Below are 72,089 nucleotides of genomic sequence, written 5' to 3' on the forward strand. Positions count from 1 at the left end.
ATTGAAACGTTAAAAATAAACTTATTTTAAACTTATATTGTGGCTTAAACCCAACGAAAATAGTAATTGCATTAAGATGCCACAAGAAAATAGCTTCAGAATAAACATTTACATCAATATAAAACTAGATGTATTCCTTATAATATATTATAGAAAGTAAGCTCGAACAACTTTGTATATTAAATTTTTTTATTGTACAAAAAACATAGTTTTCCTAATTAACTACAAAGTCCACATGTCAGAATCTCTATAAAATTAAAAACCATCTATATTACGGTCACTTAATGTAAGTGGAAAAAGTCTTCAAAATAACCTAAAATCACTTTAATGTATTTCCCTTTTTAACAGGTCTAGTAGGTATCATAGTCTTGTAGCAGAGATACTGAATACTCATCATACAGCCCATAAGAAATAGGAATCCATGTGGTAAAAACAGTAAATAAATTAAATAAATAGTAAATAGTAACTGCATGCATATGATAAAGCAACCAAAGTAGACACCGGCCATAAGTAGAAAAGTTGGTTCGAAACATTTTGAAAACGTCTCAAAAAAATTCGATATCACAACTGCGATGGCTTTCTTCGCGACAATTTTAATCTTTTCCACGCTGAATTGTTGCTTCCTGAAGAACAGCAGGTAGAACTTAAAGAAAGTGTTAAGAATCAACGCCCTTAGGAAATATATCGTGCTCTCGGTTGATGCTTGTAAGTTGGTTTGTGAAGATTTTAGCCAATTAAGTAGAGCTGGCAACATGTAGTACTGTTGGGAACAGATGAATGTGTTGAACTTTTTTATTTTATCTAACGACGATGATCTGGTCAGTCTTGGCTGTGTTTCTTCCATTTTTAGTTTTGTAATGACTCTCGTAGAAATCGTCTTCAACTCTGTTGACATCTTTGGTATTTTATCTGAAACAAAAAAGGTACATTAACTACCTATTATTTCGTGCAAATGCGTTCGGGGAATATATATGTCGGAGAACTTAAGTGCAATCGTCTCGAAGAGGAGTAATGATTTGTAATTATAAATATACAGTGTGGTCAATAATTTCGTTTTTAAAGAAAATTATTTATGTTTGTTATCATTTATCATCACATTCTTAAAGAATAATATAGTGTATATATAATTTATTTTATTAATCACCTTAATAGGAATATTGTACAACGTTTAGACAATTTCGAGAAATTTTTGACAGTGTTCAAAACGTATTTATTTGTTAAATCTCTTCTTTGGGAACATGAATAAAAACTACTACTTTGAATTTTATATTTCGACGCGATTTCTTCCTGAAACTTTTAGCGGGAGGACAATACGTTAATTAGACACAAATTGTCTACAATACTAATAATATCCATTAGATAATTAAATTAATTCTAAAACTTCTTTTATATTGTCCGGTAATGAGTGTATGTATTATTCTTGAATATATTTAGCACAATCTACGAAAATATGTATATGGTACGCATTTATTTAGTCATTGAAACTATTCTATGTGATAGATCAGCTTTTATTAAATATCAACGAAGGCTCAAAGGTTCATATGGTATTCGTTGGTCATATTAAAGCATATTACAGAGTACCTCGAGAGGTTTTGTGGTGGGTATTGACTGATGAGAGTAAAGAAGAAATTAATCACTGTACTTGCAAATAGTAAAGAATTCCATGATTAAGATCACCAACGATGGGAGAAAAGGTTGTACACTGAATCCCATTTTAATCAACGTATATTGTAAATGAAAAATACAAAAGGCTATCGAAAGATGTAACGGAAAAATCACTATCATCAGAATGAAGATACGTAACTTGAGATATGCAGATAATATGCAGTATTGCCCAAAATAAACAGTACTGAAACTGAAACATAGATGTCTCTTTGTGCGCGCTGTCATATTCAAATTAACTAGTATAGACCTGTCAAGTAATCCTTTAACAATTAATTATTAAGGCGTAATTGTTAAAAATTGTGGTAAGTACAGAGGAGAACGTGTTTCTTGTAATTGTAAAGGTTGTTGAAAAGTTTAGAAATACGGGTAATGTATTGTGCCAACGAAAAGGAAACTCAAGGAATCCTAGGACAGTTAACAACAACGATAACCATGAACGTGTTTTTGAGTGAATCTTGGAAAATCCGAAAGCCAGCCAGACAAGAACAGCGTTTCATCTTGACTTAAAACGAACTTCCTTGCAAAGAATCCTGAAGGAGCTGGGTGCATTTTCATATGTGATTCAGGTACATCAACAATTACATCTCAGGGATTATCACAGTAGAGTGGAATATTGTGCCAGAATTCTTGCATTACAGTATGAAAATCCTGAATTTTTGAAAATGTATGGTTTTCAGACAAAGCTCATTTTTATTTGTCAGGCCATGTAAATCGTCGCACAAATCGATATCTGGGCTTTGCCAGACCAGATGAAGTTCAAGAAGTTCCTTTACATAGCGCAAAAGTGAGTCTGGTGTGTAGTTTCGGGACACGGAATCATTTGTCCATACTTTATCGAAGAAAATGGTGGGCAAGTTACACTTAATCAACAGAGGTACATAGATCCCTGATCTACGTCAATTTTATCCTGCACGTAATTTGGCATTTCGAGACCAATTTTTCCAGCAGGATGGATTTTTCCACCTTACCATACTGCTGTCGCAGTTCGTCAATTTCTTCGGGGACATTTTCCAAACAAATTTATTTCACAATTTACTGACTTCCCCTATCCTGCACATTCTCCAGACTTAACATCTCCAAACGCATACATTTGGGGCATGGCTAAAACTGCCGTTTTTAAAGGGGCACCACAAACCATCAGTGAGTTAAAGAATGCCGTTAGAACCTTATTCGCGGACTTAAGACAACCTTTATTCCATAACATTGCGAGAAATCTAGAATATCGGTATGCAGTCTGTCTTGAGAGAGGAGGAGCTCATTTAGAACATGTTATAAAGTGGCAATATGTATTTTTTAAAACAATAAAATAATTACAAGTTCAGTACTGTTTATTTTGGGCTATACTGTACAACTGCACTTGCTCCAAAACTCCGAACTCAAAAAAATTAATCAATGTTAAAAAAGACCGAAAAAATCAATACAACGGTGGGTTTTAAAATAAATATAGAAAAAAAAGGAACACGATAATAGAAAGATCTAACAACAATAAAAGTCCTCTATCAGAAATCAATTACATCATAGTTGGCGACCCATTTTTGTACCTAGTTTCCTTGATAACTCATTTCAGAGAGTACACTGGAGAAATAAAATGGAGATCAGAAATTGTAAACGTTATGGGTAAATTAACGAATATCTGGAAAAGTCGTGAAATAACTGTCGACATTAAAATCAGACCCGTAAGAAAAAAAACTAAAAAGTTCGTGTGTTATTCTGGCTAAGGTTTTCTTTTAGAATTTTTAGACGCGAAAGCGCCCCTCATATGAAAACGACCACTTGCGTATACGGGAGAGCTTTACGTGCCTCCGAAGCACAGTGACGGTTCGTATAATTTTTAGAAATTAAAAATACCTTTGTGGATGTCGAGGATCGAACTCGTGCCTTCCTGCTTGATATGTCAATATCTTAGCTGCTAAGACCGCCACACACTCGTAAAAACCTTGATTTTTCCAATTTTCTGTATGCTGATAAGAAGCTGATAGATGCATTCCAGATTTTCTGTTGACCAAAGGGAAGTGGTAGGCGATCTTTAACTTTCTTTCAGCAACTTCTATGGCTCAATACTTTTTTTACCGCTGTATTTACAAATGATCCTACAGTTGCTTTCTCCATTTCAATTTCCTTCACCATCGTTAATACAAAGTAAAGAGAATGATGATTATTGAAAATTATCGAAAATTACTGAAATGATATTATAATAATAGTTGTTTATTTGTTCGTAATTAGAGTGCTTACAAATTTCAAGACCTTGTTGAGTGTACACGTTAAATCAAAAAAATTAATTATCAATCCAGCCCATAAAATTTTATACAATTTGATACAATTTATAATCGATCTATGATGTAACAGTTCTAGTATCATTTTTATTACAATTTTGATGAAAATATACAATATTATTCAATATTATTTAGAATAAAATATAAATGTGCATACGGGTGCATTTATTTTAATCTTTAACTGTAGAGAACAACTTTTATGAGTTCAGATTTGGGCATAGTTTATCATATAATTGATAATAACATTCTTTATAACTTCATTTGCTATGACATCCTTTAAAGTTAGATAAAAATTCCAGAACATGTCTTGCATTAAGAAATAATTAAAAACTTTATACATTTTGTGTAATAATAATCTCACAGTGAAATTTTGATCTAAATAAACGTTAGAGAGCAAACTTAAATGGAAATTTTCTGGTCACATCACTCGAAAAAAACTGATAGCAACAAATAAATAATATAATATAGATGTGTAAATTGGAAAACATGACTATAGAAGATGGATCATGATGAAAGAGTGGATAGAGCAGAGAGGAGTTAAAGAGGAAGGAATATTTCAACCTTTAACTAACAGAACTGACCAAGACTGCACTTATTCAGTAATACATAATATATTGATTGGAGAGAGAACTAGATTGGTTTTATGAGCACATGTGTTCTTAGAATTGGAGTAAATGAACAACATTGACTAAAATTCCAACATCGACAATATCTGCGAACTAGTATATATGCAAAATTAAGTTTTATAGATTATTGTGGTCAAATCGCATAATCAAGGTACTAGAAATATACGATAGAAGTCAGAATACGACATATAAAAAATATTCCATGACAATACCCTATTTGTTTTAAAAAATTTAGACACGACAAAAATGTTTTAAATGAGGTAAATGGAGTTTCACTTACCTCTGTGATACGAAAACTGTTACATCAACTACTCAGAGCCATTTTTAATGCAAAAATGATAAAATATGACCCTAATATTTTGATTGCAAAATGAAAAACTGGTTAATAATAATTTAATCAAACAATATTTGATATCTCCAAAACTAACAATGAAAGAGTGGTACCAATTTACGTCATAGTAATATTTAAGTTCAAATATTCTTGAGAAATGCGATAAAGGCAAACAGAATTTTTAATAAAGATAAATTTCAAACCGGTCAGGTACAATAGTGTTTTAAGAGACGTTTTTTACCCCATGTACCCCAGAAATATCTGATGGTAGCTCAAGAAGGAATGCCAATTTAAAAATAGAATACGCACAAGAGTTAAAAGAAGCGAACAAATTCAAATAACTAGGATTTATCATATCTAAAAAATGGTACAATAAAAGAAAGTATCAAAAGTACAGTGGGACAATCAACATAACAAATAATAGAAAAAAAATTACAATACGCAGAAAACATACAGTACAAAACTGAATCCTAATAAAAAATAACAAATAAAATAAATGATAACTGAGCTTTTGGATAAGAACTAACATAATTTCTATAAAGAACAAAATAACAAATCAACAGTAGAATGAAAATAAAGATAGACACCAACAACTATGTCCAGAAGTATCAAATTACTCAATTAAAAGGAATAGTCAATAAAAAAGATATATTCCTAAAAATAATAGTAAAAAAATGATTTTACCAATATATATATATATATATATATATATATATATATATATATATATACATATATATATATATATATATACATATATATATATATATATATATATATATATATATATATATATATATATATATAAAGAGCTTTGAGGTATATTGGGATACGCAGTGGTGACATAAGTGTACTCTTTTAACTAAGTTTCAAGCTTTCGAAAATGTTTATTTTCATCATCAGGAAAAACTGAAATAAAGTGCGACTGTTAGTAAAGCATTCTCGAAAAATATATAAAAGGTGTAAAGGTTTTTTTTAACTTACGGTATTGAGATTTGTCTTTCGTTGATGTGGTGACAATTTTACGCACCACTCATTGATTGAGTCAAATATTAAAAAATACATGGCGTAAAAGACGAAATTGACCAATTATTATATACACTGGCACATAAGAAAAACACAATTAAAAACAGTTTAAAAGCCACGTAGGTTAAGAGTAAATGTCATTCATCGAGTTAGAATCTATAGAGAGGGCATCACGTGACTAAAAACGACCTCGCTTCGGTCATATTGTTATGATCGTTTTGACAGATCGTGTATGATTGTTTACGTTTGTTGTTTTTCGAATATTTTTAGTTTTATAATACTTTTATAAAAACTGTAATATTATATTGTGATAGTGCATAATAATAGTTTCTTGTTCTCAACGTAGTTGAAGTAGCAAAAGCAATGTTAATAAAAAATCTTCGGGAATAACGTTCCACAGGTTAGTATATAAATATACAAACAAAGTAATGGCTTGTACTTCAGAAAATAAATTAATAGTATTCATAAAAAATCTTATAAGTAAGATAGATCGTGCTATTCTTGAGAATACTCAAATATTTTAATCCTAAATACCTTAAAATGTCTTATTAACTACTGCAACATAATTATTTTTATTTCTACACAGTATTTCCATTGTGATATTCGGCAGATATTCAATTTTGTTTTTTTAATAATATCCTTTCCAACTTTATTAATTGAACTAAATTTTTAAGTCTCAGTTAATTTGTAGTTATCGAAAAATATATAAGTTGTAAAACGAACGTATTTCTTTTATTTCATACCGTATATTTATTTTACCCTTTGAAATATTATTTATATTATTATATAAATTCTATTATCTTGTTCTCTTTCAGATACAACTTGTTATTTGACTGTATTAATTTATCTTTATGTATAATATGTCGTGTTTTTAGTGTTTACCGCGGGATAAATAAATCATAGTTTATTAAAAATGTATTGCACTTTTTTAGATTATGATTAAATCTTCTGAATAACTAGTCATATTTGTATAGTAGTTTTAATATTATTGAGTCAGGCCCTGACCCCACCGCCATATTGGTATGATCGTTAGGCACACCTACTGACGCCGTTTTTAATACACACGGTAATATGCTCATAGCTTCTCCATAGATTCTAACTCGATGATGTCATTTCTGGACATTGCAAATGACACCACTTCTTCATTTATGTTTTCTTTTTCTTATGAAGTACTACTACTGATAGAATACACATCAAAATTTACCAGAAAGTTGTTTGAAGTTAAAAAACCAAAATTGTATACTAAATACTTTAAGATAGGCTGAAAGTTGGAACATTACAATGAATCATTTGCTGAGACATCATTGGAATAGAGAAAGGTTATCCCAATATAATTGGTAGGAGTAAATAGTGCTTAATTGATTTATATCACTCCTTTTGTTCATTGCATTGACATTCTGAGAAATGAATGCCATTTCTAAGAACAGTCTTTTAGTATAGTTGGTCTCTGTAGCTAAAACTCTGACCGATTCATAATTCATTTTATGATGTTCTTTGTTAACATGTTCCGCAAGAGAAGATCTTTCAGGATATAATCTGCTATCACTCCGGTGACTAATTAAACGACTACCTAAACTGCGTGAGGTTTGTCCCACATATACCAAATTATAGTTGTTACATGGAATTTGGTAGACAACGTTAGAACAATCCTTAATGTCATTCTTATCTTTAATCTTAGAAAATATAGATCTTGAAGTTAATGAGGTTTTAAAGGCTATTTTTAAGTTGGTGTTATCTTTGAACAATCTTGCCAGTCTGGCTGTTATGTCTTTAACATATATAAGAAGTATATAAGCAATTGGCATTCGGTTCTCCGAATGTATATATAAAATGTATGTATATATATATATATATATATATATATATATATATATATAAACATTTAAGACAGCACGTAAACATTTACTACTCCACGTAGTGTGTGAGCGTGAAAAGGAGAGTGAGTGAGAAATGAGGAGACTGATTCTACATTATGATTGTATAACTATAGGTAAACAATCTGTGGTTCGCGCGATCGGTCGTTACAATTGTTTCAGTCGTTTGTCTTTTTTTGTCACATGTCTTCGAGATCCACCGCTCCGTCCGTAGCCCGCGATAAGAAAGCTACCCTTCCAACGAATAAGCTCAGGTTGGTAAATGTGGGTAAATGTGGGTCTACAGAAGAACTATTCCTGGACAGAAAACAGAAACAAACTGTTAATTCTGTGAGAGCTTCATATAAAAGAGAGGGTATAACAAAGATATTGCTTTATGTGCTTATAGAAGACTACAGGTTTGTTGCGTTTAATAATGAATAAATTTAAAGGGAACTAAAGGGCATAATAAACAGAAGTACCTTTCTGGAATACAACATGAAATTGATCTATGTGACTACAACGTATTCTTTTTATCTAATAGAATACTTCTTAATGATAAACATAAATATTCTCAACAACAAGTACTTATAGTCGATAGAAAAGAAAAGGATATACCCAAATAAGTATTAGTGGCTCAACGTTAGGTTTGATTAAATATATTCTAAACATATTTACCAAAGAAATAAATGTTTATAATTGGTTGCTGACTGTTGGAATAAAGGCTTAGAAGATAGGAGGCAAGTTAAGATTACAAAAGTACACACATATGCCCTATTTCAAATATTTTCTAAAAATGTGCTCATAGAAAAGAATTCGCCAATATTTATTATATGTCAAAAGTTAATTTATATTGACCTAATGTTTTAATAATTATGTTATCTTTGGTTTAAATTTAAGTAAAATGCATCAAACGATCATGACCTTTCTGTTAGACGACCTTCGATAAAACGATGTGTTGTACAGACCAAAAATTTAAATAATCTTTAAAGCAGAAGCAAGTTTATGCAAAAATAATATAATATGTATGTCCAACACATGATAATTCTTTATCATGTAAAACAACTGTTATTCAAACGTGGTATTTTACTTACATGTACTCAACTGAATGCAAATCAAAAAATCTTAGCCATACAGATAGTGGTTAGATTAGAGTGCCTCCTTAAAACATGGTAGAAATATCGGGAACATAAGTAATATCCTTCCCCCTTAAATATAGAACTTCTATGACTAGAATCGAAAAATATCTTTAAAGGCTTAGAACGACCACTTATAAACACGTACATAAGAAATGATTTGTAAAATAGTAGGTTAATTTTTAAATCTAATTGACCTAAAAATTACTATGAAAAGATGAATTCCTACATGTTCGAAGACTATTTTTAACAATTTCTTCTGTCTATTCCAGAAGGTTCTGACAAAGCCAGTTCTATTTTACTATTAAACTTAACCTTAAAACAAAAGTCATGGTTGATTGGATCGATAAAAATTAATTATTCTTTAGTCAGTCCTCTCACATCAAACTAATGGAATTATAACAATCAGTCAGTACGCAAATAGTGTCATAATATGGGAGGTATATTTTGTTTTACTTTTTAATGGGCTGTTTAAATGTGATAGAAAAAATAATTTAAATAAAACGATCATCATGACAGGAGCCGACCAATATTGAAGGTAATATGCTAATTAAAACTAGCCGACTACGTCACTATAAACAATGCTTTTTCTATTTCAAAGACATCTGAAAAAAACAAAAACCAACCAAGGATTAAGTATGTACATAAATTATTAATATAATACGTTTTTCGCCATTTGCCGAATTTTTTCTCTTTATTACTTCACTTTATAATTCATTCGTCTACCTAATCTTTCATTCTTTCTAAATCTCTAAAGTCTAAAGCATTAATTGGCATTTAGTGTCGCCATACGGTAAATCCAGACTGATGTTCTTACTGTTTTTTGTGTAAACTCTTCTTTATTTTCTCCATTTTCTGTTATTAATTTGTATGCTATATTCAGTAAATTGCTGTCTCAGTATTTTTATATAATTTGTGATCTCCTTGATTTGGTATTGTCAGTACTGTTCTCACTTTCGATTGTTCTGGAACAGATTCCTACTCCAATATATTTTGTAAAAAGTTGATCAACTTTTTTTATATCTGAGTCCAATACTTTATGAAGTTTCCGCATGTGTCAGCATATCTTGATGTTTGACTTTGCTTGGATTTTTTTTTAAGTTTCTGTATTCTGTCTGCTATGCTTAATAATATTTTGTATGATGTGATATGGAAAATTTCTTTATAACATTTCGTGTTGGTTTCTTCTTTTATATTTTTTTCTAAGTTTTTCTAGAGTGTTTTGATTTCTTGGTTCTCTAGAACTAGGGTGTTAAAAAGTTCTCGTTCCTTCCTATTCTCTGCAGCACTTCTTCGATTGAGATATGCGATGTCCATGAAATCTTGATGATTCTCCGGTAGATCCACATTTCAAAAACCTCCAATTTATTTGCCGTAGTTTTAAGGGTCCACGTTTTTATCACATAGAGAAGAGTCGACCATTTTGATAAACGTAGTCGAAATTCGAGTTTTATTCGAGAATTACATATCAGTCTCTTGATTTGTTCGAAAGATTTTCTGGCCTGTTCTATTCTCGATCTTATTTTTAGATCAGGATTTAGGCTGCTATCGATCCAACATTCCAGGTACTTGAACTTGTTAAATTGTTCTAAAATGTTCCCGTTTATTGTGCAAGGATGAGATACATCTTGTTTTTTTTTTTCTTTTTCGGATTGACATCACTTTGGTTTTCTTACTGTTTATTTTCATACCAACTTGTTCGCAGATCAAGTTGGTCCTGTCGACGAGTCGTTGTAGACCCAAGTCGGAATCCGCAATCAACACCGTATCATCGGCGTATCCGATGTTGATATTTACCCTGAGTCCATCCTTGGACTCCCCCTATAAATAGAAACTCGGAATAAAAGCTTTCAGCATTTGCATATAGAAAATACTGTAATAAAAACTAAGTATGCCAAAGCTTATATTTGATTATTTTGCAACAGATTGAATTTGAATTCTAGAAAATTTAAAAGATTTGTCTGTTAGATATAGTGATAATTATGATAATTTTGGATACACTTTGGATACATCTTTACTACTCACTGGAGTCAGTAGTGTAATGAGTAGTGAACAGTATAGTGAAGAATCTGGTAATCAGAAATCTTAGAAAAATCCTTATACACGCAAAGTCCGCAAATGTGTTCTGCTATTTCCACTTCTCCAGTGGTTAGCTACAAAAATCGCCACCCATTTTGGTAGCCTTAAACGAAAACGACTGTCGTTTTTCTATCTTTTTGAGCTGTACGAAATGTATAAAAGATTTACAGTTTTCAGCAAGAGCTTTGCTATGAATTTGTTTCCATTTATTGTACATGCTCATAGCCTGTTCTATTCGTGTTTTTATTTCTATATATGGATCCCTTATCTTTTAGTACTACTCCTAAGTATCTCAATTTGTGAACTTGTTCTAATTGAGTGTTATGTAGGTCAATACGACAATTTTTATCAGTTTTGCTAATCACCGACGGCCTAATCATCTGCAATTATTGTAGTGTATATAGGCAGGTATTATTCAATTCTATTCCCATACCATGGTAGTTTCTTTTCCAAATATGTAATGCGTTTGCTATATATATATATATATATATATATATATATATATATATATATATATATATATATATATATATATATATATATATATATATATATATATATTTTAAATAGTGTTGGAAAAATGCAGGAACCTTGAAATAGCCTTTCATCAGAGCAAATCCGTATGATAGGGTGCTGCCTATTTTAATTTGAGATGTTGATCCATTATATAAGTTTTTTAGGCCCAAAGTTTTGTTATTGGCACTGTATCGTAGGTCATTTGAAAATCTATATCATATCTTTTCTATGTACTGCTTTAAGCAAAACACATTATCTATACAAGATCTACTTGGACCTGAATCCACTTTGTTGCTTCTCCTGATAATTGCAGTATTCTTCTTCTATAAGTTCTCTTAATATCCTTCCATATTAATATCCTTCCGTATTAGTTACTGAGATGCCACGATAATTATTGGGGTATTTTTTGTGTATTGAGGAGATGTATTCCACTTTCCATTGGTTGGAACCGGGCTATCCATTTATATACTTATTAACAATTTTTGTGATCAAAATAAATAGTTTTTCAGTATCATATTTGAGAAGCTCGATATCTACTGTTTCAGGACCACTTGCTCTATTATTTTTTAATGACATTACTCTTTTTCTTTATTCTGACTGTATCTGACTAATCTTTCTTCCGAGGCTTGGCGTTAGAATTTTTAGTCAAAAGAGTTTTTTCCAGATGATGAGAGACTGGCCAATCGCTTCAACCCCCAAATAGGGAGGACCAGGATTTTCTGTTGAGGTTTCTTATCTTAATCAACATGTTCCAGTTTTAAGGAGCCAGAAACTCGCATTTCACCCTCTCTCCGCTGCTATATAACGATCATCCATTGTACGCCATATACTCGGTGGTTAGGCGACATATATGTCTTCGAGGATGTGAGCCTAGGATTCTCTGGCAGAGCCAAGTTCTGTTTCCAGAACCACCAACCCTTTCGTTGGGAAACGGGTGGACAGTTCTCAGAGCTTTATTGCAATATAAGAGTCGACACCTCATATTACCTAGGGAGCATGCCTTGGACCGGGAGGATTGGCGGAGGAGAACGGGAATACGGCGATAGCCGTCTCCAAAATGTATTGTATTTTCAAGTTGGATCCTGTAATATATATATATATATATATATATATATATATATATATATATATATATATATATATATATATATATATATATACATACTGAAAGTCGTGAGACTATAAAAACTTCTATTATTAATAATTCTGCTTTTGTCTTATTATTATCTCGTTACAAAAAGGTATTTTTTCGCTAAATTGCAATAATCAATTTATAATAATAAAAAATTTGTTAGAGGTACGCACATTTTTGTTTCTCAACAGATGAAGCACTTTTGTAAAAAAGAGAAGTCGAAAACGGTTATAATAAAGGCCCGCTTCGGGGGTATGCTAGACTAAAATTGGAATGACACAGAGAAGATGATCTCCGCACAACAACGACACGCAAAATAATTAAACGTTCCACATTTTTTAAATAAATAATGAGAATAAATCGACTACGTCTTAACTTAATCATAACAACCTACTCTTTTATATAAAAGAAAAGTAATCGAAGACGAGTATTACGAATATTCCAGAAAACTTGGTTATCTTTTTTAATGTCTTCAAAAGTTTCGGAATTCTTAACTTCCTTTACAAATGTGTAATCAAATGTAATATGTATGCACCATGTAGATAAAATAAAACATTGCCCAAAAAAATGGAAGACATCCAAATGGAACCAAATCGGCACATGTAAACATTATCAATAAAATACACGGTATTATTATACCATAATAGAATAAGAGATATAATTATGTAACAGATTCTGCTAAATACCTGGGATCACTTTTAGTCAAGAAACTGTGTTAGATTAAATAGCAAATTTACAAAATTCCATTGCCAGCTAAGAAAAAATTCTAAACTATCCATCTATAATAAACTACTGACCTATAAACAAACATTTAGACGAGTATGGACATCTGGAGCACAGCTCTGTCGATGAGTGAATGTCGAGGTAATCCAACTCCTGGACAATGCAGATCGAGAAAAAAGACAACTTTTGAAAACGAGTTGGTGAAGTGAAAAACAATGAGTGTAAAGTGTTAATATTATTACTGTAAGTAAGCTAGACTCTATTCAAACATTATGCAATTATTTAAATGTAACAGTTTAAACGACTACTTTTTAATAATTTAAGTTAAAAAAAAAGAACTGCACGTTGATTGGTTTGACCAGATTGAAGTAATAAGCATATCAATTAGGGGTTTTTTTACATTGTATTGTGTAATGGTATGAAGAAAATGGATTTTAAAGAATTTTGGGTTAATATTTTTATTACTTGTATACATAGACATATAATACAAAATAGAATTATCGTTGCAATACCAGCCCGTCCCCTCAGTGCGACAGAAAAAACTGAGGCAAAGCAGTCCCTGTATCTCTTTCTAACTTCACAGATTTATCAACCACGTGACCTAAATGATCAACGAGGTCACGTGATCGATAAACCCGACCCATTAGACAGAGATGCAGGGACTAATTTGCGTCAGTTTTCTCTGTTGCACTGGAGGAACGCGACTGTATTGCTGCAGTCAGTCTGTATTACAGTGTTGTATTATATGTATATGCTCGAATATATTATATATATATATATATATATATATATATATATATATATATATATTGTTATGCTATTTAAATTGTATTATATTGCTTATTTAGAAAATTCCTGTCTATATTTATTAAATGATCTAATCTCCAATTAATCACAATAAATCAGCATTAATTAATTACAATCTCAGGCTATTTAACTTGTACTATTTACCTTTGATCGTGGATTCAAAATATTTTCCAATTGGCATCCTAATTGGGATAGGTAATATGACCTGAATAAAATACATAGAATTTCAACTGAACTATATGTGAGATGTCCTTTATTTTAATGAAATTTTATATAACAATCAATCCTGTAATATTTGCAATATACTAACTTTAAATATATGAGAAGTTGTTTTCTATCATGGACCCAAATGTTATTTTACATTGATTTTTAATATGTGTTATAACTAAGCTCTTTTTATAATTCTTTTTTTTTTAATGACTGTTTCTCAATTCAATGTCTTTTGTTAATAAACTTTTACCGATATAATCTTTCGGGGAGAAAAACCACCGCAAATCCCGTCTATTGTTTAAACACTTTCTATATACACTTTTATTCCGGGTAAATCCATTCCACAATAACCGACTTATTTAAATTTCTTATCGATAATATTTGAAAGTCTTGTCTCTGAGGCCTAATGAACAATTCTTCGAACAACTTAAAATACATATTTTGTCTTATACAGGATGTTTGAAAATTTATATGCCCGTGTCTTTATGAAATATCAATAATTTAATTTTTATTTAAGTAATAAAATTTGTATATCGGTTTTTTATTGCTTATGGACATTCAAAAGTACAACAAATCCCCGCCTTTGTAATCGATCAAATTTATCAATCTATGCAACTAAATTTTCTCGAGGCAAACTAAAACGCACTTCCTGTATGCTAGCTGTACTTATGCTACGTATTATCCTATCCTACTATCTACTTTATACAAATTTAAATCTTCATTCGTGATATTTATATACATCATGGATATTATAAATACCTCTGATCTTTTCAGAATCCATATGTTTCAACTCATAGCTGTTTACTCCATCTTCGTTGTTTACTATGTATGGCCCTTCGAAAACAGGCATCAATTTTGCGCAAATACCGCTCTGAAGATTTGACACTCTTAATGCTCTTACCATTACTTTGTCACCCTTTTGGAAAGTTACTGGTCTTCGTTTCCTATTATGACCCTGTCTCTGGATGTATTTCTCATTGCTTCTTCTTAATCTCCTCTGAACCGTTTCTATACCCTGTCGATACTCTCTTTGTTCTGGATCTTCCCACGGTCTTATCGGCATGACGCCTTTCATGATGTATTCCGGTGTTTCTTTCGTTACTGTACTTGGCATGGAATTTAGGTACATCTCTATTTCTCCCAATTTTCTGTCCCATCGCCGATGTTGACCATCCGTTGCAATGCGAAGAAATTTCGTTACCTCTTGTATAAATCGCTCAGAAGGATTACTTTGGGGATGCCTGATGCTTACAAAGTTCGTCTCGATTCCCCGTTCTCTAAGCTGTCCCTTGAAACGATCATTTCGGAAGTACGTTGCATTGTCTAGTAAAATTTTTCTTGGGGTTCCTACCGTAGCGATGAAATTGTCTATTTTTCTCAATATTTCTTCCCCTTTTGTGGTGCGGCAACTATATAATTTCACGTATTTTGAGAACACATCCACCATCACCAGAATATGCTTGTTCCTTTGCGTGGTCACAATTAGATCGCTTAACATGTCGATGGCTATAATGTCCAGGTTGTTCCGGGATACAATGCTCTTTGCAATATTTTCGTTTTTAAAATTCCTGCTCTTGTATTTCTGGCATACTTCGCATTTCTGTGTGATCTCTTTTGCAATGCGGTAATCTTGTCGACTGATGTAGTTTTCCCTAAACACAAGCCATACCTTTCTACTGCCAATATGTCCATTTTCCTCGTGTAGTTTCTTTATGATTCTTTCTGCCAATGTCGGTGTTACTAAATATAATTCCTTTCCGTCTATTCTCTTAAAAAATATCTCGTTTTCTAGCTCTGCTCTTCTCTTTTCTCTTTCTTCTAGGCCTTCCTGGTCGGTCCTTATCTCATTTAACGAAAATATCCCTTCGTCTTGTGTCAATATATTCAATCCCACATGTAATGTAATTGTCTCCTTTTTTCCTGTATCTTCGTCCCGTGTTAAAGCGTCAGCTATTATGTTGTCTTTCCCTTTGATGTATCGAAATTGGAAATCATACTCTTGTAAGAGCAGAATGCCTCTGTGTATTCTGTTATTTACCAATCGATTCTTCATGATGTGTATCAATGCTGCATGATCCGTTTCGATGGTGAATTTAGCTCCCAATAAGTAAAACCTTAATTTGTTTACGCAAAATAGTACACTGGCGAATTCCAACTCGGTGACACTGTATTTTCTCTCATGTGTTTTAGTCACTCGAGATATAAAACATATCGGAACCTCTTGGCCGTTTTGTATTTGCGACAACACTCCTGCAAATTTCTGTATCGACGCATCCGTACGGAGTATAAACGGCAAATTGTAAATAGGGTGATATATTTTCGTTCCTTTAGCAAATTCTTGTTTCAATATTTTGAAAGCTTCCTCCTGTTCTTCTTTCCAATTCCATTTTGTCCCTTTCTTTAACAATTTTATTAAAGTAATTTCTTTTTGTCTATAATTTTCTTGCGGTCTTCTTTCTCTTCTTTCATGCCTACGTGATTCTCTCATTTGCAAAAATTGACATAAGCTGTCAATGTCCTTGTAATTTTGGAGATTTATGTGGTCTTCCAAGGTATCTTCAAAGTGTCGCGATATCAACTCTACCAATTGTTCTGATGAATAATTATATTGCAAATGTTTTGCATTATTATAGAGTTGTAATGCGTACATCTTTTCTGATACGCCCATCCTCTCATGGTATTTTCCATTTTGTAACTCTTTATTTACTTGTAGTTGCTGGATTTTTCCCCAGAAATAATTTAAGAATCTTCTCTCAAAATCTTGCCAATTGTCAAATTCTTCTTCCTTGCTGACAAACCAAAGATTTGCCTCTTCTTTGAGATGGTTTCTGATGGTTTCCTTTGCTGTTGCAAAAGGTCCTATGTATTTGACTTTTTCCTTTAGGTTATTTATAAAAGGCACTGGGTGTAGTTTCCTTATATCCCCGCCAAATCGTACTTTTACGTCTTCTGTGCTATGTACGAGGACTTCCTTTCTTTCTACTCCTCTTATCTCCATCTCTGCAATTTGTTTAAATCTCCTTTCCGTTTCTTACCGGTCTTCTTGTAGCGCATTTTCAAATTTTATTTCTATCTGTTCTAATTCCCTTTCTTGCATACTCTGAATATCCTTCATTTTAGTTTCGCTTTCTTCTCTCTGCAATTCTAGTTTCCTCTCTGTTTCTTCCCTACTTCTTTCTAAACAGACTTTTATTTCGTTTTCATATTTGTCCATACGCGTTTCCATTTTTTGTTCCATTTTTCTTTGGTTTTCTTCCAAATTGTCCAATTTTTGTTCCGTTCTTTGTTGTGATTCATCCATCTTCTGTGATTGGAGTTGCATCATCTGTATTAATTTTTCTATTCCCGATTCTTGTTTTTCTGTCTCCATTACTGTTGTGTCTAATACGTCTTCCTGGTCTGAATATTCTTCCTGTTCTGATTTATCTTCTTGTTTTTTGTTCTCTTTGCTCTTGTTTCTTGTGTTTGGCATTTATTATGTTTTTATCCCCGCCAAATATAAAATTCTACTGGTCTGTTGCAACAAACGGGACTTTTCTTGTTCAAATATAATAACTCTTGAGTACGAGTATCAAATTTCAATATCCCACAAATAAATCAAATGGTAAAATATCAAATGTCAAAATCAATCAAATAAATCAAGTATGGTAAAATTATCAAATGTAAATATCACACAAATAAATCAATTATGGTAACCTATAAATTGTCAATTATTGTAACCTATAGACTGGCCAATCGCTTCAACCCCCAAATAGGGAGGACCAGGATTTTCTGTTGAGGTTTCTTATCTTAATCGACATGTTCCAGTTTTAAAAAGCCAGAAACTCGCATTTCACCCTCTCTCCGCTGCTATATAACGATCATCCATTGTACGCCATATACTCGGTGGTTAGGCGACATATATGTCTTCGAGGATGTGAGCCTAGGATTCTCTGGCAGAGCCAAGTTCTGTTTCCAGAACCACCAACCCTTTCGTTGGGAAACGGGTGGACAGTTCTCAGAGCTTTATTGCAATATAAGAGTCGACACCTCATATTACCTAGGGAGCATGCCTTGGACCGGGAGGATTGGCGGAGGAGAACGGGAATACGGCGATAGCCGTCTCCAAAATGTATTGTATTTTCAAGTTGGATCCTGTAATATATATATATATATATATATATATATATATATATATATATATATATATATATATATATATATATATATATATATATATATATATACATACTGAAAGTCGTGAGACTATAAAAACTTCTATTATTAATAATTCTGCTTTTGTCTTATTATTATCTCGTTACAAAAAGGTATTTTTTCGCTAAATTGCAATAATCAATTTATAATAATAAAAAATTTGTTAGAGGTACGCACATTTTTGTTTCTCAACAGATGAAGCACTTTTGTAAAAAAGAGAAGTCGAAAACGGTTATAATAAAGGCCCGCTTCGGGGGTATGCTAGACTAAAATTGGAATGACACAGAGAAGATGATCTCCGCACAACAACGACACGCAAAATAATTAAACGTTCCACATTTTTTAAATAAATAATGAGAATAAATCGACTACGTCTTAACTTAATCATAACAACCTACTCTTTTATATAAAAGAAAAGTAATCGAAGACGAGTATTACGAATATTCCAGAAAACTTGGTTATCTTTTTTAATGTCTTCAAAAGTTTCGGAATTTTTAACTTCCTTTACAAATGTGTAATCAAATGTAATATGTATGCACCATGTAGATAAAATAAAACATTGCCCAAAAAAATGGAAGACATCCAAATGGAACCAAATCGGCACATGTAAACATTATCAATAAAATACACGGTATTATTATACCATAATAGAATAAGAGATATAATTATGTAACAGATTCTGCTAAATACCTGGGATCACTTTTAGTCAAGAAACTGTGTTAGATTAAATAGCAAATTTACAAAATTCCATTGCCAGCTAAGAAAAAATTCTAAACTATCCATCTATAATAAACTACTGACCTATAAACAAACATTTAGACGAGTATGGACATCTGGAGCACAGCTCTGTCGATGAGTGAATGTCGAGGTAATCCAACTCCTGGACAATGCAGATCGAGAAAAAAGACAACTTTTGAAAACGAGTTGGTGAAGTGAAAAACAATGAGTGTAAAGTGTTAATATTATTACTGTAAGTAAGCTAGACTCTATTCAAACATTATGCAATTATTTAAATGTAACAGTTTAAACGACTACTTTTTAATAATTTAAGTTAAAAAAAAAGAACTGCACGTTGATTGGTTTGACCAGATTGAAGTAATAAGCATATCAATTAGGGGTTTTTTTACATTGTATTGTGTAATGGTATGAAGAAAATGGATTTTAAAGAATTTTGGGTTAATATTTTTATTACTTGTATACATAGACATATAATACAAAATAGAATTATCGTTGCAATACCAGCCCGTCCCCTCAGTGCGACAGAAAAAACTGAGGCAAAGCAGTCCCTGTATCTCTTTCTAACTTGACAGATTTATCAACCACGTGACCTAAATGATCAACGAGGTCACGTGATCGATAAACCCGACCCATTAGACAGAGATGCAGGGACTAATTTGCGTCAGTTTTCTCTGTTGCACTGGAGGAACGCGACTGTATTGCTGCAGTCAGTCTGTATTACAGTGTTGTATTATATGTATATGCTCGAATATATTATATATATATATATATATATATATATATATATATATATATATATATATATATATATATATATTGTTATGCTATTTAAATTGTATTATATTGCTTATTTAGAAAATTCCTGTCTATATTTATTAAATGATCTAATCTCCAATTAATCACAATAAATCAGCATTAATTAATTACAATCTCAGGCTATTTAACTTGTACTATTTACCTTTGATCGTGGATTCAAAATATTTTCCAATTGGCATCCTAATTGGGATAGGTAATATGACCTGAATAAAATACATAGAATTTCAACTGAACTATATGTGAGATGTCCTTTATTTTAATGAAATTTTATATAACAATCAATCCTGTAATATTTGCAATATACTAACTTTAAATATATGAGAAGTTGTTTTCTATCATGGACCCAAATGTTATTTTACATTGATTTTTAATATGTGTTATAACTAAGCTCTTTTTATAATTCTTTTTTTTTTTTTAATGACTGTTTCTCAATTCAATGTCTTTTGTTAATAAACTTTTACCGATATAATCTTTCGGGGAGAAAAACCACCGCAAATCCCGTCTATTGTTTAAACACTTTCTATATACACTTTTATTCCGGGTAAATCCATTCCACAATAACGGACTTATTTAAATTTCTTATCGATAATATTTGAAAGTCTTGTCTCTGAGGCCTAATGAACAATTCTTCGAACAACTTAAAATACATATTTTGTCTTATACAGGATGTTTGAAAATTTATATGCCCGTGTCTTTATGAAATATCAATAATTTTAATTTTTATTTAAGTAATAAAATTTGTATATCGGTTTTTTATTGCTTATGGACATTCAACAGTACAACAATATATATATATATATATATATATATATATATATATATATATATATATATATATATATATATATATATATATATATATATATATATATATATATATAATCGAACACCTCTCTATCCTAAGGTGTGAGGTAAATACAAATACAGGTTACCGATATACATTACATCTCAAATCCAATGAAAATACAGAATTTTTTTTTTATTCTATTCTGTGCACGAATTTTCTCCATTCTTTTTATTTTGAGCTTCTGGCCATTTAATTCCCCTACTTTTCAAAATCTGCCCTACTTCGTCATCCCAGGTTTTCCGTGGTCTGCTTCTGGTTTTAAACTTTTTCACTTTAGCCTTCCAGACTTGCTTAACGGGTCGGTTGTCGCTCATTCGGCACAGATGACCAAACCATTTTATTTGTTGTGTTTCAATAGCGTGTAGTACAGATTCTATGCCCAGTTCTTCTCTAACATCTTCATTTCTTATTTTGTCTCGTCGTGTATATGTATATGCTCGAATATACTGTAAAATTAAAGTTGCAATGCGAAGGGCGAATGATACAAGAAGAAGATAAATATATTTTATAGGTACTGTGAATAAGAGGAAGTTCAGTATTAAAGTCTATAAAGTTTCTGTTAGATCACAAATAGACTGTTATACTGTTATACTATTACTATTATATATATATATATATATATATATATATATATATATATATATATATATATATATATATATATATATATATATATATATATATATATATAATAAAGTAATAGTATAACAGTATTAAAGTCTAAAAAGTTTCTGTTAGATCACAAATAGACTGTTATACTGTTATACAATTACTTTATTATATATATATATATATATATATATATATATATATATATATATATATATAAGCGGGGATCCTACAGCTTCTGTCGCTTCCCGCATTTCGATCGCCATATTTTTTTATCTCTCCAGGTGTCTTCATCAATGGCTCTGTCTTTCATGGTTTCCATAACACCTTGTATCCAAGACTTGGCTGGTCTTCCTCGTTTCCTTCTATTACTTGGATTGTATTCCATAGCTCTTTTTGGCCATCTGTTGTCGTCCATCCTCTGTACGTGTCCATACCATATTAACTGTCTAGTTTCTATTCTTTCAGACGTTGTATGTACTCTATCTGTTTTTCTTCTAATTTCAGAATTAGGTATACGTTTTACTCTAGATATACGGCAAGCTCTTCTCAGGTAGTCCATTTCAACCGTGTCAACTTTTTTCTTTCCTTTTACTGTCATTTGCCAACATTCTGCTCCATATGTAAGAATGGGCTCTACAATTACTTTGTAGATAGTCATTTTATTTCTCATAGTAGCTTTGTTGGACCAAAGTATCGAATTCAGAATTTAAACACTCTTCCTGCCTTGTTGCACTCTATAGCCTATATCTCGTTCCGTTGTTCCTTTACTGCAGATAATACCCAAATCCCAAATATTTGTATTCGTGGCACCTTTTCATTTGTCTAATTTCCAAATCCGGGTCTTCGTCGTCACTGCCTATTCGCATATATTCTGTTTTAGACATATTCATACTCATCCCCCATTTTTCGTATTTATCTTTGAGCTTTCTAAGCATATAATCTGCATCTTCTTCACAGCTTGCAATTAGTACTTGATCATCTGCAAAGAACCGCGTTGTCAGATAATGGTTGTTAAGCTTCAACCCCATTCCCGCACATTTTTGTCTCCACTGGTGCAGTGCTTCTTGGATATATATTTTGAATAGGGTGGGGGAAAGACAACATCCTTGTCTCAAGCCTTTCGTTACTGTAAATACCCTTAAGAAAGTATTTCCTGTTTTTACAGTGCTTTGAGGACATTTATAGATGTTCAGTATTGCTTTTAGATATGTTTTACTCAGGTCCGTTTTCGTCAAGACACTAAATAAGAGTTTTAAAGGAACTGTATCATAAGCGTTCTCTAGATCTATAAATACCAGATGCGTAGGGAGGTTTCGAGCTGTTCGTTTTTCAATTACTTGTTGAAGGGTAAATGTGTTGTCCACGCACGATCTTCCTGCTCTGAAGCCGCTTTGTTCTTCAATTTCTTTATACTCCTCTTCTATTCTTCTTTTCAATATACGACCATATAACCTTCCCAGCGAGCTAGTTACGCTAATGCCTCTATAATTTCCGCATTCTTTTCTGTCTCTTTTTTTATAAATGGGGCTAATGTGGGCCAAATTCCAATCGTCTGGAATCGTTTGGCCTTCAATTAAGCATTTATTAAAAATATTCACTAAGCTTTCCAAAAGAGCATCCAGTCCATGTTTCACCAACTCGATGGGAATGTCTCCAGGCCCGGGTGTTTTTCCATTTTTCATTTGTTTCAATTCTTTTTTCAGTTCTTCTTTGTTTATCTTATGCACCTCTGAGTTTTCTGTCATTGAGATATGGTCAGGTCTTTCCATAAATTCGTGCCTACTTTCTGTTAACAGCGTTTCGTAATATTTTTCCCACTTTTTATTTTGAATCAGGTTTATATTTCCCTCATCTTTTCTTGCTTTTCTAATACTTTTTATGAATTTCCAAGCTTGGAATTACTTTATTATAATAATATCAAATTATTGACTGTCAATATATTCGGAACAAATCAATTATTTACTTGTATATGGCAAATAAAAACAAGATTATTTAAATGGGGATATAAAAGTATCTTAAAACCGGAAAATGTACATCTTACAATAAGGAAGTCGTCCTGTTAAGCATTGTAAATGTCAATATTGTTCCTTAACAAACTTCCTCGTTTTAGTTTTTGTTTTATTAACGTCTTGTCACCTTGATATGGTTCTTTATTTAAGGTAAAAATAATATTTTAATAACATAATGGGTTATGAGCATTCAAATTATTATTTGTGATTTATTAATTTGATATAATTATTTATCAAGAAGATTTTTGTTAATAAAAACATAAAAAAAAAATTTTCTACGTTATCACACACGAGTTTAAACACTTTTTCTTTCTTTTTCAGCTTCATCTAACCATTTTTTAATTAGTCAACCCACTCTTCTTTTCTCATCTATGACTGTTTTTATAAATTAACGCTGTTACAGCCTTATATCATATCGAGAAAACATATTTCTTTAATAAATACGCCTCTGTATATTTCCTTTTTCCGCAAAAAAGGTCAAGATTTTCGTTAACTGTCATTTACCTCATAAATCTCTCAATTTTATTACCTCAGAGAACATTTCATATCTATTGCAGCCGATCCGTCTACATAAAAGAAATAATTTGTATCCACACTTGCATTAATTCGACTTTTTTTATTTACTTCTTCCTCAGCTTTTCCCTTTTCAGGGGTCGCTGTTCCTTACTCTTCGTCGCCAACCATTTCTGTCCAACTGGACTTGCCAATCTAAACCTTTCTCTCTTAAGTCCTCTGCCACACAGTCCTTCCATCGGTTTTCCTCTACCTCTACTTCCATCAACTTCTAACAGATCTATACTTCATCCCACATAGTTTCCATTTCTACGTCTGATATGACCAAACCATTGCAGTCTTTGTTCTTGAATCTTTTTTGAGACTATAGTTACCTCGGCTCTTTCGCTAATCAAGTTGTTCCTCTACTGTCTGTTGCCTTACCCATCTTCATCCTATTTAACAACTTGACAACCTCATCTCTCATTTGGGATCCCAGCTTTGCTTTATTTCAACATCGCTTCTTAACAGCATTTGATGACTTGTCCCTTTCTTTAGCAATAACTATTTCATCCCCTCGTGTATTTCCAAATCTTCATACAACTATGCAGACCATCTTTCATTAGCAGTAGCTACAGCGCACTTTGCTTCCCTTTTTGCTACCTTGTATATATCCTTATCTTCCTGTCTTTTAGACCTGTTATACCTCTTTCTAGCTTTCTTCTCTCTTTCTTTCACACTTTCGCACTTTCTCTCACACTTGCACCACAAGTTTACTGCTGGCTTCCCACAAATCATTTACCGTATCTTTTTCCTCAAGCTTTTCCCATTTACATAATACCCAAAATGCGAACTCTAGAGTTAGTTAATTTGAGTCAAGCTAAATAAAAAACAAGTAATTTGAACCGACGCTTGACACCTGCATTAACCTGATCTAATACCTGCATTAACCTGATCTAACACCTGCATATATATTTCTCGTTAAAAGATTTTATTAGTCGGTTGTAAAATATCTTTATTACCTTTTAATATGTAACTGTAGCTATAAGTCACTCACTTGTATTTTTTATCGTTCCAAAAGATTTCTTAAGACGATCATAACAACGATTTATTGCTTTGAATGTATAAACTAGAAAAGTTAGTTAGAATCGTTGAAAGCATTCGTTGGAGGCTGTTACTACAATTACCTATAAATTGTTGCTTATGAGCGGTAGCACGGCATTCTCGCGTCCAAGTTTGAGTCATCCACAGTTTGCGTTCTATGTATATGATACGCTATTATTTCGCTTTCTCAGAAAATCACAGAAGAAATCTTGACTGTGACTGTGGATCCAATCTTTAAGGTTGATTCAGAACAACATTCGCATCACAGAGACGGTACAGTCAAAATTTCTTCTATGATTTTCCAATGAGGTAATTCCTACGTAAGGCCATAGTACAGTCACAGTCACGGTACAGTCAAGATTTCTGCTTGTCCAGTCGCTCAGCCAGCGATCAAGACTGTGACTTAATCTTGAATAGACCGGACTGCCGGTTTGGTGTGAAAAGGACAGTCAGTCGGCCACTTGTTTCGTAGCTTTTGTTAATAATGGAGAATAAAAAATTAATTGAGTGAGTTTGTGAAGAAAAATTATGATTTATCACAACCATTATACTCTTGATTCTCGGCGAAAATTAAAAACATGACAGGAAATATTAATATGTATACACAGTGTAACCTTAATATAACGATAATCAATACAACGAATGTTGTCAATTTATAACCTATATTTATATAATGTATTGTGTCAATTATTGTTATGCACACTACTGAAAGGTTCAGACATGTTCACTTTTTCGTAAAACAAACATAAAAAAATGGTTGAGAGACGAAAATATTTTCTAATTTCCTTCCAGTTTCGTTATATTGAGAACTGTATTTAGTCTAAATAAAATTGATTAGCAATGAATTAATGAATGATTTAAAAAAATTTTAAATTATTATTTAAAACTTTTTACATTACAAGTGAATTTTTTTTTACATTTTTTATATCTTTTCTTATTATGGTGCCTATCCGTTACGGATGTTGAACACTAAGATGGCTATTCTGACTTTGTTGACTGCTGCCCTGAAAAAAACGGTAGTGGTTAAGTTAAACCATTTTCGCAGGTTATGCAGCCAGGATATTCTTCTTCGTCCTGGACCTCTTTTCCCATGCACTTTACCTTGAAGTATGGTCCGAAGTAGGTTGTATCGTTGTTCATTGCGCATTATATGGCCCAGGTATTCTAGTTTGCGACGTTTTATGGTTATGACTAGTTCGCGCTCTTTACCCATTCTATGTAGTACTTCTTCGTTGGTAACTCATTTATTAATAGGAGTATTGTATACTGATAAGGGGAAGCCACCATTGAGGAAAGGGAAGGAAGTGGTTGCTCACATTTGGAGTACTATCTCCACTGCTGAAGGCTATACTGGTGAAAGACCTATTAAGGAAGCTGTCTAGGGACTGTTTTTGCTACCTTGGATATAAAGACAACCTAACAATCAAGAGACATTTTGCCAAAACAATCTTGCAGCAAGCGAGCCTTAAGCAGGTACACTATTGGTCTGAACGTGAGCATCTGTTACATTTACCAGCAGAAGAACACTAAAGTATACAGAACACTATTTCCACCACTGTTAAGGGGAGTGGAGATTTCCAGTCAACCCAAATACTCGACTACAAGCTGAAGTGGAATTCACACATTTAAAAAGTTAAAAAGAATAGAATATTGTATGGTTCAATAGCTAAAATTTGTACGAGACGACAGACAGAAATTCGGATGAGTTTTGGAACATACGCGGCAGTATTTCAGGAGGAAATTGGCCTCTTTACACAGCTGTACCGAATGAATTTAATAACACGGCTAGGGGATAATACAGTTGTGATCTGCGCTGACAAGCAGCCTTAGGCCAAGGCACTAAACTCCATACAAGTTCACTCAGAGATTGTATGGCATTGTTTGAATATTCTTACTCCGGTTGGAAGTCATAACAGGTTGACATTAGACTGGGTATCAGAGCATCGAGACTACTACCGGAGAAGAATTATGAACCGGAATTGCAAATATACAATGATTGACACATGCGTGCAAAGTAAGTTTCGCGAAGGGTGTAGAAAGGCACCAGGACAGAGGCAGCACAAGAGTTTATGAAGGAAAATTCAGCGAAATTTACAGTAAACATGCCAAGCTATAGATAAAGATTATTAGGATAATAATGTGACTGCTCAATTGACAATACAGGTTCAAAAATCATTTAAGTCGTAAGAGAGCAATTTAACGTCTAAATTATAAATTAAAACGAAATTAAACACTCAAATAATCTAAAACTAAATATAACTGTGCCCCAGTTTCAACACAGTTTTATATAAGCAACTTTGTCCATTATTATTATTATGTTTTACGATATGTCCAATTCTTATATTTGAACTTTGAGATCTTAATCCTAGAAACTACCCATGGTAGACAAAATAATTAAAGAATCTACAATCTATAAGCAACAAATAACAACAATTTCGTCACATTACTCACAAATAATTAGACTTCGTACCAAAATAAAAATTTGAAAATCCAAATGTAACATTCTGGTTATCTCTGGGTGGGTACCCCCTTATTTACAAAATATAGAGATAAAGTTTCGTCATAGCACGCAGTGAACACTTAGGGGTCATTAGTTTTTACGTAATTTAATGTTAAAAATGGTATTAAAATGATATTAATCTTTAATCGTTAATTAATGGGTGTCGTTTTTCTAGGTATTTACTAATGTAAATGTTAATTGTTTCTGTATATATTACGATAATTGTTAATAACTCAAACATTCTTCTTATGATGTCTTCTTTATTGACGAAGATCCACAAAACATTCTCTGTACTTATATTTTATTTAAATTTTTCATTAAATCATTCTGGATTACCATACCAATCAATTTGGTTTCCTTTAATCATCACTTTCAGTTTCTTTAACGTTTTGTTCTCTAGTATTGTGAACTATTATGTTTTATACCCCTTATGTCTTATAACATTTTTATTTCATCACTATTTTTATTAGGTCTTCAGCATAGACTCTCGGATTTTCTACATGAAGTAATACGTGTACCTCCTATATATAAAACATCAGCGGGAGCAAGGTCCACCTGGCCCTTCGGCATATAACCTTTAGCTAGCCACTGACCCCTACGAGTCCGACACCATTTGAGGGTGGCGCGTTGCACGAAGCATCGCGGGGCTCCACCCTCTCCGTAGTATGTGTTGCCTTACGAAGAAGACCTAGGAGAAACAGACGCACAGCTGAATTAGAGAACGATATTGAAACTGTAGAAAGTTTCACATATATGCGAGTTGCATTAAACACGGATGGAACAGAAGAACCAGAAACTCAAAGAAGAATACTAAAGGGAAATAAAGCTTACTTTTGACTCGCGCATGTGTTCCGCTCCAAAAACACACACTGGGGATCGAAAATCAGGGTCTATAAAACTATTATCAGACCAATAGTATGTTATGATGTGAGACATGGGTGATGTCAGAAGACACAAAACGAAAGCTGGAAATCTTCGAAAGAAAAGTCCTAAAGAAGATATTTGAACATATTAAAGAAAACTGAGTATGAAGATCCAGATACAAACATGAACTCTACTAACTGTTCAAAGAGGCACCGATATCAGAATTCAAAGATTTCGATGGATTGGTCATGTAGTTAAAATGGATACCGAAAAATTGCCAAAAAGAGTCCTTGATACTAAAATTCAGGGCGCAATACCAAAAGGAAGGCCACGGAAAAGATGGAGAAGATCGGCGCAGGACCGGCAAGGTTTGAGGCATAGTTTGGAGGAGGTCAAGGCTAGATTTGGGTTGTAGCGCTCTTGGAGAGAGAGAGTTGGGTGCGAGGAATTAGATCTACAATATTATTTTTATATTAAGATGCTATTTTGCTTGATAAAAAATATTTTCTGTCTATACACAATTATATTGAGGACACATACTAGTAAGTTCTAGAAAACTGCAGAAACAGATACAAAAACCTAAGTTCAACATAACCAAGAAGTTATTAAAAGTTATATCAATAACGATCTCAAAACTTATTATCTCCCCCACCTTACTATAAGGAGGTCAAAACCGATAGTACAGAAAGCATAGACTAATGTTCCTAACGATTTAAAGGAAAAAAACTCCCTAAATATTTTCAAAAACTTCTGCATTTCTAAAAATTTGGAAACAAATACGAGGGTTGTCTTTTCCGTTTTGCATATTGTCATAAACACAAAAAATATAGACTTAAAGTACTTTATTGCTTTTCAAAATATATTCCACCAAGATCGATACAGTTTTGGATACGTTCAAACCAATTGGTAAAACAGTTATTTCAGTCTTCAGTTGACACCTGTAAAATCGCTGTTTTAAAGTTTTGTTGCTTTGTCGGAGTTTCGCGATAAATTCTGATAAACAAACGGTTTTATACCAATCACAAGTAACCGTTCTTCTATCTTCTAAAGCAATTGTTGCAACTTGACCAGATTTTGACACAAAAGTTTCGACTATTTTCTTTGACACACTTCGAGAACGGATCACTTTTGTTGGTTTTTTATCATTGTGAAACACCCACACAGCGGATAGTTTCCACTAACAATAAGTGCTATAAACCTTTTTTTTGAGCTTCCTTTGTTGAACCGTTCCAACTTTTTTCGACACCAATTGACGCGAACCGTTTTTTGCTCTTCTGTGGGCAACTGAGGGATCCAACGGGAATCCAACTTCGTAACACCCAATTCTTCATGTAGGATCTTTTGGATCGAGGTCTTTGAAATACCCAGATGCCTGTATCTCCCGTTATGTTACACAGCGGTCATCCTTATTAAACTGACAAACCGCATCAATATTTTGCTATGTGACTGCTGTTTTGGGTGGACTTGGCCCGGATTCGTCGCTGAGAGTAGAGTGACCACGTTGAAATTTGCAATACCATCGGGAAATAGTTGCTAATTTAAAAAATTCACTGCACTGTATCTACACGGCTTATATTGCAATGAAACTCTCGATGTATGTCAACAAAAGATTGAGGTTACATTTGCATCGGAAGGTTTTATTGGTGGCGCCCCCTAAGCAACTATATGCAAAACTAAAAAAAAACAAACCGCGTACTAAACACGTATATACTTAAGGCTGTTAATTATTTATTAAATTAAATGAAACTCGTGAAATCGAAGATAGTACTATTTATTAATTGAGATCAGAAATTAACATGTGACTTACGGTCAAGACCTAGATAACAAGGATGCAGTTGTATTACATAACTTTAACGCCGAAACGGAAGTGTTAAATCACACTTAATTTTTTTCTCTTACACTTACCGCAGTATCTCTTTGATATATTAATTATAGTTTACGAAAGGTTTGAACTGAAACTGTCACAGATGGGTACATTGTTAAAAAATAGACCTTATTAAAATAGACGGATGTGTTTAAATTTAGGCATTTCATTAATTTTCATTCGAACAGCAACCGTGTAGGTATTTCTGGGAGTAAACATCACTTTAACAAATTTAAACTCAAATCGTGGACAGGATGTTGACCTTTGTTGTTGTGAGATTTTTACATTAAAAAAATTGTTTCGCTGTTTACTGAAACTATAAGATTATTTTCTAAGATTTTTCTCAAATATACCTTCCTTATATGAATTTTTATTTATAAATATTTACAAGATGCATGCTCTTGCGAAAGATATAGCTGTTTACACTTGGAAGTCCTTTTATAATTCCTAGTTTGTTTTTCACGATCTTCATCCATTCTTTTTTTTTTTTTTTTTCATGTTTTCTATATGTCTTCTTTTTTATGTCTTCTTTCATATCTTTTAACTGGTAGTATCCAGCCTGTTATTACTTTGAAGGGACGTAATTTCTTCTGAAAAAGGATTTGTTTATAGAGATAATAATCCTATAGATGCGCCAATCGAAAACATAAGCAAATGCAACATTGCTTCGATAAAAGGTGAATATGATTTGCCAATAAACAACATAATACCAGGAAAATAAAATAAAATAATAAATAAAATATAAATAAAATATAAATAATATTATTTTCATCCCATTGGTAAACGTTTGTTATTTAGACAGTAGAAACTTCAAAATTAGTTTATTTACTTTTTAGTATTATCTTTTGTTAACCTTTCAAAACTGTTACAAAGGTATGAAAATATTTACTATGGGATGTCAAAATTATTGCTCTTCTGATTAAATAGTCTAAATATAAAAACGAGAATTATGAAGATTAAATTAGTAATGTAAAAACATACTATTTTCCTTGAATATTATATAGTTGTCAAGTAGAATTATTTTTGAGAATCTTTATTATATATTTGTTTTAATTATATTTAAACTTGTGTCAGACTTCTTCTAGTTGAATTATCTTAATACTTTCTTAATTATTAATTGGTTCTTCTAGCTCAAATTAACAAATATTGAACTACCGTTACACAACACCATTTTTTTACTTTCGTCATGTAGAATTTAAAATAACTAATGACTAAACCCCACATTCTTCTTCTCGTACCGTCTGCTAACGAAGGTTGGAGATCACTTCTTCAAACGCTTCCCTGTCTTTTGCAAGTTGAAATATCTGTTCTAAACAGAGGTTAGAACAATCTCTGATATTACTCATCCAAGATTTTCTTTTTCTTCCCACGTCTTTTCTTCCATATTTTTCCTTGCATGATTGCGTGTCAGATTAAGTATTTATCATTTCGAAGTACGTGCACAGGTATATTTTTCTTATGTTAACTGCGTTCGGAAATTTTCTATTGTGTCAAATGCGTCTTAATACTTCTTCATTACTTCCGGATAACTGCAATTATCCGGAATTTCTTTCAGTTTTGCATGCAGTCAGGTTATTTAGTCGTGATTTCTGTTATAATCTTCTATTTCTTTATAATTTTTTCCCATCCAGCATTCTTTAGCTTCTTTGATCATAACATAAAAGTTGTCAATTTTCCAAGAAAATCAATGTCTTTTTTGAAACATCGTTTGTTAAATGTTCCATAATGTAAAATTTTTCAATTTTTCAAGCCAAATCATCTTCTTTATTGAAACTTCTTTAGCCTTTTAGTTTGCACCTTAGCTGTTAGCCTTTAAAAATTGTATAACATAAAACTTGTTAATTTTCCAAGACCAGCTAACTGCTTTCTTGAAACCTCTTGAGCACTTTAGTTTGCAACTTAGCTTTGTTCATTTAACCATTATTCTACAGTCAAACATTTAATAATGACCGCTAACGGTACTTGCATAAATATGTATAAACAAATTGATGACCATAGATGGAGACTATAGATAAACTGATTCTAGCAAAGAGAGATGAGCTGATCATATAAAAAACATTGCGGGAACATAATGAAAAAATGCAGAAGACAGTTACAAATATAATAAATACGGGCTAAAAAGAAGAAAAGTTGTCAACTGTCTCAATTACGCAAGAAACGCATTAAACCAATCCCTTAATTGGAAAAAGTTTGGTACTTTAAAATGCATAGGTATATTTTTTTGCAATATATACTATAACGTATATTTAAAATGCATGAGTAGGTGCATAATAATTTAATATGAATATTGCATCCCTGATTTCGAGTCCGAAAACATTTTCCAGCACAAATTAATTAAGATTTGAGAATATATACAAATGGCAAGAAGATCTTCTTACAATTTGTACTTAAAAAGCTTTTCCATTGTCAAAATGTCTTTCTTTTCGGGTGAATTTTTCGAGTTAAAGAGAATAATCAGCAGATATTATTGGCCATTTATTTGAACTCCTTTCTAGACTGAAAACTTTTTCTTCTTTCTCTTTATAAACAATTCTGCTTGTTCATTGGCGGATTAATACCTCTATGGAAAATTTTCAAGTCATCTTTTGCGCGGTCGTCCGATACTTTTTCTGCCGATTGGGACTTATCTCTTGCTATTTTGACGACACGGGTCTCCTTCATTTTGCTTATGTGGTTATTCCATTCTCTTTTTCTATTTTGTGTCCATTCATTTATACACTGTACGTTACATTGTCTTCTAATGTCTTCACTTCTCTTTCGATCTCTCAGCGTATTTCCTGTAATTCTTCTCAGTAATATCACCTCTGCCGTTTCCAGTAGCCTTTGTGTTGTCGCTGTTTCTGAGTCTTGTTTCTGAGGCATATTAAATTATTAGTCTTACGCTGACTTTATAAATTCTTGACTTCATCTCAGTGTTAATATGTCTATTTCGTCATATATTGTTATTAAGGCATCCTGCGAGTCTATTTGCTTTTTGTACTTGATCTCTTCACTTCTTTATCCAGGCCGCCATAGCTGGACAATGTAACTCCAAGGTATTTTATTTGCATTACTTTTTTAATGCTGTTGCCATCAATTTCTATTTTACATCTGGTTGGTTCTTTGCTGATTACTATTGTTTTAGTTTTCTGAGATGAGAACCCTTTTAAGACAATCAATCACTTTGAATCGAAAATCTTGTTACCAATTTTATTATTATTAAAAATTAATATTTCGACTTTTTTTTTCAAAAAGTGTGTAATTGTTGTGTGATTGAATTTTTAGTTTCAGATGTACCAATTCTGAGAATTAATGTCCGCTATCGGACATCTTTTTTGAGACGTTAAATAGAAAACCCTCTCTCATTATATACATATATATTTAAAAATATCTTTAAAAAAACCGGACTATTCCGAATAGCTGCAAAAAGTTAGCATAGCTATGCCGATCGCCAACATCCGAAAGGGATAGGCACCATAAGAAGAAGATATTTAAAAATCATGTTCGATTCTAATATTTCTTGTTCTTTGCTAATAAAGGAGCTGAGAAAATTTATTTTGAAAATATGAATTTTTTAGCTTTCTGATCTGCACTAGTAACTTAATAACAGCATTTCTTGTTCTAGAAACTGATTTCGTAACAAGTCTCAATACTTTTCCCATCAAAATTGCCTACTTCTTAAACAGATAACTTGATTCATCCGAAAAAGTTTTTATTTTATAATCAAATTCGCATCAGATATTTACTTTTGAATCGAGTACGCTCTCTGTTCTTTTGGTTCGCCCGAGAGCTTTTTACTTTGTCCTTGTATTGTTATAAATAGTATATAATTCTATAGATTAATGTCTAGTGGACATTTTTTCTGAATTTTGCGTGTACGTTACAAGACCTTCCCGTCCCGGATACAACTGCCATATATTCAATGGGTGGATCGTGAATATCCGTTGCATATTCAATTTTTTTCATTTCTCTCTATACTTACGAGTAATTATTTTTGGCGTCACGCAACGTGCCAACTCCCTGTAAATTCACTGAAATAGTGAATGCACATAATACTTACTAATGTAAAAAAATGCCAAATTAATATCGCATTAAGTAAAACATCTTTTCTAGAATCGTCTCGAGATTTAAATGTCGGAGCTTCAACACAAGAGGTATCAAAACATCGAAAGGTAGAAAGGATATAGTTATTTAGAAGCTGACGCAATGCCACGATTTAAACAACTATCAAAGACCAAAACATATACTACAATATAATGGGTAGTTGTGATAGGAAATACTAAACCATAACGATTTGAAAAATTCAGTTGATCAAGGACTGTATGAAACAACACAATCTGCTATTGTGATTCGATATCAATAACTAACTAATACGGGAGAACATACAATTGAACACTTTTCTGAAGCTGATAAAGTTGTTCGATGCAAAAGAAACTCATGGAAATCTCTTCTTCAAAAAAGCAACATTTTAGTAAAAGTACAAAAGCTAAATTGAAAATATTTAAGCAGCTGGAGACTAAAAGATTACTCAGATGAAAATGATAATTAACGAAATGTTTGATCATTCCTTGCATAAGGATTTTTCTCATTTTCTGGTCAACTTTTTTTGAATTATTTTTGAATTTTTAATAAATCAAACTTGGTTTGTAGTTTATTACTAGTAGAGTAAAAGTACGATGAAAATAAGAAATATCTTTTAAGTACTAGTACATTGTATTTAAATGTTCGAAAAATTCCCAAGATATTATATCAGAAGCAACTAAGAATTGTTCTTTAATTCTTATGAAATTGTAAAGGCATTAAGCCATCACTCTTTATATTAATATTTAGAATAATAATAATGATATAATGGTATTAAAACACTTTCGAAGACATAATCCTTACATAAGCCAAACTTGGGCATTCAATGATATCAGCATATACCTACATATAGTCTGGCCGTGTACGAACTCATCACTTAGCTCCCCATAAACTGATTAGATCCTCCGAAATGTAGCAAACTGGTCAACGATATCCTTTGGAGATCCGTAAACTGATCACCAATAATTTTGCCCCAAGGTACTGGTTTCTAATGCGAAAGATTGCCTGTTACCTGTTACAGTTTACGTGGTAATCAATTAAATTCAAAAACTATTTTAAGCTAATTGCTTTAAAATTAAACTGAATTTAACTCACGATTAGTAGCCTACTGACGTATGTATTTGCCAATAAGCGGATTTGAGATCTTAAAGTACAGCTGCATAGGTTTTCGATAGTGAACTTTTTAATGAAAATATTTTTGAGCATGTGCTCTTTCAGGTTACATCCAACTTCGTTATTTCATTTTGTTTTGTTATATCAATGTTTTGTTATATCATTGTTTTAGATTAGTAAACCTCAGCTGTTTGCAAGCATTGTCTGGTCTTTACCTTCCATAGGATACTTGTATGCCAGTGATCAGTTTTCAAATCTCTCAAGGTCTATTTTATAATCCTAGGTCTATTGCGGTGATAAGCTGTAGTTTGTACTATGTATAAGGGTATTTATGCTAATTAGTGATGAGTTTACGTGTACCCTGGTTGTTATGCTTTCATGTTTATTAGCCGAGATGTCCGAGATTCCGAGAGGATATATCTTGATTATTACAGAGACAGATAAATTAATTTATTCGTATCCATCTATATTATATCATATATTAATCGATAGTATAGATGTAAATGAAGTTCATATGGATGTGAAACCTTAAAGGTAATGCTATGCCTTATCATATCTCTATAAAATGGCAAAAATGGACACAGAGCAACAAGAAGATTGTGCGAAGACTCAAAGAAAACGACAAGGTAATTGTTAGTCAAGAGCGTCAATGCAATAAATACATAATACAGGTCTTTTTAGAATCACATCATGTACCAAACGAAACTCCGAAACAGATAATGAATGGGCTTTTTTAAAAGTCTAGTTTGTTTTCAATTTTCAGATCGCTATGTAGAAAAGTCTACCAAACGATCCAACTCTTTTGCAAACTACAATATGTAGGGGGCAGTGGATATATTAAATAAAAGAAATAAAAGTAAATTGAATATAATAAAAACTCAAACCGTGATACGTTTTCTGGGACAGCGATAAGGATTTAAGAAAGAATATTTTCTTCATAAGGTGTTTAACTGATGAATACAGGAACATATATGGTCTGTATAAAGTTATAAGTAAAAAATTAAAACTTTAATACAGTGATGCATGCAAACTGTCATTTAGAAAAGGAGAATGAAGAAGAAGGTATGAGAAAGTATAGAAGAGATAAAATCCCTGACACGGCAAGAGGAATAAGTAAAATAACAAGCTTGTCTTCATGAAAATTTTAAAATTATCACAAAATTAATTCCCCGACTAGTACTGGTGTATTATATTTCGCTCCTTTAGTATTCTTAAAAGCCCCATAACGTACCATCTACCTGGTGTTCACGTGAACCTCGCGTGAGTTTATTTATGTTTTGAAGTTAAATCAACTGTAGTTGCAATAAACGTTTTGAACCGGTCTACCTGTTTGTAAAATGTAACTTCTTAAACAATGTATACAAGAAAGACAAATATATTTCTTAATTCTTGTTTTGATATTTTAGTACAGTACTTATTTTTCCAAATATTTATCTTTTGTCTACGGCGAAGTATGAAAATTTTAAGATTAGGAACTAAATTGCTTAAAAAACATGTAGTGAGCTGTAACGTCTGCAATGTTTATTTTCCATGGAATCCAATAAAATACTAGAAAAAACCCAACCTTTGTAGTAGCCAAAAATTTTTAAATCTGATTCACACTTTTGTGATTTATCTGATACGTTTCTATGAAACTGACGACGATACTTTCTACTAAATTTATGTATTGACATAGATTTATATACTAAGTGACATAGAAATCCGAACACCCAGTTTAAATGATTTTATTTCAATAAAATTTGGTATAATTTATTTATCTTACTGAAAAAAACAAGTGATAAAGTTTTTAGCCTTATCAGTTGGAGATTCCGGTTTTTATACTTTTTGTTTTTAAATTCACCAACAATCTAAAAATGGATATTTCAGCAGCCAGTAAAGATCCAAATTTGGCTGATTGTGGTTCTTGACATTCTTTACGATTGGTTACGATCCCTAGAGTACGGAGACCTGTACGATTTCGTCAACTTAGTGAGTTTAATAGGGGCCGTATAATGGGACTTCGGGAAGCTGGACTTTCTTTTCGGGAAGTTCGGGTTAGAGTGCAAAGAAGTGTAGATACTGTGGTTAGGTGTTGTCAGGCATGGCTTTAAGAAGTCCGTACGCAAAGAGCACGGGGCACTGGACGCCGCCGTAGAACAACAGACCGTGAAGATCGCCGCCTAAGATCATTGGCCTTAACGAGACCGTTTCTCCACTACCAGCTCCATTGCAAATGAATGGTTTGCAGAACACGGAAGATCTATTGGCATGCAGAGTGTTTACCGACGAATGAGAAGTTTTGGCCTGTTTTCATACCTACCACACTGGGTCCTCCCTTTAACTCCAGAACACCGCCGTAATCGCCTTCAGTGGTGCAGAGAACGGTCACTCTGGAATCAGGAATGGAACAGTATTGTCTTTAGTGACGAGTCTCGATTTTGTTTAGGTATGCATGATGGTCAAGCGAGGGTTAAAAGGAGATGTGGTGAAAGGAGAAATCCACAGTTTTTTGTTGAAAGACATGTTCATCACACTGTTAAAGTTATCACACTACTGCTGCTGAAATATCCATTTTTAGATTGTTGGTGAATTTAAAAACAAAAAGTATAAAAACCGGAATCTCCAACTGATAAGGCTAAAAACTTTATCACTTGTTTTTTTCAGTAAGATAAATAAATTACACCAAATTTTATTAAAATAAAATCATTTAAACTGGGTGTTTGGATTTCTATGTCACTTAGTATATATTATAGAAGAATCCCGGTAGTTTTATTAATGCTAGAGGGTCAAGGTACATATTTAAAAAATACCCAATAATGAAAAAAATGTATTAAAAATAGATCAGAATATGGAAAATGAATAAATTATTAAAAATAGGAATACATGCTATAACAGCATATTTGTTAAATATCTTTGATATAGAAAAGCCATATCACAGGCAAACAGGCGACACGATCAAGAAACAAAGAATACGATGTAAAACATACAAAATATAAAAATTATTAAAAAGCGAAATCACGAAATAAGGAAAAATAAAAAAAAAGGGAGGCAACCGATCGCAGTTCCTTTCATATTAGATCTTGTACCTACATTGGAAGCTCTGTCTGTAAGGACTCTTAATACTTCATACATATTCTTAAGGTTAGAATGAACCAAATTAATAATAGTAAAAAAAGAGGCTCTAAGATGAACCAAAAAACTACTTCCAACAAGGTTATCTAGCAGGCTAAGGAAGAGTTCAGTCCCCTAAGGAACTCAAGAATATGAGGGAGAAGGATACTAACAATAGCAATGCTACCATGCCACGGAAACTTCATATTTGAAGTCCAGTCTACCAGAAGTATTCCGACGAAAAGATTACAAACAGAACAAAACTGTAACTTACCCCCAAAAATTGCGGTGTAAGAATTTATGAATTAAAAGAATGTATGTACTATATGGTCTAAATGATGTGTATAAGAATGAAATAGGACCTGGAGTGTAAGTCACCCGGTCAACATGGAGTATTTTATTATATCGTTTACGTATGTACTTTCTTACTGTATTCTCATCTCATAGTTATATATTGTGAACTTATTTAATACATACCATAACCATTTACACTTTTCTTTTCTTTCTTTTGTTTTTAAATATTATATGTATCAAAAAATTTGTGTATTTAGAACATGTGCTTTTAATACAATTATTGAAAATTTACATTTTAGTCATTTATGTTACATTGGTTTGCCCAATTATTGTTCATGAGTTAATTGTGTGCTGCGTTTATTGTCCTTTTTAGTTTTTTATTCCAACTTGTTTCATTTTATGAAGAGTATTTCATACAGAAGAGTTAAGACATCGAAAAGATAAAGCTAAGGAACACATACAAATTTCCGCACTTATTCTTCAGGAATTTTTGGAGGTATTGAAGTAGACATAAGAAGACCAATGTCGAAATTATATAATGAGTTTACGGAATCTGAAGCATCAAAATTAAGCTGGTTGGATCATTTAGAAAATATATTAATTATTAGGATATGATACCTAAGATGGAATAAAAACGGAGATACATGATTAAGAATGATCAATGAAAGATGGTTAGGTGATGCGGAAAATCACCTTAAAGAACAAGATATTCAAAATTGCAAAGTAAAAACTAGGTATCGTAAAGAACAGACAGAAATAATTGCTCTTTTGAATATTAGTGTCAATCTGTAGGCCTAACAGGTCTACGACAACAATTTTAATAGCTTTCAAAACAAAAAGATATGCTCATGGCAAGATCATCCAATGGAAAAAACCTTCACACCTATCACACACACAATTCAGAAGATAAATTCTAAAGATGTACATATTACAAAATTTCTTATCAGATTTTTTCCATAAAACCTATAGTTTTCATCCAAAAAAAATATTAAAAGATAAAACTGAATCTAAAATAAAAGCATAGAAATGTCTACGCTATCTTTTGTTTCATTTGTAATATACCTATCCTATTCAAAATATAGATATTAAATATATAAATAAGATTTAAGATGTGTCTTTACAAATCTATTAGAAAAACTAAACTGATACATATACCTACATAGATTTATTGTCTATATGGTTCCCGTCTATTACTAGGGTGTTGTTTTACAATTACTTATATCTAGCTACTTTTGCGATATAAACGGTAAACGGTCATTATAGTTTTATCAAGTTTTATTAATGAACGAAAAATTTATAGACAGTAAAAAAGGAAATTATAGACTACTTACTTATTAAAAAATATCACAGTCTTGCTATCGGCACCGATTCAGTTAGGAATTAAAGAACAATTAATAATACTATTCCTATCAAAGTCTTAAATATATTCGAAGAACACGCAATATAAAGTGTGTATTAAACTTAAAAAACCATTTTCCATTTCACAAAAATTGGTGTTATCACTGCAAAGATGCACTGAAGAATGATTGTGTCATGAAACATGAGACCAAAACAAACAGTATACATGCGGTTTGGATGAGTTTAGATCGAGACGGTCAGAAAATAATTGGCGTTGCCAAGTTTACGAAAAATATTTTAAACGTTAATCCATCACGAGTGAACTTTGATGGGTTTGTTTCTGTAGATAATTTTGTAACAGTTTATAAAATGTGTGCTATACACATAATGTGGAAATAAATTTTTTGATCGTTGTAAAATTCTAGCACGGTTGTCGCAGGACTATCCAAACAAAATTTTTACTTTCGTTCTGTCTTAATCATACAGTGGGCATCAATATATTCATTATCTATACGCTGCTTCCACTACGAAAGAATTTTATTTCTTATAATATAATCATATAATATAATATAATATAATATAATATAATATAATATAATATAATATAATATAATATAATATAATATAATATAATATAATATAATATAATATAATATAATATAATATAATATAATATAATATAATATAATATAATAATATAATATAATATAATATAATATAATATAATATAATATAATATAATATAATATAATATAATATAATATAATATAATATAACATAATATAATATAATAGGGTAAAATGTATAGTTATTGACACTAGCACAGTTATTGACACCTGTTTATTAAATTTCAAAATATTAAGATAACTCTTATTTAGTTCACTAATCTAAAAATAAAATATTGTACGCCAATGATCTAGTTATAAACGTAGTAATTTTCATAGGTCTGAGTTGGTAGTGTGAAACAGTAATGGCGATTACAGCAAGCCATGTGCAACGGTCGGTTAGCAAAGTGCAAATACTATCATAGATAAATTACACCTAGATTGGTAACAGGGATAGCCAAGGTCAAATCATGTTCGGATTAGGCGCCCATTCGCTTGGTGGCGCTGCTAGTCTCGTTCCTGCGCGGAGTGAGTGTGCTGTGATCAAGTCAAAGGTCAAAGTTGAGTTTAGACAAATACGGCGCCATATTTGTATTTTATTTTTTATAATTTATTTTATAATTTAAAATTTTTTGTATAAATAGTGCAAAATCGTACAATTTTCGACGATTTTTTATTATGGAATCGAACACATTACATGGAATAACAATGTAGAGACGAAGAACTGAACAAAAAAGATGTGTTCCAGATTGCATGGATACTACCAAAGAATATAGACGCTTAAGCGTCTATATTCTTTGATACTACTTTTTTAAGTCCAGGACATTATATGGATATGTTTGATAAATGGGTGAATGCTGTTAAGAGCCCTAATTAGAGAATGCTGCAAAAGAAACTATTTATAACAATTTTCGTGTATGCGCTAGTCATTTTAAAGAGGAAGATATAGTCAATGTTGGAAATAGCGGTATTACGAGAACAGCCGTTCCGAGTTTGTTTTTACCAGGATCAGGTAAGAACTATTATACCACTGACCTATATTCTTATTCACATTATATCTGACCTTTTACTATAAAATTAGTTTATAAATTTAACCTAAAATTATATATTATAAAACCAGTCTTACTTAGCTTAGTATTTGAATTATTTGTAGGTGGTGGTTCAACAACTATCTTAAAAAGCATCACCTTAGAGAGGGTTCGGCATAAATTTCTACAGGTGTGCGCCTTTCAAAGTTGGATTAGATTAGCAGACCATGACTACACTATCATGGAGAGGTCTATGAGCTTGCCTGCTTTAAGTATGAGGAGGGATCTGTCCCTCTCTTGTGAGTGAGATTGGTCTTAGAGTACCATATTACCATGGTTTGCCTCATCTATGTACTTTTAATGTTCCATTTTGTAGAACAACCTATGGTGCTAATAGCCCACTGAATAGATACTTATCTTTGTTAAACAACCTAAATGTAAATGTATTTAATATGTCCCTCAATAAATATATAAATATTAGTAGAAAAGTTACTGGTACCATAGAGTTTGGAAACTTAACTGTGTAAAATACTTCATGTTTTTATTGTAACTAGGTAATACTTTACATATTTTTTTATTTTTGTTATGTTATTTTTCCATCTTTATTGTTTGTGCTGGATTTTAGAATCATAGAACTAACTGTTGGGTTTATAGGTTTTAAAATGTCATTACATGTTTAATATATATATATATATATATATATATATATATATATATATATATATATATATGTATATATATATATATATATATATATATATATATATATGTATGTGTACATGCATGTGTTTGTGTACATAATATATTTTTATTTCACATTATTTAATTTTATTATCTTAAAATACTGTGTACTTAACCACTAAGTTGTAACATTTAATCGGCTTGTCCCATATATTAGCCTGCATCCACATAGACAGCGGTAAGGCGTTCAGAGTTATGAATAAATAAATTTGAATGTGTTGACAGGGATCTTTCCTATTCTGTTGATGATAGGGATGGGATGTCTGATCTTAAGATGACATACTGGTGAAAAAATCTGTTGATTGTAATTGTGTTTGTCATTTCAGGCATAAAAACATTATTATCCTCTGTTGTTTGGAGTTTATACTGAGCAAATAAAGTTACTATATCAGGTTTTAGCAAAGCTTACATTCTGGGTGAAAACTTTAAGCATACCTTAAAAATAAATTATTTACCTTATCCATTGTTCTTTTTTTTGTTCGTTTTTTCTATTTGCTATCATTCGGTTATTCCTCATTCTTGGGTTTTCTTTTTGCAAGAAGCAATATTTTGCTAATCTAATCAAAATCATAATTTTGTTGATAACCAGAATATTTTTCTGGAACTTATATTATGATTCTGATTATAAGAATAAAAGTATTATCATATAAATATATAACATATAGTATGAGTATAAATGTATATAAACTTCTTTCTAGAACTAAATCATTTAATTGTTCTGTTTCCAACTTAGCAGGGTCCTTGAGTTCTCTCTTTCTGTGAGTAGAACGCCAGACTGTAAGAGTTTTCACTGACCACTGATAGTGTGTGTTATTGCATTAGGATGAAAGTACTACAAAAAACTCAGAATGTCTGATGGCTGTCTGTTGCTTATTAGGCTTTAATTTGACATTAGAATTACAAAAAAAATATTTAAATACTGACAAGTTCCTGTCACAACATTTAGAACACTAAATTATACTACATTCACCCGTCCCTATTTTTGAACAAAATATTGCAACTATTTTGGTTTATTTTTAGCTCCAGCTGATTTACAGCTAGAATGAAAATCTGAATTTTCCAATCTTGGTTCATCATTATCATCAGGTTTTTGAACAGGTAAATTTTCTGTCTCATCTGGTATTTATTTAGTAGTGGAATTCTCTAGTGTGTTATTTGGACCGTCATCATTATCTTGATTTAATAATATAACAATTCAACAGTAAACTTCGTATATAGTGCAGAGCACATGGTAAAGCAGTTTTCCATTAAGTGAATTCTAAATTTTTGGTTTTCTATGCTAGATTCACCAATTTCCATATAACTCATTGTATTTTTCGACTTAACCATTTCCTTCATGATTATATGGTGTTGTTCTACTTGAATATATTCCTTTAAAGTGTAGATAATTAATAAATTCTTGTGAAGTAAAGCTAGTTCTCCTTGTTAGATTTGATATATACCGTCATTCTATATAAACCAAATAGTGATTTAATCTGTAATTGGTTAGAATTGCTTTTCTACCAGATAATGTCTGCATTTTTTAAATACTTCAACTCATTTGCTTTTTTTTTCAATTGCATAATGTTTTTATTCAGAATCTGTGAGGGTATGTGTGAAAAAAGCAATTGTTTTTCCAGATTGATTGCTTCGCTTATGTAATCGTAGATTAATTTTTTTAAAAGCATGTACTTATCTTTATCTTCTAGGGATTTATCTTTAGATTCATTGCTTTCTAAAAAGTTCTTGAATGTTATATACTTACTAATGTTTGAATTCTTTGGTGGAAGTTTGACAGTTTGGATCAGCCTCTAGTTTATCTGGTCTAAAGTACTTCCCCATTGTAAATTTATGCGAATAAAATTGTAGTAAAATGTCTTTTGCAGAATTAGACTTTTATTCACATAAAACTTGATAAGAATGACAAAACAATTATTTAAATACTGACCCGTTCTTGTCACAACATTAAGAAAACTAAATTATACTACACATGGCTTGTATTATTAATATTTCTTGTAACACATATAACATTTCTTGTAACATTTTTATAAATAAAGATTTTATTCTATATTTTATTCTGTAATTTTTTTAACCACTTTGACATTTTAATGTAATGGAAAATATAGTCCCAACATAACAAGAAAACCCAAAAAGTATACGAAAAATATTTATTATCGTATAGGATAAGGATTTTTCTTGTTATTTTAGGATTATATCGATTTTCCTTTACTTTAAAATGAGTTCACAATCCTAGGTAATATTACTAAACTTTTGAATTTAGCGCCATGTATATATAGTTACGCGCCCGATCACTAGGTGATGCGCCAATCATTGTTTTATTCCTTAACACGGAAGTTTCAATGCTAGGTGGTAGTGTGCTATGAATACTATCGGATTGTTAAGGTAATCGGCCTATAAGTTAGTTTGATTTCGGTACTTGCCCTACGAATATTAACTCTGGTAAGTTTTTAACATAAAAGTATATCCTAAATTGTAAGAATTAGGTGTAATCTATTCGAAAATTTCATTTCCTTGATTAATTTTCGGGGTGTCAACTACTACATATCGAAAATAAGTCAAAAACAGTTATTGACACGGGGTGGCAATAACTATATATCCATAGCGTCGAATAATTAGCACGGTTCTGATATTGCCAGCTTTATTTTCTTAAAGATAATATTTTAGGGATATAAAGTTTATTATGCTAGTGTTAGTAAATAGTCATTGACACCATGATTTCATAGTTTTAAATTAAGTGAAAATGAGATAAAATTAGATGATGTAGGTGTCAATAACTATTTCGTTTGGGTGTTAATAACTGATACTAACCCATTGCCGTAGGTGAGAGCTTCAACATGCCTAAAGTAGAAAAAGAAAAATTATACAAAAAACCGTACACCGAAGAAGATGTTCAAAAAGCACTGTCAGCTATTAAACAGGGCATGTCCAAAAAAATGGCTTCGAAAATATATAATGTTCCTAGGCCGACCTTGATATTTCGCTTAAGCGATAAATTCGTAAAAACATCTCATGGACCAAATCCTGTCTTGACCTTAAATGAAGAAAAGATACTTGTCTCCTGGATCCAGGTATGTCAACGTAAAGGATTTCCTCGTCGAGAAGATGACGTCGTTGCAAGCGTTCAACAGTTCTTAGAAAGTCACTCAAGAAATAATCCTTTCAAAAATAATTTGCCAGGCAAAGGTTGGTTCAAGGCTTTTCTTCGCCGCCACCCATGTTTGTCCAAACGTACCTCCGAGGGTGTTACACAAGCAAGTTCTGCCATTAGCGAAACCGATATTAAAAATTGGTTTGGAACCATAGAAAACTTTCTAATCGAAGAAGGACAAAGAAAAGTATTGGATGATGCATCAAGGGTGTTCAATGGAGATGAAACGAATTTCCAGCTGTGTCCGCAAGGCAAAAAGGTGTTGGCAATAAAAGGCTCCAAAAACGTATACGAAGTTGATGGTGGAAAAGCAAAGTCGACGTTAACTGTCATGTTTTCTTTTTGTGCCGATGGTACAGTTACACCTCCTATGATAATCTTTCCAAATAAAAGGAGGACCTTAGAAATTGCTAGATCAATACCAGATGAGTGGGGATATGCAATCAGCGAAACTGGTTGGATGAAGGCCGAAATCTTTTACGAGTATATCTCTAATATATTTTATCCAAGTCTGAAGAAAAAAGGAACTACTTTTCCAGTAATCCTTTTTGTCGACGGACATAAAACTCACCTTACGTACAAATTAAGTGAATTGTGTACAAAACTAGAAATAATACTCATAGCCCTGTATCCGAATGCTACACGCATTTTACAGCCGGCCGATGTTTCGGCATTTAAGCCTCTAAAAGAGGCTTGGAAAAAAGGAGTCCTTAAGTGGAGACGCGAACATCCAACAGAAGATCTGACCAAAGAAAAGTTTGCACCCATTTTAAAAGTAGTTTCAGATAACTGTCTTAAACCCAATACTATTACGCAAGGTTTTAGAGCGACCGGTTTATTTCCATGGACAGCGAGTTCCATTGACTTTACAAAGTGTTTGGGGCACGAAAATAAGAAAAACGATGTCTTACCTGCAGTCTCTACTATAAACTACACAACATTTTGTGATATTGTGGGAAATAATATTGTCTCTGAATTTGCTGCAAACAAGGATAGCGACGTATACAATGAGCAACCCTATTTGGACAAATTATTTAAAATATGGAAGGCTTTCCAAAATAGTGAAAGTAGTAGTGTCAATCACATAAACGAAGGTACGGATCAGTTTTCATACATACCGATAATTATTAAAGGCAATGGCACCTGCCTAAACAATATTGAGACAGGTGATTATGTGATTGATGACAACATCCTCAAAAAATATAAAGAATCTGACATTAATATCAACAACGACCAGAAGCTACTTAGAGACATAGATAATCAATTAGATGATGATTTAATGACAAATCTGACCTCCATTACAGCTGCTGTTATTGCTACAGACGGTAATTTCGCTACAGATTTGATTAGTACAACAGAAGTCCTTGATGATATAGAGGATAATTCTGCAGTAGATCTTAATGATACAAAAATCGTGGCTGACGTAGAAACTGTTTCCAACGAATTGCATACCACATTAGGCGATATATTGTACTGGCCGAGCACTCCAATAAGAAAAGGTAAAAGAGAAATTGAAAGAGTTCCGTTTGCCGTAACTTCAGCACAATTTAAAGAAATTCATATTAAAAAAATGAAGGAGAAAAAAATAAAGAAGAAGCACTTGAAGGGAGGAAGCGAAAAAGAGAGGAGAATAGAATTGCCAAAATAGCCAAAGAAAAAGAAAAGAAGAAAAAACAAACCTCAACCCTAAAAAAGCCAAAGATTAATATAATCTCTAACCAAATTATTCTCAATCCAAAAGAAACCTCAGAAACAGAAGTTACCACTACATCTGAGAAGAGTAAAAATCCGGATACTGACGCTAAATTAGAAGAGTTTGAGATCCTATTGCCGAATACGTCTTCAGTATTACTGGACCAAGAATCAAATGATCCTGCACTGGAAAAACCAAAAAGAGTTTTAAATGAGAAAGTAGAAAACGACAATGTTGAAACTGCAAAAGAAGAAGCGAATGAGGACAAGAACTCTGACACTAATATTACATCTCTTAGGCAAACCGAAAAGTTGCATAGTACAAATAAACAATCCTCAAAAGCAAAAGAGAATCCAGTTGACAAAGTGAAAAAAAAATTGTTTAAGATAGATAATGATGAAAACACAGCAGTTACGGAACATAGTATTTTAGAAAATGGACTTTGTTTTATTTGCACCTTTAACATATCTGACACGAAAAAGGGGATAGGTTGCTCCTGTTGTTCAAGACGTTATCACATCAGCTGTCTTGTAAGGAAACGTGGAATTGAAGAAAGATCTTCATTTAAAGATTTTATGTGCAATACTTGTAAATCAAAGAAACTAGCTAACGCCAAGCTAAACTAATATTTTTTTGTGTGAACTTATATTTGTTGTAGTTTTGTTTTTATTTACACTCCACAGAAGATTGTGATTTTGTTTTATTTAAGTATAGGTATGTTAGTGTTTTGTATTTATTTTTTGGCTATATAACTAGGACTAAAATTGTACATAAAAACCTCGAAGTATTAATGTTTAGAAACTTACTCTTTGTTAAAAATTTCTTTCTCCCTGTATTTTTAAGAATTTTTATTTTTTTTATATTTTAATAACTTTTCATTAAAAATTGAATAATGATCTAGTAATTTTTCTTTCATTCTTACCTATTTAATAAATGGCAAAGAACAAGGACAAAATATACTGTCAATTATTATATCTAGCAGTGTCAATTACCATAATCTCCGTGTCAATTAATGTTCTCACGATGCCTCTCGCATAATTTGTTTATTATTTTCTACAACAATTTTCTGTTAACATTTTGGTTAATAATTATAAAGAACCAAAAACAAACTGATGTACTGATGTAACTGATGCACCGTAAAAAGGTTTTAAGACAACCCTTTAGATTTTTTAGGCATCCTGTATAATAAAGCACTGCTTAAGGTGTCAATAACTGTGCGTCTTATATACCCTATAATGTATAATTTTAGAGAACGGCAAGTTCAGCATTGACAAATCTCAAACAACGTACTTACAAACTGCCATGGCAACAGTGTTTTAATTCTGACTGTTATTTATTCTGTTCCTCTTGTAGTGGTTATGGAAGGACCTGCCGACGCGACGTTGTCAGGTCGTGAAATCCATTGATCTGTTTTATTTCTGTACTATCTGTACCCTCGTGAGGGTATATTTATGTATTTTCATTATGACAGACACAATAGTCCTATCGTCAGATATTTAATCTCTAAAAATCAAACGAACCAGCTGAATTTAGCTGAGAATGTTTCAAAAAAAAAATGTAGCTAAGATAATTTTGAACAAAAATGTTTATTAACACTTTTTGTACGGAATGAACCTTTATCTCAGAAACAACGTTTGCGGCGACCGGCGATTTTGAATGTCTTTTTCGAACACATAGTTTTGAAATTCGCTAATGAAGATGAAGATGAAGAGAGCAGCTTTTGAATACAATTTTTAGCATACAAAATTAGTTTCTAGTCATCATATTAATATTTTTTTTTCAAACTATACTCAAGTTTTATTTTTAAAGATCCTATTTAGTTTATATGATAATTAAATTTCCTATCAAATAATATTTATTTTTGAAATGTCTTAAAACACTCTTGAAATTTTCAAATGATGTTTATAATCTGAAAGTTTAAATTCAGCGTTTTTAGGCATATTTCAAATACCTTATATTTGTTACCAAAACTCAAAACTAAAATTTCATGCTATAGATTTTGAAGACTAGGCTTCAGAGCATTTGGCTGATAGTTGTGCCCCTATCTCACATCCAGAGTGCTATGGGGAAAGGGATGATCTGTAGCATTGGAGCGCGGTGGAGTGACTCCTGTTTTTACTCGAGTTAATACACCTCGCTCCAATGAATTGTTACACCCGAACGTAATTCTTAGGGGTGAACATTTCTCACAGACTGGATTTAATTAAGAAAAGAGGTTTAAATATTTGTAGGTGGGTATATTTAAAAAACCCTTAGAAGGGCTACATCAAAATAACAAACGTTTTCGGAATAATAATTCCATCATCAGGTTAAAAGCAGGTTAAAATACCTGAGCCACCAAAATATTAGGGTAAAACCCTTTACAAAAATTAAAGTTACCAAAAAATGTACATGTTGTTGTTAAAAATGAACGATGTTTAATATTTTATTAGATTTAACTTCCGGAGGTCCGGAGGGTAGACCTCTTCAAACGGACTTCAGCTGGTAACTCCATTTACCAGCTGGAGTTGGTTGCTAATAATGGCAACGTCGTCTGTATATGCAGTAATTTGTACTGTTTTGGTGTTTATATGGCCGGTTACATTGGTTTTTCTGATGACTTCTTCAGGAACAAGGTTGAACAGCATGGTTGAAAGTGCGTATCCCTGTCTCAGTCCCATGTTGATGTCAAACAGGGGAGACAGTTCTCCATCTACTCTAACTTATATATTGGCTGTATAAGACCAACTGCCCACTCCTTCGGCATTTGATCCTTGGTCCATACCATCTTTATCAGGTAATGGATTCTTCCCCAGAGTTCGGGTCCTCCAAATTTCAACAATTCTGCCGAAACTCCGTCCGTTCCTGGTGCTTTACTATTTTTTAGTTTCAATGTGCTACTCCGCCGTAAAATATATTGTCTCGTTTTGATCATTTCCATTGTCTGCATTTAGGTTTTACTCAAATTATTCTTTCCATCTCATTATAATTTTTTGTTTCTCTGTTAGTAGTTCTCCGTCCTTGTCTATGTATATTGTCAATTTTGAACTAAATGACTGTGTTCTTTCTTTTATTTTTGTATAGAATTTTCTGCTCTCATGTCTGTTGTTATGTTCTAGGATTTCTTGTACTTGTTTTTTCGAAGCCTCTCTTTTTTTCTTCTGCATATTCTAGTCACTTGTATTCTCTTTTCGTTATAAAAAACTTCTCTGCAATTTCTTGTGTTTCTTTGAAGTTGGTTAAGCCTAGCTTGCCTTTTTTCCTCTACTGCAGTTCTGCGTTCACCATCATACCATTCCGCATTTCTCTGCCTTTTGGCTTTTCCGACAGTTTCCTCTGCAGATTTCCTTATTATTGAGTTTTATTTGAAGAGTATTTTGATGTTCTTGTGCCTTTGTTGGACTTTTGAATCCTTCAACATTCCATTTTTTAATTTGGCTATTTTTCCCTTTTTCCACTGTCGCGATTTTCTGCCGCAATTTTGCCCCCACAAGATAGTGATCTGAGTCAGAGTTCGCCCCGCGATACGTTCTGACATTAGTTATGTCTGTTGCCCATCTTTTGAAGATGTGTTCAATTTTATTGGCTTCATTGGTTCCTGGTATTTTCCATGTTCCTTTATGGATATCTTTTCTCTGAAAGTTAGTACTGACAGCTGCATAATTATGTGCTATTGCAAATTGTGCAACCCTAATTCCATTTTGACTGGTTTCATTATGAAACTATGTTTCCCAAATATGTTTACGAAAGTTTCTTCTTTCCCCAGCTTAGCATTAAAGTCGCCTAACGTTATAACAGCATCGTGTCTGTGGATTTTATCACATACTTCCTGAAGTTCTCCACAGAATCTTTCAACTCGTCTTCATCAGCCTCCTCCGTCGGTGCATATACATTAATTATTATCACGTTATGCAGTTTACCTTTGAGTCTTATCGTGCAAATTCTGTCAATATTGGTGTAAATGCAATAATAGCTTTTCGCAGTTTTTTGGTTACTATAAACCCTACTCCTCTTTCACCTTGTCTCATTTCATTTTCGGAGTAATATAGTGAGAACTTATTTTTACGAATATTCCAGGTTCCAAATTTTAAATCCATAATCATGTCCATTTTTGTTTGCTGAGTTCGTCGTTGTGAGATCCGTCCGTTTATTTCATCAGCCATTGTATTTGCAACAATTTTTTGTTTTACAGGGAAGGGTTGTTAGCCCTTCACTCAACCCCCTATTCATCGGAGGCATTAAGGCCCTCTTCTTCGTCAGCCCTGACCCCACCTTCCAGTGGGGTTGGTTACCCAATCTCCAGTGGGGTTGCTCAGGTTACCGGTGTGTACCAACTTGGAAATGAAAATAGTAATTGAGTTGGAGAGGCTGCTTATATCACCTCAAGGATAGGGCATAGAAGCACAGGGCAATGTGCTTGTTTTATATGTGATTAAGTAGATTTAGTTGTTGAAATAGTCCTGATACATTTTGTTAGGTATGTGGATGCCAAACACTAATTCGTCAAAGAAAAACTATTGCACCGTTTATCAGGCGTCAATTTAAAGCCAATTTTACAATTTCACTAGGTTATCGAGATAAAAAATTAGCTTTACATGTTGTATGCCTTAATCGTGAATAAACTCTTAGTAACTGGGCTTAAGGAATTTATGCAGTTCTCATAGTCTGGCGAGAACCTACCGACCGTGTAAGTAACTGATATTTTTGCATGGTTAAAACAAAGTGTATAGGCTAGAAAAAACACTGTCCGTGATCCAAATATTCTGTCTGCTGTCAGACCGACTCTTTACTGTGAAATCCCAATTCCAAAATTTTAAGATTTTGACTCATCTGATAATAGTGACAACAATGATAATGAGAGCATTTCAATGAATAAAGACTACTTATTATGTGGTGAAACATCATCAGTTCCTCAGAAGTTCCTATATAATTTAGTGCATATAGTCAGTTCCTTACATATTTTTGTATAAGTATAGTATTTTTCCTGTACTATTTTTGTGTTTAGAATAATATTACACAAATTAAAGATGGAGTGTATTGAGGTAGTCCGGATGTATTTGAATGGTTTCCATTCTAGAATGAAAGACCATTATTTCATAATAGGTTTATACTGAAGGTCAGAAAGAAAATCGTTTTTAGGTTAAGCCTCTAAAGAATATATTCACTCATAGCAGAAAGGTAGTGTTTTACATAAGCTGTCGTCAGACCCAAACGTGTATTCAACTGTGTATTTTATATTATATTGATTGTATTCTGCTAGAATTAATGAGCTTCAGCATTTATGATGTTAGTTGTATGGCAAGATAAAATTAATAAGCACATAACATAGAAACAAATAACATATTATCTTTTAAGATAATCAACTGCAGCTCTTTAACGCTGAAATACATAAGTGCAATATCCAAAATTTATTATGAAATAATCATATGCCGACTATATATACATGTATGTATGTATATATATGTATGTATATATATATATATATATATATATATATATATATATATATATATATATATATATATATATAGTAGACTCCCTCTATAACGAGAACTGAAATGACAGATTAATTACCTCGTTATACGCCGATCTCGTTATATCAGACAATCATAATACTGTGCATACATATGAATCTGTAGTTTTCTAAAACATTAACTTCCTATAGTGAAGCCATTCGGAGCAATATAAGACGCTAATAAATATTGTTTGAATGGCGTTTTTGAAAAAAAGTTATTTACTTTTATTGTCAATGAAATATATTAAAACATAAAAGAGTTGTTTACTTTTATCATCAATGATATACGTTAAAACAGAAAAGCTGTACTTATATTTTTTTCCAACTACATAATGCATAAATCGTATTTTCAAGGATAACATAAACTATTGCTTCTGCAATTTTAAGAACTCTGTATTTTTAACTGCTTTAAATGGTCCAGTATCATTCTATCATATTATATTTTCTAAAGATGTGAAACAGTTGTATTTATATTGTAAAGAAGTTTATTGCGGGCTGCAGTTAAGTTTATTGAGGGGCTGTTTGAAAGGGTATTTATTTATAGCCACGACCGGACTAAAAAGGTAAAAAAAAACGTTTTTGGATCTTATTATTTCTCGTTATAACCAAATTTGCCTCTCTATAGACGGTTATAGTTCAATAGAAATTTCACGGGACATCTAATGTATCTCGTTATAAGCGAAACCTCGTAATAACCGTGTTCGTTATAGAGGGAGTATACTGTATATATATATGATATCAAATACATCTATATACATACCTACTGCTGGACATAAACCTCCCTCAGTTCTTTTGAGTAAGACTGGGCCGCTTGTAGCCAGTTTCTCGCTCGTTACGTCGTCAGTCTATCTAGTCGGTGGTCGTCCTCGGCTGCTTTTATAATTTCTTGTCCTCCATTCTATGATTCGTCTTGTCCGCCATCCACCTCGAGTTCTAGCAACGTGCCCTGTCCAGTTCCACTTAAGCGTCGTGATTCTTTCGATGACGCCTTGAACCCCTGATCTTTGCCTGGTTTGTCGGTTTGTTATGTCGTCTCGAAAGCTCACGTGCATAATTGCACGTTCTATAGCTGGTTGTGTAACTCTGAGTTTGTTAGCGGATTTTTGCGTCAGTATTAAATTCTCCGCTATATAAGTTTGTACGGGCAACACACATTGATTATAAATCTTTAGTGTTTGATTGTCTTTGTATATTTTGATCTTGTGTCTCAGGTATTTGTAAGTGGCTGTTTGTTGTTTGGTATTATTGTCTGTCTATGTATATCAAAGTTTATTTTTAATCCTGCTCTCTCAGACACAGTTTTAAGCAAATGTATCATACAAACTGTATCTTGAACGTTGTCTGTGATTAATACGTCATCTGCAAACTTCAGAGGATTTAGTCTTTCTTCATCTAAATTGGTTTTAAATGTTCTTAAATATTGACTCTAGATCTGCTGTGAATAGTTTTGGTGAAATATTGTCTACTTGTCTTACTCCTCGACCTAAACTGAATTTTTCTCAGTCTTCGTGTAGTCTTATACTTGATGTAGCGTCCTCATAGATGTTTTTGATTAGTGACGTATAGCTGTAATTTATTTGGATTTGCTTTAGTGCTTCCAGTACTGTTTCAAACTCTATAAAATTAAAATCCTTCTCGTAATCGACAAATGCAAGGACCAGTGGTATATTTTACTCGATGAAGTTTTCAATTAATATCTTTATGGTATGCAAATGGTCGTATGTGCCATATCCGCCCTGAAGCCTGTCTGTTCTTTGAGCTGATAGAAATCAAGTTTAGGTGTTAGTCTCTTCGTTAATATTTTCATAAAGAGTTTGTACATATGTGTCAAGAAACTGATGGATCTATATATCTCTCTCTGTAATCCTGACCTCCCAGAGAGAGTGTAGTGGTCATCGTGATGTCGTATGTTGTCCCTCTCCAAAGATCTCTGTCTCGGGTCATTTGGAGATGATCGCAACTGATAGCACTAGTTGCTATCAACAAGTCCTCGTAGACACTTTGTCTCAGGACCAGCAACCTCCTGTAGAGTCTTACGTTGCCATATTATCAATTCCAATTTTAACTTTAACCTCATAACATATAAGATCCAATAATGTAACTTAAATTCAAATTAAAACATTTAACGGGTTTTTACCCAAATATTTAGTGGCTCATAACATGTACACTTAGGCACACTGATGATTGAATATAGATTCGAAAACGTTTTGTGATGTAGCCCGTTTGGGTATTTTAATTATACCTTTTATAAAGGATTTTTAAATAATTTTTTTATCAAATTTGAGTTTAAAAGAAAGTTTATTTATCATAAAAACTATTAAAAATAAAATAATTATTGTTAATTTTGTATTGTATTAGTAATCTGTTCTTAAAACTTACGTGGCATGCTTTATTAGTCCATGTTTAGTTTGATATGAAAAGACTTTCATATTATTATGAAACTACATTAATTTTTAAACTTTAACAAAGAACAATTTTACTGCTCTATAAGAGAGAATGTTCGAGATGACGCATTATCCAGTTAAAACAATCGCTTCTAATAAGCGATACCTGGCATAAACAACAAACGAAATGACGTCGGGTAATTGTTGGGCTTCCTTTGGTCAATTGCATTATCAACACGCTTTATGCACTATAACCCCTTCAAATAATTAAAATAATTAAAATAGTTATTCTAATCGCATGTCATAACACGTTCTATGCAATTTATTTGATAAATTGAGATTAAATAACTAGATTTCGTATCCCAATGTTTAGAATACCTACTTTTTCAGGGTATTATGGCCGCCAAAAAAACTACATATCTAGTATAAATAAAATAAATTAAAAAACATATATGTACATAATTTGTTATCAAATTACATTGAGTAATAAGTTTTGGATACACTAGTAACGTATTCTTTGTGAGGTTTCAAGTATATTTTTCTTTAAGACAAAACTATCATTATATCTAGTATTACAATCATGAATATCTTGCTGTTTGAAAGTTATATTTACTTTTATATACATAACACCCAGTGCAAACGTCTATATAGACATAACTAAACTTATATGGAATCATCTGATGTGTTCATCTGAATCATCAATATTTTGAGGTATACAAAAAAAATGTTTGACACTTTTAGTTGTTTTTCACCACTGCAGAAAGCGTCTTCCAAAAGATGCATTTTAATTTGCGATACACTATTCTGTCTTCTGGCTGGATTGACTGCAGGGTTGAAAGTGACGAGGAAATTTCGACCAGAATAGAACTCGCACGGAAAAACTTTATTAACTGACGTTCTGTATTATGCAGTAGAAGTCTGTCGTTGACCACACGTCTAAGAGTATTGAAGTGCTACGTCTGGTCCACTTTGTTCTATGGATGTGAAACCTGGACAACAAAAATAAAAAATCTTAACAAATTAGAAGCGTTTGAGTTATGGTGTTACCGTCGCATGCTCAGAATCCCGTGGACAGCACACATATCTAACGAACGCGTGCTAGAGACCGTGCACAAAGAGCGAGAATTGATCAACATCATCAAAATGAGAAAGGTCCAATACTTCGGTCATATAATGAGAGGACCTAAATATCGCTTACTCCGGTTAATCATTCAGGGCAAAATCGAAGGAAAACGTTGGGTCGGACGAAAACAACTGTCCTGGCTGCGTAACATTAGACAATGGACAGGTCGAACGGTCGAGGAACTGTTTCATCTAGCTGCCGACCGAGAATCATTTCATCAGCTTGTCAATATGACGATAGCCAACGCTTGAATACAAGCACGGCACACAAAGAAGAAGATTCTGTCTTCCTGTAACAATTTTTTTTAAATTTCAATGGGATTTAATTCTTGAGACCTAAAACTAATAAATAAACCTTCAAACAATAATTTTTTTTATATTTTTAAAGCCTTTATACGTGATTTTATAAAAAGTTCGGAAAAACGTCTGTTTTGGGGATGAATTTAAACCTGTACTAAAAAGGTGGGGTAGTTTTAAAACTTTTTAGGGGTTTACTTAGTAGTCATATATAAATATATATATATATATATATATATATATATATATATATATATTATATATATATAAATATATATATATATATATATATATATATATATATATATATATATATATATATATATATATATATTGTTATGATATGTAAAATCGAGAAAAATATTGGTTTGTTTAAAAATATTTCAAAATTCAATAACATTAAAATAATTCAGATAAGTAGGATAATATCCAACAAACATTTCGAAGAAGGAGAGTTATTAATTTCTTGAATTACCTGTACTAAACAAAATGTAAGCTTTGCATAAATTATTTCTTTGTTATACTAGAGTGACCCGCATAATTTTAAGTGAAAACAAAAAGACAATTGAACGGGGTTTTACAAAATACATTAGTGCAGTGATTAGATACAAATAGAAGAGATTTTAGAAAGAGGTTTTTGTTAGTTTTTAAGAATTATAGAAAATATTATTTGTAAATAAGTTTTAGGAAATTTTATAATTATAGGTAAAAATTTGTTTGTTATCGAAATGAAAAAATGGGGGAATTGTGACGAGTTTTGATTGGCGGAGATTGAAAAAGGTGGGAGAAGTATGTAGGAAAAAGTTTAGCGAGATTGAGGAGAGAGAAAAGATATAATCAGTTGATTTTCCAAGTCTGTAAGAGGAACAGGATTGTTCTCTGGTGGTTCCAAAGAAGTAGCAAGCAGTAGTGTTGAATGTTAGTGAGTTTTTGTGGATTTAGTGTATCTGACAGAAGCTGAAGCAGCAAAATATTGTAAGTCATATTTTCCTACTTATATTCCAAGAGTCACTGTTCAGGCCAACGAGAGATTCAGTTTATCGTAAAGAGAAGATATTCCAAGAGTCATTTTTCACTCGGGCCAACGAGAGCTTCAGTTTATCGAGAGGAGAAAGGCTATCATAATTTGAATGATTGTTGCTTTTGAAGGAGATCATTAAGGACGATATACTTGCAACAATCTGTTGTAAGATTGCTGATTACATAGGGAGCGGTTGAGAGGAGATAATACAGTCTACAAGGAACAAGGATTTGGACCACTCATCATCAGAGAGAGATATTTTTGTTTTCTGAAGTTTTTTTTTTTTTTTATTGATAACACAATTTTTACACGTAATTTAGAAAGGATATAAATATTTTTATTAGGAGAGTTAGAATAGTTTGGAATTTTGAGTTTTCAATTAATATTGTTTGTACCATAAATTTTGATTGTTCACGTACGGAGAACAAAATTTTGAGAATCCTTATATGAGATTTGTTTATTGAAAACTTTTGAGTGTGAATTATTTCATTATTTTTATTTCAATATATAGTGTTAGATCATATGTGTTTTTTATTATCCCGGTATTCTCTGGACCTTACCTTTCACATGTAATAGCATAGATATTGAAGCACGAATTTAACCCTGAGATAAAAGAATTAAAAATTGTGATAGAGTCATAATCATATCATTTAAATAATTTTAATTAATCAAAAAAATTAATTAGCTAATTATTGCTTGGCGCACCAAGACTTTAAATATCACAAAAACTGGCTTCCAAAACGTGGGGCTTGAAAATATCGCAGCTTTACATTTGAAGGAAGGGAAAGAGATCTGGAATAAGTACAGGTGATCCAGAGATAAAAACATATAACATTGAGGGAATTTGAATTTGAAAGTATTTTGACAATTTTTCCAGGGAATATAAATTTGATTTATTGATTGATCGTAGTTAGTGGATATTTACTGCTATTGAATTATTTGATTTTATTTTCTTTACCAATCATACATTTGATATTTATTTTGAATTATTTGAATTTTACTGATTGCATATTTGATATTTGTCGTGAAAATTTAATACATTTGGGGAGAAATATTGTCGTGTTCTGAAACATATAGAGTGTTGTAAAATTTCACATTTGGCGGGGACAAAAAACAGTAACGAAAAGAAACAACATGTCGACCACAAGGAGTCAAAGCAAAATGCAAGAAAGGAAGGAGGATAACAGAGAAGAGGAAACAATTGTTGAAGAAGGATCGGATAATGAAGGAAATGTTACAATAGTTGAGGAGAAAAAAGAATTATCAGGAATAGAGAAAATATTACAACTAATGCAATTACAGACACAACAAATACAAGAGAATCAAAGGGAAACAAAACAAACAATGGAAGAAAACCAACGGGAAACAAAGCAAGCAATAGAACTAAATAACAGAAATATAGAGCAGCGTCTGGAAAACTATGAACAGGAAATTAAAGGATGTGTTGAGGGGATAAAGAAAGAACTGATACAACAGATAGAAGAAATAACCCTAAAGAATGCAAAACAAGAGACAGAGATTAAAGATATCCAAAATACAATGAAGGAGATACAAAATTGCCAGAGAAAGGAACTAGAGATGCAGAGAGAAGAAATAGAAACTAAAATGAAGGATATTAAGACTGTCCAGAAAAAGGAATTAGAAAAATTAGAAACAAAATTTGAAAACGTTTTACAAGAAGACATGCGAGAAATAGAAAGAAAAATGGAGGAAATCAAAAAGGAACAAAATTCAGGGGAAAGAAGGGAAATGGTCATCCATGGAACAAGCGAGGCGAAAATACAATTTGGCGGGGATATTCGGAAAACACACCCAGTACCGTTTGTTAAAAATTTGAAAACCAAATTACAACATATTAGATATTTTGACGATTGCAAAGAAACAATTAGAAACCATTTGAAAGAAGGAGCAGCGTTATGGTATGAAAGCAAGGAAGATGAGTTTGAAAATTGGACAGATTTTGAAAATAAATTTCTCAACTATTTCTGGGGGAAAAATAAACAGAGAGAAATCAACCAAGAGCTACAGAATGGAAAATATCACGAAAAAATGGGAATATCTGAAGAAAGATATGCTTTGCAGATATATAACAATTCAAAATATCTAGAATACAAATATTCTACCGAACAGCTGGTAGAAATGATCAGCAGACATTTTGAGGAAACGTTGGAAGATCACGTGATTTTGAGAAACTATCAAGATATTGATAGTTTGTGCCAATTCCTTCAATTAAAAGAAGCGAAAAGAAAAGAAATGAGAAATAGAAGACAACATGACCAATATATTGGAGCGGAAAGAAGGTATTCATCAAATTATGACCAGAGAAACCGACATCCCAGATCAACAAACGAATATAGGCCGAGAAATTACAATAATTACAATAGACAACAAAATTACGATAACCGGAATGATACACAAAATAGAACAAATGAAAATCACAACAGGAATAGAGATGCACAAAATCCTCCGAATAGGAATACGAACGAACAAAGGGACGATAGAAATAATCAGAGATTCCAACGACAAAACAGAAGAGAGATGAATCATGTGGCAATAGAAAAGGAGGAAGAAGAAGTATTCAATGAATCCAGACAGGATTTTCAATAAGGCATCCACTAAACAAAAGTAAAAAACTCTCCGGTATATTTTGTCACCCGAGAGAGTTTATACAGTTGGCGGGAAACGAAAAACAAAATTTTAATTCCAGTCTAATTTTTTTAGATGCATTTATAAAACATAAAGCGATTAAAATTCTGATTGATTCTGGATCGGAAATTTCGTTAATCAATAAAAAACTAGTAAAAGAATTAAATATGGACAGATTTGTGTATAAGATTCCGAGGGTTGCTTTAGTGGGTGCAAATAATAAAAAATTGACGACAGTAAACGAAGGTTTAGGAGTACGGATCAGAGTGGGAGACCAATTCTATATTATGCAATGTGTGGTGATCGAAGATCTAAATCATGATATGATAGCGGGAATTGATGAATTGAGTGAAAAACATATCACCATCAATTTTTCGGAAAATCAACTGGAAATCAGAGCAGAACCAGACAACATAGAAGAAGAAAAGGAAACAGATAGGAGAAAATTTTCTGAAAGGATAAATGGACAAGAAAAACATAAAGAAATCAATATGACGGTAGAGGATAAATCGAAAGCTCAAGAAAAAAATCAATCCGAAGAGGAAAAGAGAATAAAAAAAAAGAAGAAGAGTTCGAAAAGAAAGCAGGAAAAAAAGGAAGCTATAAGCAGAAAAATGGAAGGAGCCGAAACATGGTGCTCGGAATACCAGATAGAAATTAAAGATAAAGAAAAAATAGAAGAAGAAATAACGGAAGAGGACAGAGAAGAAATGGCAATTATGGACGAGAATCCAGAATTTTGTGAAGAAGTAATACGGACAGTGAACACATGTGAACAAACTGAGGATGAAAGAAAAATAATATGTGGAGAAAACATGGAGAAGGAAATAGAGAAGATTTTAGAAAATTATGGAGATCTCATTAATGAAGAAAGCCGAGTGGCTAAAAATTATGAACATTCTTTTAAAGTTAAAAACTTAGAAAATTTTAAATCGAAAACATATCCAATCCCGTATAAATACAGGCAAAGCGTCGGACAGGAAATTGAAAATATGATCAAAGACAAGGTGATCGAAAGATGTGACTCTCCATATATCAACCCGATAGTATGCGTAAAAAAATCAAATGGTGATTTGCGATTATGTTTAGATGCAAGAAACATTAATTCGCACACAATCGCGCAATACGAAGCGCCTTTGAACATAGAAGCCATTTTTGGACGAATCACAGGATCACACATTTTCTCCAAAATCGATTTGAAACACAGTTTTTGGTTAATACCTTTGGCAGAAAAGTGTCGAAATTATACCGCTTTTTCTATCGACGGAGTGGTGTACCGATTTAGGGTAGTACCATTTGGACTACAAAGTGCATGCGCTGCTTTGGTTCGCGCATTACACACAATTTTAAATAGGCATGGAGAATTTGTTGTACATTACATAGATGATTTATTAATTTTCTCACCGGATATAACAAGCCATCTACGACATATTCATACTGTTCTCGAAGAACTTGATCAAGCCGGATTAAAATTAAATATTCAAAAGTGTCAGTTTTTCCAAAAAGAGGTATTGTATTTAGGATTCAAATTAGACACAAAAGGGATTTGTCTTGCAGAAGATAGAATTGAAGTCATAAACAACTACCCTAGGCCAACCAATTTAAAAACTTTGCGGGGATTTTTAGGAATGGTAAACTATTTCAAAAAGTTAATACCAGACCTCAGTACAAAAGAAATACCGCTAATAGCATTACTTAAGAAAAATGTCAGATGGAAATGGGGAACGGAACAAGAAATCGCTTTCAAAAATTTAAAAGGAGCGTTTTCCACAGCTGTAAGAGTGCACCACCCAAGATATGAGCAACCTTTCATTCTCAGGACCGATGCTTCCATAAAAAAATTTGCAGGGGTGTTATCACAGATACAAGACGATATAGAGGTGCCAATATGTTTTGTTTCCCGTGTAACCAAAACGTATGAGAGAAAATACAGCGTTACTGAATTAGAGTTTGCCAGTGTGTTATTTTGTGTAAACAAATTACGTTTCTACCTACTTGGGGCAAGATTCACCATTGAAACGGACCACGCAGCGTTGATACACATAATGAAAAATAGGTTGGTAAATAATAGAATTCATAGGGGCATTCTTTTACTCCAAGAATATGATTTTGAATTTAAATATATCAAAGGAACGGACAATATTTTGGCTGATGCGTTGACGAGAGATGAACAATTCCGCAAAGAGGATCACAAAACTCTCCACGTAGGCATGAACATAATGAGAGAAGAAGCAGGCTTATTTTCCTTGGCCAAAATCAGGGAAAATCAGGAAGAATTGAATGAAAGAGAAAAGCAAAGGGCTGAACAAGAAAATAACCTATATTTTAAGAGGGTCGATGGTAAAGAACTCTATGTAATCACGGAGCAAATGGCAAAAGAAGTTTTTTTAAAGTTACACTGTGACAACGGACATATTGGAAGTAGAAAGGTGTGGCTTATGTTCAGGGAGAACTACATTTGTCGACAGGACTATACAATAGCCAAAGAGGTGACTCGAAATTGTGTGACATGCCAAAAGTGTAAAAGTAGGAACTTTAAAAATGAAAACGTCACAAAAAACGTCGTAGCTCGGAAGAAACTGGATATTGTTGCTATTGATATGTTGAGCGATTTGATACCAACAACTCAAAGGAATAAACACATATTAGTTATGGTGGATCTTTTCTCAAAATATGTTAAATTGTACGCATGCAGAACCACAAAAGGAATTGAAATACTTAGGAAGATAGACAATTTTATAGAAACGGTGGGAAGACCAGACAATATTTTATTGGACAATGCGACATATTTTAGGAACGAACGTTTTAAAAGGGAATTAAGAGAGAGGGGCATCGATACAAAATTTATAAGCATCCGTCATCCACAGAGCAACCCATCGGAGCGTTTTATACAAGAAGTCACAAAATTTCTACGAATTGCCGCGGAAGAACATCATCGACATTGGGACAGAAAAGTGTTTGAGATCGAGACCTATTTGAATTGTGCTCTAAATACGGTTACCAAAGAGACGCCTTTATATATAATGAAAGGAACAATGCCTACAAGACCGTGGGAAGACACCGCCCCCAGACAATACGAAGAAGTGATCGAGTTGGTTCAAAGAAGATTGAGACGAAGTGGAGAGAAATATCTCCAAAGACAAGAAAGAACCCGAAGAAGAAGGCCGATCAAATTCCAGAAAGGAGATAAAGTCTTAGTGAAGGCACTGAGGGTGTCGAATTTACAAAATGGTATTTGTGCTAAATTGATGCCGATATTTGAAGGTCCATATAGGGTCAATACGGAAAATGGGGTAAATAGTTATGAATTAGCGCACATAGAGACAGGAAATATACGGGGTATTTTTAACATTCACGACATCTATCAATATCATGAATAGATTTTAATAACATAGTGAAATAATTTGATCCTAGAAAACTTTTGTCATTTTTAAAATTTAACAAAGAGTTTTCGGCAGATTAAATGGCGGGGATTTGTTATGATATGTAAAATCGAGAAAAATATTGGTTTGTTTAAAAATATTTCAAAATTCAATAACATTAAAATAATTCAGATAAGTAGGATAATATCCAACAAACATTTCGAAGAAGGAGAGTTATTAATTTCTTGAATTACCTGTACTAAACAAAATGTAAGCTTTGCATAAATTATTTCTTTGTTATACTTGAGTGACCCGCATAATTTTAAGTGAAAACAAAAAGACAATTGAACGGGGTTTTCCAAAATACATTAATGCAGTGATTAGATACAAATAGAAGAGATTTTAGAAAGAGGTTTTTGTTAGTTTTTAAGAATTATAGAAAATATTATTTGTAAATAAGTTTTAGGAAATTTTATAATTATAGGTAAAAATTTGTTTGTTATCGAAATGAAAAAATGGGGGAATTGTGACGAGTTTTGATTGGCGGAGATTGAAAAAGGTGGGAGAAGTATGTAGGAAAAAGTTTAGCGAGATTGAGGAGAGAGAAAAGATATAATCAGTTGATTTTCCAAGTCTGTAAGAGGAACAGGATTGTTCTCTGGTGGTTCCAAAGAAGTAGCAAGCAGTAGTGTTGAATGTTAGTGAGTTTTTGTGGATTTAGTGTATCTGACAGAAGCTGAAGCAGCAAAATATTGTAAGTCATATTTTCCTACTTATATTCCAAGAGTCACTGTTCAGGCCAACGAGAGATTCAGTTTATCGTAAAGAGAAGATATTCCAAGAGTCATTTTTCACTCGGGCCAACGAGAGCTTCAGTTTATCGAGAGGAGAAAGGCTATCATAATTTGAATGATTGTTGCTTTTGAAGGAGATCATTAAGGACGATATACTTGCAACAATCTGTTGTAAGATTGCTGATTACATAGGGAGCGGTTGAGAGGAGATAATACAGTCTACAAGGAACAAGGATTTGGACCACTCATCATCAGAGAGAGATATTTTTGTTTTCTGAAGTTTTTTTTTTTTTTTATTGATAACACAATTTTTACACGTAATTTAGAAAGGATATAAATATTTTTATTAGGAGAGTTAGAATAGTTTGGAATTTTGAGTTTTCAATTAATATTGTTTGTACCATAAATTTTGATTGTTCACGTACGGAGAACAAAATTTTGAGAATCCTTATATGAGATTTGTTTATTGAAAACTTTTGAGTGTGAATTATTTCATTATTTTTATTTCAATATATAGTGTTAGATCATATGTGTTTTTTATTATCCCGGTATTCTCTGGACCTTACCTTTCACATGTAATAGCATAGATATTGAAGCACGAATTTAACCCTGAGATAAAAGAATTAAAAATTGTGATAGAGTCATAATCATATCATTTAAATAATTTTAATTAATCAAAAAAATTAATTAGCTAATTATTGCTTGGCGCACCAAGACTTTAAATATCACAATAATATATATATATATATATATATATATATATATATATATATATATATATATATATATATATATATATATATATATACAAAATTTTGGTTTACTGAGATGGATGTAGTAAATTTTAAAGAATTTTTCTGTAATTGTTTACCATAAAATAGCCATATTTATTTTTTTACCTCTTATCAGCGATTCCTGGTGCATATTGGGTACTCTAACTGTCCAGTAAAAGGCGCACATGGTGGGTCAAAGCTTTTTTTTTATATAACTTTGCTCTCTTCTGATGTCTCGCTGCTCCTTCTATTGACTTGAGAAACACGAGCTTCGTCTATATTTTCCGACCAACTTGTTTCCATTTCTCCTATTTTTATTCCAATTTTTATTTTTATCTCCAATTTTGCCGAGGAACTAAGTAATTAAGATTTCTTTTCAGTAGTAAACTGATTGCATACCTTTGAATTTTATTTTCATATTATGCTTATTTTAATGCGTCCCCTTACTTCGACTGTCTTTTAAATGACCACCAGAACCCATATTTCTGATATTCAAAACAATAATTTTCTATAAATTTTAATAAAATAAAACAAGTTTTAGAAAGCAGTTGTCGCGTTGCAGGTACACAGGTAAAGCGGGGCGCGTGGTATGCATACGAGTTTTAGCTCAGGTGCGTACCGTTATAAATGCAGCTATAACTTCGTTTCCATTTCGAATTTCTAAATAAAATTTTACGACAGTATTTCTATGATACTAAGGAATATTTTTACATCAAAAAACAAAAATCGATTTTTTGAAAATTTAGGAAGTAAAAGTCTCTTTAAATTACCAATCAGAAAGTTATGACTAACGATCTAATTATAAACATGACAAAAAATTCAAAATAGACACTTACATAAGCACTAAATTTTGCAAAATGAGCAGAATATTTCCTAAATAAGCAAGGTTTAAGAAAAAAATGATTTATTGAGTATAAAAATAACCGTTATAAATCTGAATAAAACACATTGAAATATTAACATATTCTTTGATTTGGTAGACATTAGTAAAAGTTAATTTTATATCTAATATCTATATTATATTTTTCAATTTTTCATTATTTCTCTCAATGAGCTTAAAAATAATTAACAATAACAGGTTTTTCAAATTTGTTCTTAGGAAGTTATGTCTCCTATCTGTATAAACAAGTACATAAGCAGAAAAAGATCTTACGAGATCTTCAGAGGTGTCAATAACACACAATATTCTCTATTTAAATTAGATACTCTGTTAATCATCCTATAGAAACTTTTTTTTAAACGTTGTTAATTTTTTCTTACATTTTGTTTCTATGTGAACCTTTTACTTTTGCATCTTCTCTAATTTTCCTAAACACTGCACCGCATCAAAGATACCTATGTTTTCTTTTAAAGGAAACACCCTATATTTTATTTTAAATTTAATATTCACTTTATCTTCTCGTTACAAGAATACAAAGTTATTTTTTGTTATACAGGGTATTTAAAATTATATCCAAATTTTAATAAAAATTGTAACAAGTTAACATTAAGTATAATTAAAAGTGGGTACAAAAGCAACGACCTGTTGTAGCCATAGTTTTTAGATGATTGTCAAAATTCATAAAAATCATTAATTTTACTTAATATTTCTTAAATCTAATACAGTGTAAGTCTTTTTATTTACTTTACTATCTACAAATATCATATATATAAAGCAACACAAAAACAAATAAAATAATTGTTATTTTCATTGTAGAAAGTGTTGACAGAAATGACAGAATTTGATATTAAAAGAAAGGGGGAAAATAAAAGGTACCACCTAGTACTTTTTCGAGGGACGAACAAAACTCGAAACTTGACCTATGAGAAGCTAGCTTTAAGAAAGATTCCACAAGAATAACAAATATGCTAAACTACTCAAAAAAAAATATTCTAAAAGATAGAGAAACAAATACCCCTTACTTTATATTGTCGCTCTACATTCCTGTCAGAATTATTTAATTATTTTCTAAAAGAAAGGTAGATTCATAGAGAGTAACAAATAAATAATTGCTCTGTTTGTCAACCGTTTTCCATCCACTCCTGAATGTAGGTCTCTCCCAATTGTTTCCATCTTTCTCTATCTTGCGTCAATCTAATCCACTGTTTGCTTGCCAGTGCTCTTAAACAGAAGAATAGAATGTATGTGTACCAGAGATAAAAACAACCATATAAATAACGTGTGTCAAGAACTGTTAAGAAAGTCATGAACTATTTAAAAAAGTTAAATATGTGGCCCGAGAGTTCAAGCCACAACTTTAAGCAATTCAAGACCACAATGGAAAAGTAAAAACCGATATAGAGAGCAGTGCAGAGACATAGAAAAATTACTGCTCAGAATTATACAAAGACACTTCAAAATATGCATTAGTCTCAGAACACAAGAAACAGAATCAGAGAGGCAGAGCAAATAATCTTATGAGTAGAAATAGATAAGGCTCTCAACAAACTAAGAAACAAAAAATTTCCAGGGATACCAACGAAGACTCTAAAAGCAATGGACAAGATTAACCTACCCAGCTAGTTAACCTAATAAGAAATCTGTGTGATAAAAACTCAAAGTTAAAATACACGGAACATATTCAGATGCGTTCAAAACAAAGAAAGAAACTAGACAGGGCTGTAAACTCACCATTACTATACAACATATATACTGAATATATAATGAGAAAACTACTAGACGAATTGTATGGAACAACCACTATAGGAGGCAGAAAAATCAGCAACCTGCGATACTCAGGTGACACACTTATCCTACCAAAGAATAAAGTCGGAATGATTACCATAACTGAACGGCTAAGCCGGATAAGCAAAGAATTAGGACTTCAGATTAACACCGGAAAACACAAATAGTATAGACAGAGCAAATAATAATCTACCGCACATACACCAAGTGGCGAATTTCGAAGTGATAGACAGATTTGTATACTTGGGGTGTCTGATAACCAACAATGGCGATAGCTCCTCAGAAATCACGCGTAGACTAGCAATGGCCCGAACCTCAACAGCTAAATTAATATTAAAATTTGGAAAACCCTAACAATCTAACAATAACAATGAATGCTAAGCTCAGGTTGCTCAATGTCCTTATTTTTTCATTAATACAAACGCAGCTGAGACATGAACTGTCAAAAAAAATCGATAGAAGTAATATCAAAGCCTTCGAAATGTGGGTATATAGAAGAATTTAATTTAAAGAATTTTACGCTTGTCCTGGATAGAACATAGGACCAACCTGTTAATTTTCTGGAAGAGCTTTATACAAAAGACAGGGTACTAAAGAAGTAAACCCAGCATACCTAATTTACTTTGGCCACATAACTAGAAGAACATCGACCATGGAACTATTGGTAGTAGAAGGAAAGGTAAAAGTCCAAAGACAAAGTGGAAGATCTCAAACACGATAGGCAGACCAAATGAAGACTCTAGTGGGAAAATCCGTACATGAAACCGTCCATACGGCACAGGATCGCAGCCAATAGAGACAACAAGCTAATAATATTTAAAGTGTCTACAACGCCAGACAAGGGCTCAAGGAATGAGGAGAAGGATTATATCGGAAGTAGGAAAATCCCGATAGAGTTTGTACAGTTGGTACACCAAAATCACACATTCAAAGTGTATTGCAAGAACTTCTTAGCAGCTTCTCTGTAAGACAAATTGGAATCAAAAAATCACTTGTCAGAGTCCAAGGTAAATTTGATAAGAAATGCGTTTTATGAAACGTTAGAACAAGAAGTCGTTGTGAAATGACAGTGGATATTCCAGGTCCATATCCGATGATAGAGAGGTAAAACAAGTACTTAATGATAGCATTGGATTATTTTTCAAAATGGTCTCAAATTGCATCCCTTCCTAATTAAAAAGGGATTATAGTAGCAGACTCAATCATAACACACGTAGCATCAGAACACAGACTTCCTTTAGAGTTACATTATCAGATTATGGTTTGTCAATACATTTCAGTGTTTTTCGCTGATAATCAAAAAGATTGGGATACTTTAATTCCTCTATGCCTACTAGCATATAGAAGTTCCTGATATGAAGCGACTGGATAATCTCTAACGATGATGATCACCGGAAGAGAAATAAAACTTCTTCAAGATCTTATTTTTGGAAGATTGCGTCTCTGAGAAGAAGAACGTTTATCCCTAACGTACATTGAAAATTTAAAAGAAAAATTGAAAAAATTTTACAAATTTGCTCTTAAACGTTTAAAGCTTTAAAGCATGCTACCGGGTCAACTTTCGAAGGTGACCCAGTCTGGTTATACAATTCCAAACGTAAGAAATAACTTTGTCCAAAACTTCAACTAAACTGGAACTGCCCGTACACCCCCTGCAGAAAATAAATGATCTAATCCACCGCATCCAGTTTTCAGCTAGAAGTACACCAAATATAGTTTATATTGAGAGATTAGCTCCATGCCATGAAATTAATCCACCCTGCTGGATTCAAAGTTAAGACAGTTCCGTAAGATTTATTTCATATAGAAAATGCCCCTTGACGAAAAAGAAGAAGTATTAAAAATCTAGAAAGTTCGAGATGTTACTAAAAATCCCGAAATGTCTCTTAAGTCTGGAACATCCGAAAATGTAAATAAACGCAGGAAGTTGACAGTTCAAGTGGTAGTAGACATTGAGTTTTTAGGTAGTTCTGTCATTCAGTTAAAGTTGTAAAGTTAAGTCATTAAGTCAGCTAAATTGTTAAATCATGAAGTTAAAGTGTTTAAAAAGAAGTATAACATCACTTAAGGCACCACATTAAATCTGAAAACAAAGATTATAACAAATAAAATGAATAGTTTTACTTCACTAAAAGACTAATAACAAGGCTTCAGCTACTTCACCACATTAAATCTGAAAACAAAGATTATAACAAATAAAATGAATAGTTTTACTTCACTAAAAGACTAATAACAAGGCTTCAGATAATGCAAGTCTTATACAGATGCTGTCTTTACCTAGTGACCTGGTGTCTATTTATTACTAAATAAATAATAACTCAATTGAATACGATCATCATCATCAATCAGCCAATCCCGTCCACTGCTGGACATAGGCCTCCCTCAGTTCTTTCCAGTGTTCTCTACACTGGGCCGCTTGTAGCCAGTTTCCCGCTACTCTTTTTATGTCGTCGGTCCATCTAGTCGGTGGTCGTCCTCGGCTTCTTTTATAATTTCTGGGCCTCCATTCCATAATTCGTCTTGTCCATCGTCCATCTTGTGTTCTGGCTAAGTGTCCTGCCCAGTTCCACTTAAGTCTCGTGGTTCTTTCGATGACGTCTTGAACTCCTGATCTTTGCCTGATTTGTCGGTTTGTTATGTGGTCTCGGAGGCTCACATTCAGCATTGCACGTTCCATGGCTCGTTGTGTAACTCTTAGTTTATTCGCAGATTTCTGCGTGAGTGTTAAAGTCTCTGCTCCATAAGTTTGTACAGGCAAAACACATTGGTTATAAACTTTTCGCTTGAGACACATGGGAATTGAACTTTTTAGAATATGGCTTAGTTTGCCAAATGCTGCCCATGTCAGGCCTATTCGCCTCTGTATTTCATTTGTTTGATTGTCTCTGTTTATTTTGATCTCGTGTATTTTGATTTGAATTTTGATTGAATACGATAAGTACGATAAACTGACCTACAGTTGAGTCCATGGTTCTTTACCCGTGCGTCATTAATACTTAACGAGATAAAACACATACTTTTTATCTAGCATCATTGTTTTCCACGCATGAAACTAAAGACAAACCAGCTACCGCCTGTTATTAAGTAAGGACACATGTTATTTTTGGGAACGCTCTAGACTCAGTACTTCAAAAACAGATAGGTACAAAAAAGACGCTTGGGAACTTTTTCAGATTTTAAGTAGGGAAACATGGGTACACTGATACGAAAAAATTTAGGTCTTCATATTTTTTTTTCAAATTTTTTTTTATTTACTGAAGTAGGGCGAAAAGACATGACTAGGTTAATTGGTAATACATATGAACACTTAAAGTACCAAAAATATCGTATAGAAAAAAGTTTCACTCAAACAAAATAATAGGTGCTATTGTCTCACTGTACCCTTCCTTGGGGAACAGTGAGACAACAGTATCTTTTTGATTTATTATTATTCAAACTAATAGATAGTCATCTTAAATCGAAATTTATTGCTGTTTTTGAAGACTTATTACAAGAAGAGAAGAAAAACAAATTTTGGGTCACTCATACATACTTTAAGAAATAGTATCAGTTACTAAATTAACAAAAAAATGACGCCTTCTGGTAACATGCGGTTCTTCTAATATTTTAACAATTTTACCTGGAGAAATAGTACACATGTCCGTGACATTAGGAAATACAAAACACTTATTGTTTTTTGAACTTTTTCTCATAAAGTTAACTTCGACAGCCATAATATTGTGTTTTACAACTTGCCCCACACAATACTTTTTCACTGTTTTATTTTGGGCATCATAATCAAGTCTAACCAATGTGAAAAATTTGACACTTGAATCCTTGAAACTATGACTGGGTCAACTGTTAAATTGGTAAAATCTTCTTTGTCATCATCTGAATTTTCAAGGCCCATTGAACTATCTAATCGTATACTGAAAATTTTGAAGAAGAAAAGTCATCAGTTTCTATCATTCTTTGGAATCATTAACCTTTGACAATATATTTACCGTAATAGTTTCAATGGTGGTA

General features: G+C 32.3%; 1 long non-coding RNA gene and 2 pseudogenes across 1 annotated transcript; 2 read left to right on the forward strand and 1 right to left on the reverse strand.

The window, feature by feature from the left end:
• Window positions 1–885: 885 nt before the first annotated feature.
• LOC140435726 (uncharacterized) lies at window positions 886–40,547 on the reverse strand. Its single transcript, XR_011950224.1, has 3 exons — window positions 40,305–40,547; window positions 8,869–8,982; window positions 886–909 (listed from the first exon to the last, which is right to left on the reverse strand). It is a non-coding gene; the product is annotated as an uncharacterized lncRNA (long non-coding RNA).
• Window positions 12,877–12,976, forward strand: LOC140437952 (U6 spliceosomal RNA; annotated as a pseudogene).
• LOC140437953 (U6 spliceosomal RNA) lies at window positions 18,815–18,914 on the forward strand (annotated as a pseudogene).
• Window positions 40,548–72,089: the final 31,542 nt, after the last annotated feature.

Source organism: Diabrotica undecimpunctata, chromosome 3 (genome assembly GCF_040954645.1).
Source record: "Diabrotica undecimpunctata isolate CICGRU chromosome 3, icDiaUnde3, whole genome shotgun sequence".
In the NCBI taxonomy this organism is placed as follows: Eukaryota; Metazoa; Arthropoda; class Insecta; order Coleoptera; family Chrysomelidae; genus Diabrotica; species Diabrotica undecimpunctata.